The sequence below is a fragment of the Microtus pennsylvanicus genome, chromosome 1, assembly GCF_037038515.1.
Source record: "Microtus pennsylvanicus isolate mMicPen1 chromosome 1, mMicPen1.hap1, whole genome shotgun sequence".
NCBI classification, from domain to species: Eukaryota; Metazoa; Chordata; class Mammalia; order Rodentia; family Cricetidae; genus Microtus; species Microtus pennsylvanicus.
The window spans coordinates 222,130,779-222,191,726 of NC_134579.1; the positions used below are offsets into that span (position 1 = coordinate 222,130,779).

Genomic DNA, 60,948 nt, shown 5'->3' on the forward strand with positions numbered 1-60,948 from the left:
CAATACCATACCCCCACCCTCCTTTCTAAATATCTCCCTTCAAATACATTCTTACCTTCTGCCTGGATCTCCGATATATGGAATCAATGCCATTTTATACAGGAAATCTGAGTAAGTGCGTAAAGATGGATATATATTTTCATCTGTTCTTTTTTAAGAACGATTAAGTACTATGAGTGTCATTTTACACAACAATTATTGTCTTCACATTTTTGTTCAATTTCTTTTTGCATTCTCTTAGCATTGTTCTCATTATTAAAAATTATAGAATAATTTACCACATTCAATGAAAATAAAAAAAAATGTAAGAAACACTAAAACCTTCCATTTTTGTCTATATATTTTCTTTACAAAAAGATGAGGTACAACTTCACATAATTTCTTTTGAAATGATACATGTTTAATTTAATAATAGCTAAGTTAAAGTTCAAAGAATTAAATTATATATATGCTTTTTACATGGGTGCCAAATATTACTATTATTAATATTACTATTATGAGCCTGTATGTTTTTTATTGAAATGAAAGATTACTTAAATCTACAACATGACCTTTTCAAGTGAATGATGTCCTGTTAGAAAAGCAAATGCATCTTGAGAATAATAAGCAAATCATAATAATTAGCATCTAAAAATTAAAGTATTACAGATAATAGAAGGAATGATCTTTATTATACTATAAATGGCATTAATTTCTTGTTTTTATTGCAGTTACTACAGCAATTTACTGAAAACTTGGTGGTGTAAAATAAATTGAATTCTTGTAAGGTGAACATCCAAACAGCCTAGGCTCCCACATAGCTAGTAAGTGCAGTAGGATCACCTTACTGGACCTGGAAGGAGGTGGGAGGTCCTTGGACTCCCCACAGGGCAGGGAATGCTGACTGCTCTTTGGGCTAAGGAGAGAGGGGGAGTTAATTGGGGGAGGGGGAGAGAAATGGGAGTCGGTGACAGGGAGGAGACAGAAATCGTTAATAAATAAATAATAATAAAAAACAAATCAAAAAATAAATAAATAGAATTCTTTCATTTAGAGTTGGGAAATTAGAAGTGTAACACTATTTGAATTTCTGGGTGGAATCAACACAGGTGTGAGGTCACACCCCCACTCTAAGAGAAGAAGCAATTTGTCACCTAATGCCCCATGTTGGATCTATAAAGCTTCTCTCCCTAGTACCTGACCCTTTTTTTCTTAGGACATCAATAGAGTGCTTTTGTCTTTCATCACTATGGACTTCCTCCTTTCTCTGTTTAAAGAACAAGTGAATTACATATAGTTTCTATTCTCATAATCCATAATAATATTTTCCTTTTAAGGTGTTTCTCAGACTTACATTTCATCAATCTGCTTTCCCATATGAGGTAGGATGTATTGATCCTAGAGAGTTAAGTTTAAATAACACCAAGGATTGTGATTCAGTCAGCTATATGTGCAATATTCTATGTAAGACTCTCTATAAAAAAACTCTATAAAATCATCAAGTGATTCAAAGAGATAGGTGGGTATGTAAAAAAGGAGTGTTCCAAGAAAAGAACGCAGCATATTCAAAACCTAAGGTAGATTTGTGGTTGATAGGAGGGCTTCTAAGTGTTCCCAAGTGAAAAGAAAAGTAAGAATGAATTCTAAGGGAGAAAAAAATGCTGTTTCTGTGGCCACTGAAATGTGCTTGAAAACTCTCAGTAAGTTGGGCAAAATATTTGTGTAAGACATCACAGTATGTGAGTTTCATATTTCAGTCTGCCAAAGAACTGACCTTCCTCACACTTTCATTTTAGCTTTTTACGCTTGCATTGCTTGTACAAAAGAAATTCTGTAGAAAATGAATCTTGATATCTTTTATATCACTGCTCGAATCAGCTTGTCTATTGAATTTTATGGTACTGTAAATTCCCCTGTTTTTTTTTATGAAACACATTTGTCTCTCATTTTATAGTCTGTTTAGCATTCAAAGACCATGTCATTTGAAAGGATCAATTATTTTTAAAAAATATTTCTTTCTTTAATTTTTGATATTATAATGCAATTTGATTGTTTCCCCTTAACTTTTCTCCCTCCAAGCCCTCCTATAGCCTCATACTTGCATTCTTTCAAATCCATGGTCCCCTTTTGTCACTAGTTGTCATTATATTCACACAGGTGTAAGTATGCACAAATATATATTTTCCTAAAAGCATATATACAACCTACTCAATCTATATAAATGTACACTTCCTCTTTTGAAAAGATATACATTTTGATTAAAATATTACCTTAAAATAAAGATCTAAGATATCATAGTTTTTATAATATTCTCATTTAATACCAACCAAGGATATATATATGTATGTATGTATGTATATATTTATGATATATATATCATATACATATATGAAATTGGTTTGATTGTCTCTGATTTTTCAAAGTGGGCTTAAAAAAGTGATTTTACTGATCATCACATGAATGAGAAGGAAGGAGGGAAGCAAGTGTGGTAGAAGTAAGTTTCAGTAACATTTATGGCTTTATCCATCAAGTACACAGGAAAAAGAGATAATGCAGAAAAGTATCACCTTCTGTCAGTATATGATTCACATCTATGATGTTAGAGTTTTAACTGGAATATAAGTCTATCTGGGGTTTAAATTTAGGGTTTTTTTCTGTAGTTACTATTGTCCTCCAGGTGTATATAAAGAATAGAGTTACAATCCTAACTACTGTGAGTATTCTGCTCTCAAAAACTGTTCTTCCTAAAGATACCCAAATTTTATTTTGCCGCCTTCATATAATGAGGATGATGTATCATCACACTCTGTTCAAATGAATAGAATTTTTTCCAAGTCATTTCATGATTCCAGTAAATTAAATATAATGCTTGGTTGTCAAAGAACAATGAGAATAGTTATAACCTTTAAATGTCTTTTTTTCATTAGAGATAAGAAGATACCCAAAAAGCATATCAAATGCTGGCTACCTTCATACACATGGAAAGAGCTGTTCAAGAAAAGAAATATATTGCCTCAAAGATACCCATGACACAACAGAGACTCTACTCCTCACACTGTCTGAAGGGCCAGTAACCAGAGGCTGAATAGCCCACACCAGGACAAACCAACCACAACTGGGGAAAAAAAAGTCAGTGAAATAATTCCTCATGATATTCTGCTGTAATTGTAGAGAGGAACCTCACATGATCATTCTCAGAGAGGTAATATCCAGCAGCTGATGAAGCCAGATGTAGAGATCCACAGTCAAAGATTTAAATTATTAAGTTAAATCTAAATTGTTTTAAGGTACTGTTATTTTATTAAATTTATGGAAAATCATATGCATCATGTACCAATTACAATTCTAAAATATTTTAATTTTTAAATTTGCAATTTTCAAAATATATTTGAGGTATATATGAATATAGTATTTAATAATAAATCCTATTTCTACTTACCATATGGAAGAAAAATTAATCATACATTAGAGTTGTAAGTATTATATAAATAATATATTTGCCTATGAGATGTGGAAGATTTAAAAAATTTACAACCCATAAATTAGAACATAATATTCTAAATTTTTGATCATGATGTTTTACTTGAAAAATAAGTATTGAGTTTTCATTAGTGTTCAGGAAATAACAGCAAATATTAAAATTTTGAAGTGAAAACAGCCCTTCCTTACAGTCAACTTATCAAAGCTTGAATGAACAACCCATCTGCTGTAGAAGATATGGCCTTCACAATTATTTAAGGATTTATTATTTGGAACAAGATTGCTGATGGTATTTTCTATTCTACTGGGAACAGATTCTGTAGCTCTTTCTGTGTATGTAATTCTCAGTTGTCCACAGTGGAGTCATTAGTATCCTTTTTTTCTCTTGAAACTAAACAGAGAGCTTCCAGGCCTCCTAATATCTGTTCAATGAAGCATTCTTCTTACATGAATGGATATAAAAAATGACCTCCTTCATAAATAATATTCTAATATCGTCTGGGATTTGTCTCTAAATTCAAGCATCTTGCTAAAATATTCAATAAAGACAAGTAAGGCAGCATAGGTTGCAATTTTGCCGTGAAATAAATTATTTTATTTTCATAAAAATCAAGAAAAGACAAGAACACAAATAGAAATTTCAATGTCTCTCTGTCCTCAGGAAAAAACATGTCCTGTTTTATGAATATACATTTTATCTCACATAGTATGATTTAATTATAATTCCCTCCATTTTTTTCCTGACAGTTCCTCCTCTTCTCCCCTCATGTCCAGATCGATCCTGTTTCTGTCTCTCATTATAAATCATATGAGCTTCTAAGGGATAGTGATTAATATAATATAATGTAATATAATATATTGTAATAATACAATACAATTTGATAACACAAAATCTAACACATTTTAATTGGAAAAAAAGCAGAAGGAAGAGTCAAAAAGAAGGGACAAGAATTAGAGACCCTATTGTTTGAAAACTCACGACTACCATTAAAATATTAAACTTCATACCTATTTAGTGTGTGTGTCTGTGTGTGTATGTAAGCCCTGCAACAGAATAGTGTAGGTAATAAGCATGCTTCTTTAGTCTAGCTGTGTTCATAAGATCTTTGATCATGTTAATTTAAAAGGTAATTTTTTTGTTGGCCTCAATCAATTCTGACTACTGCAATCTTCTGCCTTCTCTTCCATAGGAGTCTCTGGTCCCTGAGAAGAGGGATTTGATGAGCACATCTCATATTGGTATAAGTGTTCCAAAAAGTCTCATTCTTTTCATATTTTTCATTTGGTTGTGGGTCTCTATATTTGTTCTCATCTCTTTCAGGCAGAAGCATCCCTGAGAATGGCTGAGCAAGACATTCATTTATGAGTATACAAGATGTCATCAAGAGTCCTTTTTTTATTATTATCTTCTTTTTGTAGAACAGCAGTGTTTGGTTTTACTCTCAGCCCCTGAATTATCCAGTGGCAGGATCTTTTTCGGTTAGGCAGTGACAGCCATGGATTCCCTCTTTACTTAAAATCCCCATGTGGCAGTCAGACTGCTATATCTTGTTAAACTGAAAAAAAAAAACTCTCTTCTTTACCGAACAAATTTCATTGAATATCACATTTAAATTTGCATGTCCCAGCCATTATCAAAATACAGGTATTTTTTAGAAGTTTGTTTAGTCAAAACCTGCATATATGAGCTTAAGTCTTGTGCAGATAGGTACCACACTTTAAAAATTTAAGAAACTGGTTGGGAGATAATCATTTCTGATTATATGAATACTTTGTAAGCCCAAGTGAAAGGATTCATTAAAGCCATGGCATTATGGACATTTAAAGCATTCTCTGAGACAATAAAGTATTTGATAAATAAATTTTACTAAAAATATTTTCATCTATACTTTCCTCTGACTTTTACAAAAGACTCATAATTCTCCATGAAGTCAGTTTGAAGATTCATATCAAATTTGCAGAGTCAGAGAAACGATAGAGTTAAGAGTTGCTCTTCCCCATCCAAATGGACCTCTTTGCCGCTTCCTTCACATCCTTGTTCCTCAGGCTGTAAATCAGAGGGTTCAGCATGGGAATGATCAAGGTGTAAAACACAGCAGACACTTTTTCCTGTTCCATGGAGTACTGAGAGCTTGGCTGGATATAACTAAAAGCCACAGAACCATAAAGTAATGTCACAGCTGTCAGGTGTGAGGCACAAGTAGAGAAGGCTTTGCGCCTCCCCTCTACGGAGCGAATTCTCAGAATGGCAATGAGAATGTGGCTATAGGACACAATGATAACAATAAAGGTGAAAATAGCAATCACTCCAGAGAAGATCAAAAGCAGCATCTCATTGATGTGTGCATCAGAGCAAGAAAGCTTCAGAAGAGGGGGGACGTCACAGAAGAAGTGATTCACAATGTTTGGACCACAGAAGTCCAGTCTGAGCAGACCTATTGTGTGAATCAGAGAATTAATGAGGCCACCCAAGTAACATGCCAGAACCATCTGCGTGCAGATGCGGTGGGTCATAATAACTGTATACATTAATGGCTTGGTGATTGCCACATAGCGATCATAAGCCATCATAGACAGGAGGATGACCTCTGTGGTTATATAAATTGCAAAAAAGAAACTCTGGAGTAAGCAGGCAAAGAATATACTAGTCTTGTGTTCTGCTAGGAAATTGACCAGCATCTTTGGAGCAATGACAGTAGAGTAGCAAATGTCGCAGAAAGAAAGGTTACTAAGGAAGAAGTACATTGGAGTATGAAGTCTAACATTAAAACAGATTAACATAATCATCCCCCAATTACCCAGAAGAATGATGATATAAACTAGGCTGAAAAACAAGAAGAGGGGAACCTCCCAATTATGATTTTGCATTAAGCCAATCAGTATGAATTCCTTTACACCTGTATGATTCCACACTGCCATCATTCATCATCCATGTTTTCATAATTCTACAGCTCCTTCCTAACAACATACTATTATGAGGTTTAAATGAATAATAAATAAATAAAAAGATTTCTTCCAGGATCTGGTAGTCATCATGGTGAGAGACACTTGGAGCTGACCCTGTAATAGATGAAACAAAGAAAGAAAATTCAGCAGTAGTCCACATATGTGCAAAAAGTGTATACATGGTGACTCAAATTACTGCAGCTAAAATTAGTGTGTTCCCTTTTATCAATTATCACAGAATAGGAAAGGATAAGAAGACCTCTCTTATGTCACGGTGTTCTAAGTTTGTAGAATGGAGATTTTAATTTAGAGGTTTGTATACAACCTCTGTCTTATTCTTTAATATCCATCAGCCTTCTGCTTAGGAAGAATATAAACTTGCTCTAATCTTGTGGCAAGGGAAATGTCAACATTCTTTCGATAGCTATTTGAAAATATTTGATTTCTAGCTAACCTGAACACATGGGTTTAAATACATTGTCACCTCCACTTTTCCAAATACCTCACCTAAAATATGTCCTGGATCTCTGACTCATGAGATTAATGCCACCCTAAGATGGCATTAATATTGAGACCTGAACCACGACAATATAGATCAATATTTTCATTTGTTCTTTGTCTTAAGAATAATGAACTATCTCAAGTGTCATTATATGTGACAATTCTTTCCTTCTTGCTTTTATTCAGATTTCATTTTGCATTCTGTGAGTGTTCTCTCAGTATTAAAAATAGTAAAGCAATCCATAACACACTTTGTAAAAAGGAAATGGCTTTTATATAACACCAAAATTTGCAATTATCTATATGTTTTCTTTTTAGAAATATAAGGTACGACTTCACATAATTTCTTTTGCCTATTTTTGCATTGTATTGTGCCATGTTTTGTTACTCTCATTCAGAAGGCCTGCTCTTTTATGACGTGAATTGGAGGAGCAGTGAATCTGGGGAACAGGGGAAGTGGGAAGGGGAACTAATTCATTTTCAGTCCTGTAATTCTTAAGGTAAGCATCAGAAAAATAAATTCACTGTATACTTTCTCACATCACTGATAAATATGCTTTATTTACTAATATAAACCATATGTTTTTATGCCTTTTAACTCTTTTGTTTCTTAATGATATTTATTATTGATTTTTCTTTATTCTTCTGTCTTAGAATACACCCAAACTTCAGCATCCTCTCCCTCTTACCCTTCTACCAGTTCCCTACTCCTCTTATCTGCTTCCCCAGATCCACTGTTCCTCCATAACCCTTCATAGAAGAGCAGGCCATCTGAATAATACCAACTGAACATGGCACAATACAATACAATGCATTATGAATAGGCATACACCCTAATATCAAGTCTGTTAAGGCAACCCAGTAGGATGAAATGTGGCCATTGAGCTGGTAAAAGAAAAAGAGACATCCCCATACTAGATAACCAACCACAGCATGTTGATGTGAAATTTCCCTCTGTATGCTGTGATTACCATTAATGAGTAAAGAAAACTGGCTTGGCCTGTTGATAGGACAGAACTTAGGTAGGTAGGGAAAATTAACTGAAAAAATGGGAGAAAGAAGTGTGGAGTCAGAGAGTCATGCTGAAACTTTCCTGGTAGGCCACAACCTCGTGGTGATATACAGATTAATAGAAATGGGTTAAATTAATTAAGAGTTAGCCAATAATAATGTAGAGATAATGGGCCAAGCAGTGATTTAATTAAGATAGACTCTGTGTGGTTATTTTGGTTGTGGGCAGCTGGGATGAACAAGCGGGCTTCCTGTAACATCGTGTAAGCAGAAGGGACCAGTACAGACCAATGCAGGGTCCTTGATTGCTGATTCATTCTCCCTGAACCTTATTGAGCCCCGATTATTTGATTCTGTATGTAGTAGTACTGGCCACACCTGTGGCCTCTCATCAAGTAGGGGTCGTCTCTCAGGCATGACTGCCTGCCTGTGGACCTTCCACACTCTCTGGGTTCCCTCAGGAAAGCACAACCACAGGCCATGCTAGTCAGTACACCAGACACCCACTTCCTAGTCATAGGTCATGACTGTTAAAAATTCAGGTAGAACACCTACCCATGGACCTCCCCCACTATCCTGGTTTCCTCGAGCAGACAACCCTTGCCCACCGAAGCCTGCCAGAAGATCAGCCTATCCCCAGCCTCTTCCCCTTCTAATCACCACATTCCAGCATTCAACACCGGTGAAACTTCTCTGCTGGATCATAGTCCACAGTGTCCACCAAATCCCTTCCTCCAACCCAGGAGAGACCTCATGATCAACCAAGGGCCATAGAGGTCAGAAGACCAAACAGGAATAAAAAAAGCACGAATAAAGCACCCATCTAAAAAAGACAGACCCAGGAACCGGCACTGAGACCTATAATCAACGCAAACTCGGATGCCAAAATGTCAGCAGAAGAACACAGTCAACAACAGCAAAAACAATAGAACACAACCTATGTTTCTTCTGAAAAGATGGAGTACTGAAATCAGCAACTTCATATCTTCAAGCAGATGACCCCCTGATAGAGAATAAATATGTGTTGATATAAGCAACTACAAGGACTTGTATATAAAAATTAAAATAAGACAAAATAGAAAGAAATGGTAAGTGCTATATTATAAAAACACATTAATTTCCAACAGTTTGGAAATCAGAAGCATGACACATCTGATTTTCTGTTAGAATCTGCATAGCTATGAAGCCACATTCCTGCCGTATTCTACCCTCAAAAATTTTCCTCTTAAAGATGTATTTTGAGTTGTCAGTATTCCTCATTGTCCTCTATGTTCAGCTAGTCCGGATTTATCCCATGCTTTTTCAGACCCAGGCCAGCTGGCCTTGGTGAGTTCCCGATAGAACATCCCCATTGTCTCAGTATGTGGGTGCGCCCCTCGCGGTCCTGAGTTCCTTGCTCATGCTCCGTCTCTTTCTGCTCCTGATTTGGATGCTCACCTTAGGAGACCTGGATAGAGGTGGGCTGTCCTTGGGCTTCCCACAGGTCAGGGAACCCTGATTGCTCTTCGAGCAGATGAGGGAGGGTGACTTGATCGGGGGAGGGGGAGGGAAATGGGAGGCGGTTGCGGGGAGGAGGCAGAAATCCTTAATAAATAAATAAATTAAAAAAAGATGTATTTTAATTTTATTTTGAATTCTCAAATTAATGAGGCTGATGTATAGTCACAAATTAACCTGTTCAAATTAATAGGGGATTTTCCCTGTCATTTTATAATTATAGGACAAAAATCAGAATGGATGGTCACCAATGAACAATAATACAGTGAGAATAGTTATAATTTTTAAATAATTTTTCTCCAGAGTTAAAAATGCAACCCAGCAAAAGCATATCAAATGTGCTAATGATTATTAATATTTTCTATATTTATGAACAGGGAAAGAGTTATTCACACAAATAGACACATCACCTTAAAATAGACCCATGCCACAAAAGGGAACCTACCCCTGACACTCTCTGGAGGACCAGGAACCAGAATCTAGATAACTCAGCAACTTAGGATAGAACCAAAGACAACTGTTAAAAAAAAAAAATCAGTGTAATGATTTCTAATGAAATTCTGCTGTACTTGTAGGCAAGAGCCAAACTTAATTGTCATCAGAAAGGTTTCATTTAGCAACTGCGGAAACCGATGCTAAGATCCACAGTTAAGATTGGTGTAGCATGGAAAAATCTTACAAATGAAGAAGAGGAAATATTTTAGGAGACAGAGGGGTCAAGAACACAACAAGAAAATCCACAAAATCAACTAATCTTGGTGCACAAGGGCTCACAGAGAATGGACCACTAAACGGAGATCCTGCATGGGTCTGAGTTAGCCCACTCCACATGTTATTGCTGTGTAGCTTAGTCTCCTTGTGGGACTTCTAAGAGTCGCAATGGGGACTGTCTCTGACTCTTCTGCTGGCTTTTGGGTCCCGTTTCCTTCTACTGCATTGCATCTTCTAATCTTAAAACTTGGTATGTGATATTTGGTTGATATCCCTGGGAGGTCTTCACTTTTCTGAATGGAAAGGAAGATTATGGATACTGAGTGGAAAGGGAGGTGTGAGAAAAAGGACTGTGGGGCCACAGAAGGTGGTTAACAGTGGTTGGAATGTTATACAGAGAGAAGAATAAAAATATTTTAGAAGATATTGAAATTAAATGTATACATATTTGCATTATTAACGTATCATTCACGCTTTAGACATGAATGAAAAGGAATTTTATTGTACATGAAATGTTGTTTTTATACATTCAAATTGTTGGAATTTATTCTTATAAATGTACTTATATTTTTAAACAATGCACATTTAGTTTATGACCAAAACTTTAAAGATAAATCAAGTAAAAATATCACACATTTATGGAATTATAATATTTGCCATTGAGAATAAATCTACATTAACCCTATAAGAAACATCAGTATCACAAAGTAAATGAGACAGAGCTACAAATTCTATCTCTTACCTTAAAATAAGTATGCCATGGAGGAGATTTGAGCTACTGTGGCAAAGAGTCTGAACTCTCTTATAATATATATACTTACAACAAAACCTTGTATCAGGATGAAAAACAAATAGAAGAAAAATATAAAAATTTCTTAAAATATTTTTTGAAATGCTTAAAGAAATATAGTCTAAATTGTTTAAAAGTATATTATTTTATTAAATTAATACGAAATCATAGGTATTATATACTAATTACAATTATTAGTCTATTTCTTAAATTTGCATAAGGGTACACATACTTTTAAGATACTATATACGATGATATTAAACAATAGAAACTTACTTGTCCTTAACATATGTAAGAAAGTTTAATATAATTAGTGTATATTTGTAAACATTATATCACTAATGTTCTAAATAATTCTCTTGTCTATGAAATATGGTGAATTAAGGATTCATAATCTTCAAATTATAACATAATATTCTAAATTGTTGACCATGATGTTACATTTGGATAACTGGCAATGAGCTTCCTTTAGTGTTCAATCTAAGCAGAAATAGCCCTTCATTACTTACAATTTGTCAAAGTTAGAATGAACCACACGTCTTCTGTAGAAAACCTGGCTTTCACAAGTCTTTAAGGACTTATTATATGGAACAAGGTGGTTAATGGTAGTTTCTACTCTACTGGGGAAATAATCTGTAGCTCCTTCAATGTATGTAAGTCTCAATTGTCCACGTTTGAGTCATTAGTACCCTTCTTGTCTCTTGAGTGTGAAAGTAATCAGAGAGCTGCCAAACCTTCTAAATACTGTCCAAAGGATACAACTTTCACGAACAAAGCAGAGAAATAATATTGTTCTTAAATAAAATTTTAAAATCATCTGGGATTTTCTCTAAATTCAAGCCTCTTACTAAAATGTTCATTAAAGATAGAAATGCAGTAGCAGGAATTGAGAAAAGGATATTGTAGTCATATGTGAAAAACTTGAAACTTAAGTTTATTATTGTTCCTACAAAATTGCTCTAGCTATCCAGGTTTTTCCTCCCCAATTTTCATTCTTATTTTGACATTTAATGAAGTATTTTATCAACATACTCTAAAATCTTTAATTGAAGCTTTTGAGAAATATTGCACTATATGAAATAAGAGTTACAGAAGTTTGAAAATGCATTGTAACTTATTATCATAAGCTAGTATTGTGGATTATCAAAGTCATATTTCAGATTTTACCTCCCTCATTAGCAAACAACGTATAATTTTCCACTGTGTTTTACATCTACATATATAAATAATAAATGACACTTTAAAGCAGAATAATCGTATAAATTGCAAGAAGAATTCAAAGCATCTCATAAATTACAACATACTAAAATCAGAATCACACATATGGAAAAGTTGCAGCAAAATGAAAAATAATTATTACATACTCAACAGCAAATTTTAGTTTTAACCTGTTTAAAAAATGGGGCCTTAAAATACTAATATATTTGCTTTTAAAATGTATAAAGTGTTTAGTAATTGGATCAGTTAGAAAATATTTGCTATGCAAGTTTGAGAAATTAAGTTTAATATCTAGAACCTATGGTTAAAAAATAGCCAGGCAAGGTGGCACACATTTAAATTGCAGCACTTTGAAGGCAGAGACTAGTGGTTTAGGGAGGTCACTTGTCGTTACGTATATAATACTCTCCAAGTTCCATGCCCCTGTCTCAAAGAAATAGGGGAAACTTGTGTTTTAAATAAAAGTATATGAGGTTTTCATCTGTTGTCTACATGCATGTACATACATGTGAACAAGACATCAACACAATCACTCTTATGCCTAGAGAAATATCAAGAACTCAAAAATATCAGATACTCTTATGGGAAATTTTCCTGGTTTGTCCAAACCTGCCTGGACTTGGTTAAATCTCAGTTTACTGTACTTCTCTAGAATGCTTGTCTTTTATATAATCACATTGATGACTAGACAGTATGCCTTTTAAGGAAATGATCATTTAACGTGTTTCTGTAAGCTTGACTAGTAAATAGATCATAAATAGTTCAGTTTTTCAATGTTATGAAGAAGTTAAACACAACTGTCAAATATTAAATATTAGTATTTTGCAGGGGCTCCTGAAATGGACATTTTGAAAACGCAGAACATTAATGTCTTGCTTTTTCTTGAGTCCAGAGAGATTTGGAATAATTCCATTGAAGAAGAAATCTCAAAACCCCATAGTATAGACTTTGTTGTGTGGCTTTTAGTGGTAAATCTAATGGAGATTTATCATAAAAAGGAAATAACTGAGAAGAATAAATTGCAAACTGTAAATTTTGAGGAGAAAAAAGCACCAGAAAGTGGAATAGAGATAAATTCAATATTAGAGGTTATAAACATATTAATAAAGGAAAAAATAAAGTGGTGACCTTGGGGCAAGATCCCACTTAAATTTCGAACCACTTAACAGGAACTAAAGAACATCTTAGAGCCAGGTGTATTGGTGCACTACCTTTAACCCCAACACACAGAAGGTATAGGTTGGTAGAGCTCTTATTTGAGGCCAGCCTGGTTTACAGAGCAAGGTCAAAGTCAGCCAAGGTTGGGCAGTGAGGAAAACTATAGAAAACAGAAAGTTGGTGAAGATATAAATGTAAATTTAAGTCTAGCCTGGTCTATAGAGCAAGTTTCAGGGCAGCCAAGCTTAGACCATGAAAGACAGCTGATAAAGATGTAACTGAGTGAGGAGGGTCATGTTCCAGCTCCAGCAAGCAGCAGACTTAGCAGCTTCTGCCATTTGGTGTTTCTGGGTTTAGAGTTAAGAATAGAAGAAAGACGCTATTGGAATAAAGCCACGGAGGCCAGGCATGTATCAGGGGGTCAATGATGAAGCTGTGAAGTTAAAGCCTGGATTGCCTTGGAAAACCCACGATATTAGAGATGCCAGAGTCATGAGATACCTAGCAAATTGAGCTGTTAACAGGGAGTGAAATCACCTCAAGGGAAAGAACAAAACTGAATGGTATAGAGACATTTGACATTAGACATAAAGATACAGAGTTTGGAATTTTCCCAGGTGTTTTTCGGTCTTGCTTTGTTACAGTATTTTCTCACTATGCTCTTTCCATATATTTTAGAACAGTAAAGCATAACCTGTGTCATTATATGTTGAGAGTATGTGAGTTGCTTTATGATTTTGATTTTTATAAGGGAGTTAAAATTAAGAGCTCCCCATTCATCTCAGAAGAGCCTTTGCAACAGGTTTGACAATATTATAGACTATGTAACTTATTAAAATGTATTGAATGAATTTGGGTATAGGTCTTGAGGACCAGGGAGTAGAATGTAATGGTTTGAAATTAAATGACCCACAAAGGGAGTGGCACTATTAGGAGTTATGGCTATCCTGGAGAAAGTATGTAACTTTGTAGGCATCCTTTGCTCTTTTGTTCAAGCTTCCCTAAGTTCAGTCTACTTCTTGTTGCCTGCAAGATGTCACATTTTCAAATATTTCTCAAGCATCACCTCAGCCTGCATGCCAACATATTCTTCTCCACATTGATAATGGACTAAACCTCAGAAACTGCAATTGGGCCACCACAATTAAATGTTTCCTCATAAGAATTGCCGTAGTCATGGTGTCTCTTCACAGCATTAAAATCTCTAAAACACATAGTCATACATTTTTTTGTAATGAGAAATAGCCATATATGTGATTATTCATTGATTTGTGGTCTATAGCTAATGGACTGACTAGATGGACAGGGACTTAAACAGAACATGTTTGGAAAATTAGTGAGAAAGATATGGGAAAAATATGTGGATCTATGTCAACAAATAAGCTATGGATATAAAAATGCTTGTATTTCATGTAATTTCCATCAAAAGGTAAATAAATGGAGAAGTATCACTTTAAACGAAGAATAAATATTTTTCAACGTCTGTGTACCTGGTCACATAGAGTAGTAAATTTATAATATTGTAAAAGTAAAGTATTCACTGAAATTTTTTAATAATGACAAACTATATCATTATAATCAATCAAGAATGGATATTTCTAAGTAACTTGAATTCTCATTCATTTAATGATCCCATTTCTTTCAAATAATTTTTTGATTGCATTTTTTACATCCTTGTTTCTGAAGCTGTAGATAATTGGATTCAACATAGGAAAGACAACAGTGTAAAACAGAGCAACGACCTTATCAATGTCTGGGGAATAGCTGGTGGTGGGACGCAGGTACATAAAGAGGAGTGTTCCATAGAACAAGGTGACAGCCATGAGATGGGAAGCACAGGTGGAGAAGGTTTTTCCCCTGCCTCCTGAGGACTTGATGCTCAAAACCGTGATAAGGATGCAGAAGTAAGAGACAACGATGACCATGAAAGTGCTCATCTGGATTGTGCCACACAAGGCAAAGAGCAGAAGCTCGTTAATATGGGTATCTGCACATGACAAAGCAAGCAGTGGTGGGATGTCACAGAAAAAGTGGTTGACAATGTTGGAGCTACAGTACGGAAGCATAAATGTGAGGGATACATGCACCAGTGAGGTCATACTTCCACTAAAATACGCCAGCATTACGAGGCTGATACAGACCCGTCGGGACACCAGCGTAGAATAAAGCAGCGGCTTACAAATGGCTGCGTAGCGGTCATATGCCATTGCTGCCAGGATAAGACACTCTGCATCTGCAAAGCATGCGAAGAAAAACATCTGTACAGCACATCCATAGAAAGAGATGATCTTCCTGGAAGCTAAGAAATTTACCAGCATTTTAGGAGTAATGGCTGTAGAATAGCTGATATCTAAGAAAGACAAATTGCTAAGAAAGTGATACATGGGGGTTTGAAGTCTTAAGTCAATTTTAACTAGAATTATTAGGCCCACGTTGCCAACGACAGTCAATGTATACACTATGAAAAACACCAAGAACAGCGTGAACCTGAGTGGCAGATAATCTGTGAATCCAATAAATATGAACTCTGTTGGCCTGGTATAGTTTGTATGCTGCATTTCCGTGGGCTTCTTGCTTTTCTCATCGGCAGTCGATGATATGCAGCAATGTGAAGTTAGCTTGGTGATGAATGAACCAAGGTCCTTGTTTTCTCTTCTAAGGAAGCAAGGAGAATTAAAAAGACAAAACTAGAAAAGAACATGTCTTTGTCTCTTTACACTCTCATGCCTTCTCATTACCATTCATCACTTACTTATGCATTTTGGGACTAATGAGAAGAGAATTGAACATATGTTGTTTGAAAGCAAAGGGAAGACTACATAAGCAGAAGAAAGAGATCAATGGAGGAGAATGATGGATAAGAGCAATGCATAGTGATATTATCTGTCATAATCAGACCTATGAGATTGCCTGTTAACTTAAAATTAATTAAATTAAATCATTTTTTATGTCATTACATTATTTTTTATCATTACGTGTTTTAAATTGGAACTGAGAAGTTATTCTTGATTCCTGAAAGATATTACTTAGAAGATGGTGTTTCTTGAGGCAGTAACCCTGCTATAGGTTTGCACTTTCTTCATTTTTTTTCTGTTAATTTTATGGTTTATTGGATAATAGTCAGATAGTGTACAAGAGGTTATTTCAACTTTCTGCATTTGTTAAGGTTTTCTTTATGTTCTCGCATGTGGTTTATTTTGGAGAATTTTTCATGTGCTGATGAATAATGTACATGCTCAGATATTTAAGGTTTACCTACAGAATATTTTATCTAAATACCTAAGCATTTTCTTCATTTTAATGTGAAAATATTTGGGGTCATTTTTGAGATGGAGAAAATAATCAATGTTTTAAAATTTTTAGAATTAGCCAAAATTTGGGGGTCAAAAATCTGTATTTTGGTATATAGTAGAGTGAAGAAAATTATGGGGATGATATTGGTATGTAATAATTTAAATTTTCATAATCATAGAACATCTTTTATCAGTAAGTAGACAACTTAATACAAAATATAGAATAAAAAAGTATGATGCATAAACTGCCAGATTTGAATCTTTGCTACCTAATGTTTGTATGGCATAAATAGCATCACTTAATCACCTGATATTAGAGGAAAACATAATTTGTTGGCCATGAAAAACATTATATTAACATCTTACAAATAATATCTATCAGAATTTAAGAATAAAATAACATATTTTATTTAAAGTTTACTTGTCTCAATATCTTGAAATATGAAAGACAATTTTTAACTTATTTTTGGTCTGGTTTTATGGACCTCTTTTGCTTTCTGATGATTTATCACTAGGGATTAGATGATAGAAAGATTAGATGGTTCTATACAATAGCAGTACCCAACAGCACACAAAATATCTACATAGAATATTTTTTTAGAAAACTAAATATAGCACACTGGAAGAACACATTTGCCTTTCCTTTGATATAAAATTCACAAATATTCTTTCACAGATTCTTTCTTGAGAAACACAAGTTTACAACAGAGCAATATCTAAGTAAAAAATTCTTAGGTTTACCAATAGTTTAATTGAAGGTAAAAGCAGACTACATAAAATAAAAGCTCTAGCTCCATGAAAAGCAGCTAAGAGGATTCTCTATCATTGTTATAATACCATAGATTGTATCTATGGGTATAAATTATAGTTATACCATCTGAGAAGTCAGCAGCTGTACCAATATTTGACTTGAATCCTTGTCTATTAGTGGAGTTCTGTAAACCCAGATACTGGAGATGTTGAGTCAAGAAGAGAAAGTTATACAGAAATTTGTATTGTGAAAACAGACTCATCAAATGTATCTGCTTATTTGGCCTGTAGTTGGTACAGCTCTTGTAAAATGATGATCATTTGGAAGAATAATAAAATAATTAAGAGTCTAGATACATTGACTTTTCCCAGATAGGCTAGCATACATTATTTCTCTGTTTCCTCATTAATAACAATGATACTTATTCTAGTTGTTGGAACTACAATTTGAGGCTAATTAGATAAAGTATATTTTAGAATTTTAAAATTTTTAGAAACTTTTATGTTTGTCTAGAGTATGCCATTAGAATTTTATAAAATAAGCCACATTTGTCAGAAAATATTTATTTATTTTTATTAGAAACAGCAGAACAAATTAACATGCAATGAAAAATGAATAATTGAAAGTAATGTCACTGAATGAAAAAAAATATAGCCATTATAACATCAGCACACAATAAAGTAGCACTTTACCAAAAAAGCAATACTGCAGAGTAATTTTCAGTCTATCAGTTATGAATATTCCTAATTCTAGGAACTATAATTTGAGTAAAATTTCATATAACTCTTATTTACACATGTTAGTAGATTGTGATGATGCTGATGATGGTCCTGATGGAAGCAATAAATAACTAATAAAAATTATTAGCTATGGAGAGTATCATATATGTTTAAATATCTCATATTATTTAGATTCCTTAATTGTCCTGAAACATGCTATTAAAGATTTTTTTTAGAATTGAACCTGAAATAAATAAAGAGGTAATTTATCCATGTTCATATATTGAATGTTCACTTGTCTATTTACTCAAAATACTCAATGTTTCTGATCACGAACTGTTTGACACAGCCATGGGATTTTTAGTGTAGGTTATAAAGTTAAAGAATATTATCTACAATCAGAGAAATTTAGGAATAATCAAATACTTATTTTAAAATTACCATATAGAGTGTTTGGTTTCTTTGAAAACAATCTTAAGTAAGGAACATATTCACTAATGATTTTTTTATTGATTTTATTGCATTATACATTTTTCTCTGAACCCCTTCTTTCCCCTCTCTCCCCTAACCATTACTATTGTATCCCTTTGTCAAAAACATATTATGAAAGAATACGTTAATTTATTCCTCATTGTATGATTATTATTGCTCCCAGTTCCATCATGACCACTATATCAGAAAATACCTCCTAGTGAAATCCCAAACCCTCCTACCTGATATTGATAACAGATACAAAATAATTGACCACACAAGAATGGGACATAGCAGAAGGGTCAAAGAGAAAAGACTAAATAAAAAGCTTCTTGTAATGTCAATAATTTAATAAAAGTTTCAATAAAGAATAAAGTATTAAGAAATTTCTGTCGCATGGTAATTAGTTATGGAGACTCTCTGCCATTGTTTCACAAGGTTCTAGAATGTGGAAAGTCAGCTCACTTCTGTCAGTAAAGTAAAAAAAGATGGAGCAGTGTGTGTGTTGTTGTCATAGGTGATGCTATCTTAGGTGTATCACGCTGTCTGCTGCCACCTGTTTTCCTAACCACCGTGCAGCCTGACTCGCATATGGAATCAACAAAGATGCATATTATCTAAAGCCCAAGCATTAGCTCTGTAATATCGGTCTTAGATATTTTGCTGCTATGTCAGAGATTAAAATACTTACCTCACCACCATCTAAGACTTTTGACAGTGGAACCTACTTTGATTTAGAGACAATATTTATCTCCAGGTTTTGAAGATAAGTATTGTAAGAGATCACTATTTATCCTGCAGTCCATGACAAGTGGGACTTTATCCCAGGGTAATTGCCAGCCCCTGTGGATAACTGTGTAGGAAATTACTTTTTGCAGAGATGTGGCTTGGCTGACTTTTAGGACTGACAACATGATTGACTGTTGGGTAAGAAATAATGTCACATTTGATTACAAACCCCAACAGCAGAAAACATTACTTGTTTGTATGGCTTTGCTACCCCATGACAATCATCTATACTTTCTGTGAGTATTCACTGTGAGTTCAGCTACTGCACGAACCTTTGATGTACGCAGTGATATGAGGAAAATACAAGGAACAGATTCAGTAATATTTGAAAGGTTGCTGTTTAGGAGGCTTGATTGCTTTATCTGCTAGTTAAAAAACTAAATATAAAAAGTCTTGATTGTAGCCAGTAGCCTCAAAGAAAATATCTCAGACACAATAGACAGAGTCAACAGTTTGAAATTAGTTTGAGATCAGTTCCATTTCTGGAGTCATTGGGCTCTGAATTTTATATGCAAGGTGTTTTCATATACGGTTCCTTCCTTTTCACCTCAGGGTAATTAAGGGCAAAAGCCAGAGGTTGTATGTTGTGGGAGTCTCTTTAATAGCTCTGTCTATCAATTCAATAGAGATCATCTTATGTCTGTCTTTGGGACTTTGATTTGGTAGCCTTTGGTTCTTGGAAAGAACACTGACAGGACAGATGAAAATGTTCAGCTGGATGGCCCCTTTCAAAGAAGATGCTATAAAATTTCCCAAATGAATGAGACAACCAACGGTTCTATCCATCTGTGACACCTAAAAAACACATCAATTACCAACATGGCAGGAGAACTTTAAGTGTACAGTAATGACATGCGCACCTTGGTAGTAACCAACACCTCTCTATTTGAATTTAAGAGCGCTCAGCCAGGGGATACAATTTCTTGTATTAACTATATAGTGTTAGTGAAGTAATGACTGTCGGGGTAGAATCTACAATCTCAAATTTACTAAATCAGCATAATACCTAATGACATTTTATAAGCATTTGTCCTTATACCACAGGCAAGCATAGTGTTCCTTCCTCATAAAAAAAACTCTTTCTGAAACACATGCAGACAACTACAGAAAACCACAACTAATAAAAATGCATACTGTGTGATCCAGTCCTAGAAGACATACACAAAACACTCTCCCACCGGTGGCTCAGGGAATACCCAGAGGAGATGACAGAAATATGAGGGCAGAAGTTTGGAGGTTTGCTTTGAGATGTGAGATATTAGAAGCTACACACATAAGGTTTTACTAATGTTACCTCTCAAACCTGAACTGAACAAGGATGACCCATCAAACATCCCAATCTGTTGAGGGAAAGGTCGCTTGTTTGTCCCTGCTGCCCAGAACTGAAAGATTCACACAGAAACTGTATTAATTAAAACACTACTTTACCCATTAGCTCTAGCATTTTATTGGTTAACTCTTAGAACTCAATTAAAGCCATTTCTATTCATCTGTATATTGCCATGTGACAGTGGCTTATTGTCTAAAGTTCCCAGCATGTTTCTCCTTGGGCTCCCTCGCTTCTATCTGAGTATGCCTTTCTTCCTCCCAGCATATAGACTACATTTCCCTGCCTAGTTCTGTTCTTCCCTGCCATAGTCTCAAAGCTGTTCTTTATTCATTAATCAATAAAAGCAACATATAGATGGAAGGACCTCCCCCACCACCAAACTGGTCAGGAAAAGCTTCAAGATGACACAAAAGACTATGTAAAAGCCCCTGAGTAGAAAGCTAGGAGCAGAAAAGGAATATGGGGAGGTTGTTAGGAGAAAAAGAAAGGGGGGGAGATGTAATTATAATTTCAAAAACTGAAATAAAGTTTCGGTGAGCTGGAGTATGTATCTCCCTTCTTTTCAATGATCAGTTTAGAAAAAGAAAAAAAGAAAAAAAACTCACAGGCCTACAACTGGGGATAAGCATGTAGCAGTCTGGTTTGCAGTTTGCATCACCATGCTTGACTGGTCAGTCAGCAGGCAAACCTTACTAGCGATAAAATCCTTACTAAGGAAAAAAGATTGTCTAACCTATCTCTCAGGACAGGAGTGGTATAGGAGGTCCTTCTGTCAATGAGTTCCTTTCATTGGTTAATTAATAAAGAAATTGCCTTAGAATAGTTGATAGGGCAGAACTTAAGTAGGCGGGGAAGACAAATTGAATGCTGGGAGAAAGAAAAGCAGAGTAGGAGAGAGATGCCATGGAGCAGCCAGAGATGCTGGGAATTTTACCCAGAAAGGCACTGCCACGTGGCCATACACAGATTGCCAGAAATGGGTTAAATTAAGATAAAAGAATTAGCCAATAAGAAACTAGAACTAGTGGGCAAAGCAGTGATTTAATCAACACAGTTTCTGTGTGGTTATTTTGGGGCTAAGCTAGCCAGGTGGCCAGGATGAACAAGAAGCCCCTCCCTGCAACACAAGAGGTTGGGCGGGAAGCTGAGGTAGATATATTTGTTATCTATCTGCACCTTTTTCCTTATTTGTATCCCTGTCAAGTATCTGTCTAACTCCTAGGCTTTCTGTACTATTTCCTGGAATTTTACATTTGATTTGTCTGTGAAGCCCCCAACAGACCTGTGCTATTGAGTAACTGGCCTGCAGGTATTTGAGAAGCCTAGAAGCATTAGTGGATGGGGCTGAGCTTGAGCCATTCCCAAAAGACCTGATTTTATTCCTTATATATCGTCTAGAGAATCTTCATTTAATTTTTCTTGTCTTTCAAGAGGTAGACTTCCTGTAATTCCTCTACTACTATGATGTTCTACCTCCCTATGGAAACAGAAATACAGAGAAAAAGTCTGTCATATTTACCCTTATAAATCATGGGCCTAAAAAATAACCCATGTCTTTAACTGATTTTTATCAGGTATTTAGTCAAAGCAATTATAAAAATAATTACTGTAAATATTTTGAACCTTTTTTTGACTACAACTTAAAAGAAAAAGAAACACATTCAATATATGCTTTCAGTTCTTGACATTAAATTCATTTTGTATACAACTTAAGACATTTTTGACATCAGTAACTCCTCTTTTTTGTTTGGTTTTGTATTTTCAAGACAGAGTTTCTCTGTGTAGTTTTGGTGCATGTCCTAGAACTAGCTCTTGTAGACCAGGCTGGCAATGAATTAAAAAAAAAAAACCTCCTGCCTCTGTCTCCCAAGACCTGGCATTAATGGTGTGTGCCACCACTGCCCAGCTGTAAATCCTCTTTTACATTAACAAATTTTTGTTCTTTCAAGGAAGAATGGACCCTCAAAGTTACACAGCTAAATATCTTATACCTCAGACATTTTTAAAAATGGAATGATAAATATTAATACACAGTTCTCTCTCTCTCTCTCTCTCTCTCTCTCTCTCTCTCTCTCTCTCTCTCTGTCATTGGAGCATTATGGAAGATCAGAAGTTGCAGGTCATCCTCAAGCTACATAGTGAGTTCAATACCAGCTGGCTCAAAAAATATTAAAATACAGTAAATTCATTTTAATTTTTCATTGTAATTGCACATAAAATTCTGAATTTAATTTTTCTAGCTTTCTCTGAACCACTATTCACATAATGTATGACCTAACTAATAAATCAAATTCCTTTATCATTATAAATATTTAAGGAAGAAGCAATGAATGAAAGCAACCGAATGATGGCCTCTAAGCATTCAAACAAACAAGCCACAGTAAATTTGACTCTCCTCTATTTGTGAAAGCATTGTCATTTCAGTTTTTCTGCCTCCAAGCTTTTGATGTTAACACAATACTCTTTGATTATTTAAATAATTAACTTAATAAATATCCAAAGTTTCTCATCAATGGAAATCTTCTGGTAGTGTTTTTAAATTGAATTCAAAACTTATAGAAGCAATCATTACATGTAGGGTAAATATTATAAAGGATGAGTGTCTGGGGGAATAGCGAACATAGAGTAAAGCTATTTGGATGATTCAGAAACTTTTTACTGTAAGTTAATGAAGTCTACTGACAATTGTATAATTACTTTACTGTGCAGGGAAGACAGGCAGCATTAGAATACGTCTTAACAGTGTTATTTTCTATTGAATCTCAAGAGAATGCATAAGCCTTTACAGATATGTAATGAATCAGTGTATACTCATTCTTTTTCTGATAAAAATTTCAAATAGATGTTTTAGCCACAGAAATGACTGCAAATAGTACATGTTTTCGTTACATTATTAATCCCATGCATTTGCTTTATTGACACAAAGGAGTTTACTAGAGGGAAATATAAAGATAATTTAATTTTTAAGGAGTTTTTAAAAAGTCAAATCTGCTCATTCATTTTGAAATTGTAAATATTTTTTCAATACTTATTATTTAATAGATCATGCAATTAACTTGGTCAACAATCATAAAAGTATGTGAACAGAAATACTTTATAGAAAATGGAAATTAATAAAAGACTAACTAGAAAGCATTACATTGCTATGTACTATAACTATAATTAAGTATTTTAAGTAAGTGCCTTAAATATGATAAAAATTATGTTCAGTCTTTAAAAAAATAACCATAGAGAATGGGGCAATTACATGCAGTAAAATCAAGGTCTTTGAAAATCTATGTCAAGAAAACTGTTCATGTCATCTTTATACGTAATTCAATCAGTAATAAAGATACTAAAATTATTACATAGTGCTCCAAGTCATCTTCTTAAACATTGTTTTAACATATTTATTGTTTTTATTTCTTTCTTTCTCATTCTTTCCTTTCTATAATTGTTGAAATGCAGTCTTTCTCTTTATTTCTTTCTTCCCTCCATCTCTCCCTCCCTCCCTCTCTCCCTCCCTCCCTCCCTCCCTCCGTCCTTCCCTCCCTCCCTCCCTCCCTCCCTCCCTCCCTCCCTCTCTCCCTCCCTCTCTCCCTCCCTCTCTCCCTCCCTCCATCTCTCCCTCCATCTCTCCCTCCCTCCCTCCCTCCCTCTCTCCCTCCCTCCATCTCTCCCTCCATCTCTCCCTCCATCTCTCCCTCCCTCCCTCCCTCCCTCTCTCACTTCCTCTCTCTTTCTTCTTTTCGAAGTGGGGAACTAACATGGTGGCTTATATAAACGCTTTATGAATTTGTATTCATAACATCAGTGTCCCAGAGTTCCTGCTTTTTACTCATTCTCTTATTTTACATTTTATAACATTTGAAGTCATTTGATATTAGTACATGAGAGATTGTGTCTCACTGCACTTTAATTTTCATTTGTTTATGATCAGTAATAGTGAGCAATTTATCATATAATTACAACATATTTATCATATTTGTCTTAATCAAATTAATGTCTACTCAGGGTTTTAATCTTTTCGATCAGCATCATTATTTTGAATCTTGCTGCTAAATAGTTGTGTGGATTCTCCAAATATATTGGTTCTGTTTTGTGTTCAGTTGACACAATCTAGAGCACCTTGGGAAAAAGAAGACACGGTTGAGAAAAACCATCCACCATATTAGTCTGGCAAATTTGTACATTTTTTACATTAGTAAATTATGGGAGAGTGCCCAGCTTTCTGTGGGTGATGCTACTTGTGGGCACACATTTCTAGGGTGTGTAAAAATGCAAGGTGAGTATGAGGACTGAGCCCAAAGGCAGCATGCTTTCATAGCTTTTGATTCAATTCTTGCCTCAATATTCCTACCCTGATGTCCTTAAATTATGGAGTGTTATGCGGTCTATCAGCTGAAATAAACCCTCTCTTTCATAGCTGGTTTCTGAGAATAGTCTCTATCACAGCAAAAGAAGCTCTTTAGACAGTTGTGATTTCTTCTCATATTTAAAGTTTGAAATTGTTTTCTTCTGACATTTTCTTTGGTTGATGCTTAAATTATTGGGCAGGAGCTATTAAATTTGAGATTCATACCAACTCATTTCTGCTTGTATTAACAAAATTTTGATATTGTATCTACATAGTAACCTCCATCGTTTTTACTCTATATCTATTTTTAATGATTTCATGTCTTAAATGTATTCTTAAAAAATAAAAGATTTTTCTGAGCAGTGGTGGTGTACACCATTAATCCCAGCACTCAGGAGGCAGAGGCAGGCAGATCTCTGTGAGTTCAAGGCCAGCCTGGTCTACAAGAGTTAGTTCAGGATATGCTCCAAAGCTATAAAGAAACCCTGTCTCAAAAACCAAAAAAAATAAAAAAATAAAAAAATTTTTATTTAAAATACATATTATATATTACATCCACATACCCACAGCCACACATATATGATGTTAAAGACTCAGTGAGGAAAAACAGACTTTTGAAACCGGGTCTCATTATATAGCTCTGACTATTCTGGAATGCTCTGTGTACACGAGACTGGCATTGAACTCACAGAGATGCCCCAGCTTCTGCCATCAAAATTGGTGTTAGGTAATATTTCAAAGTAGTTTCAATGATATTCTAGTATTGCTCATTTGTTGGTAGTCAAATTTTCTCATTGTTATTTATTTTTCCCCTTTTATTAAATGTAAAATATTTTCTCATATAATATAATTTGAAGACAAGTTTCCCTCTGTCTTTTCTTCCTAGTTTCTTCACACCTCCTTTTCCATCCAGATCTTGGACAAGCCAAGGCAACAGTAAATAAAAGGGCCTGAAGAGAAGGCAGTAGATCAGAGAACCACTGGTTTACATATTCAGTAGTCCCATAAAAGTACTAAACTCAAAGTTATTGTGTATATACATAGGATCTGATGCAGACCTGGATAGGACCTGTCCCTGCTGCTGTTTAGTCTGTGTGAGTTCATGTGCACTTTGCTCAGTTGTTTTAGAGGATTGTGTTCTCCTGGTCTTTTTCCTCCATTATGTCTTCCCCACCCCCTCTTCCTTCCCTTCTTTGAGGTTCATTTATCTTTGAGGTATTTGATGGTGACATCTGTGTGCTCCAAGGTCTCTCTTTTTCTGCATAAAGACTTACTGTGGGTCTCTGTATTTTATTTGCCTATTTTGTAGGAGAAAATCTCTCTGATGGTGGTTAAATAAGGCACTGAAACATGAGTATAGCAAAATATCATTAGACGTTATTTTATTTTATATTTTAAATCAATACTATTTAGTTTGCCTTAGATCTACTAGTTATCTCGACTGGTTCTTGGTCACCGAAGCAGTGTCAGGTGTGGGTTTTATCTCTTGGACTGGGCTGCAAATCAGATACTGGTTGGTTACTCACACAAGGATAGTTCTATTATCCTAGCATATTTTGCTGTTAGAACAGATTGTAGATCAAAGGTTTTATGGTTGGTTTTGTGTTTACTTTTCTCTTTTAATAGCCCCCAGAGTATGTTTCCATGCCATAGGAACTAGAATGTAGTCATGAAGTTTCTATGTAAGCCCCATCTCATGGCCTCTGTAGTGAAGGAGTTGTCTGAGTGCTATTTTCAGCAATGAATGAATCCTTATCAGTTTGTAGAGAGCAACCTACTGTTTTGGCAATAGCCTTGGTTGTTTGCATATTTACATGGGACTACTTTAGACATCAGTTCAGTTGTATTATGATGCATGAGTAATAGAAACTCAGAAACAGATATTAGCGTTCAACCTGAAGACCAGAAAAGCAAAGCAGCCAGCCACTGACTCTTACCTCAACCTCAGTCTGAAAATGGTAGCCCTGCCTCCAGTAATCTCAGAATGAGACTGTGGCTGAGAGCTATCTTCTCCCATTTTAGAATTTTCTCAGGTTCTGGGATTAAGGGCATACATCACTACCACCTGGGTTCTACAGAAGCCTAGTGTGGCTACTGGGATTAAAGGTGCCTGTTACTGTTGCCTAGTCTTTAAGGCAAGCCAGTATGGCTGTTTTACTTTTCTGATCTTCAAGCAAGCATTATTTATTAAAATAGAAATGAAATGTCACTGCAGTATTAAATTATTCCAAGTACTGGAAGCTTAGTTTGATGAAAATTGATCACCAATAATAGCTCATTCTTGGCCATTATTTTCAGACTTAATTAGGATTGCCTTTGTAATTACAGGAAGTTTCCACTGTGTCAGGTTTTCATTCTACCATGCAAATTCTCTTCAGTTCTAGCTATCCTGTTCCTCTCCCCAACTCTAATCCCATCTTCTTGTTCACTTCTATCCCAATCCTCATGTTGTAGACTTTGCCTTCTCCCCACAGCTTTAATCCACTCATAACACCTATTTTGTTTACCCCTCCCAGGGAGATCCACCTTCCCCACTCCCTATTCCTTCTCCTATGCCTAGCCTCTCTGAGTTTCTATTGTAGCTCAATTATCATCTATTTAATGACTGATACATATCTGCAGGCTTTTTCAAAAATTCCTCTCAAAGGCCACTGAAGGCGTAAGTCATAAACAATCACATGCCAGTTTGGAATTATGATAAATAGGGTGGTATTTATTTAAAGGGGAAAAAACTTACAGATCACTGTCCCAGACAACAGCCGTCTGCGCAATCAGGAAGAAGTCTAATCGCTGGAACCAGAGCAGGAAGCAAAGAGAGTGAGAAGGGACGTAGCTGCTTTTTTAAAGGGAGAGAGACCACGCCCCAATGGGCTGGTATCTCAGCGGCTATTGGCTGGAGGAGCAGAAGGACCTCCTGCAACAGGCTACCTTCAGGATGTGTAAAAAAAATTCATGAATGTGGCAAGGGTTAGACTTTTTTGTTTGAGAGTGAATAAGGGAATATATGCTTTCTGATGGTAAATTTCTTTTTAAATTCATTTTGAATAATCTTTTTTGAACAAATTCTTTGCACGGTTACATCTCTTTACATATATTGCATATCTCTCTTTACATGCGGATAGCTCTCTTCTACACAGTCATACATAGTTACATCTATGTTCACACTGTTATATTCTCCACACATTCTCCACATATTCTTCACACAGCAGCATACGTTACACAGCCACAACTCTCCACACAGTCACATTCTCCACACAGCCATATACTTTTTCTGCATTGCTGTGCATCTCATCTGCACAGGTCTCTCAACCATTTAACCACATATTTTTCTACAGTACATTCCTTCTACGTATATAATTCTCTTTTTTAGTTGCTCCAATTTTTTATTGTGCACATATTTTTTCAGACAAAAAAAAGTGGTTTACAATCTCTGAGAACATTTAAAATAAATTGCTCTAAGAATTTCAGATCTATCCATTTTAAGTTTACAATATGCTTTAAAGTCAATGTATAAATTATTGCCAAATTAATACATGCATTTTTTAGCCTAATATTCCACACAAATCCCCTGGGTGCATTGGGGTCTGGATCTGCGTTTCCCACAAGGCTGTGGCAATGCCTGTGTCTTATGATATAGTGGTAACACTAGACCTAAGAAAGAACAGCCTGGGGTTAGAACCTAAGGCCCCGCCCTGTATAATCCTTTTGAGCAGCTGCACTCACTTATTGCACCCCTCTTCTGCGTAGAGAGAAAGGGAAATCAGAAGTAGATAGGAGAAAAGCCACCATAGGATTGAAAATAATAACCACAAACTATTTAGGGGGTATTGTTGACTAAATTGGTTCAGATTAAATCAGACTGCGAGATGAAAGAAGACACAATCATTTCTCTGCCGAGAGGTCACTGAAACACAAACTCCACTTACACTTGATACCTGAAACAGTCCCTTCCCAGACCAATTTCTTCATGCTTTAACCCAAATCCTTTACAAATAAGATTTCACCTTGACAATGTTGATTTTTGAGACAGTTAGGTCTTCAAGGGAATCTGGAAGGAATGGGACAATCTTTGTAAGAATGCCCTTAAAAAACTAGTGGGCTAGAGCTATTTCATCTACTTTCAGATAGACACAGAGTGACATAACATTTCCTCAAACACACCTCAGAGGTCCCATTTGAGGGCTTTGAAACAGCTAATGAATTCTCAATATCCTCCAAAATGACAATCTTTTACATTTACAATGATATTTAATATTTGTATTACTTTATAAATAATACCAATCAAAATTCCCACTTCCTCCCCTCCTCCCTCTTCTCTCCTGCTCCCCTACTCCTTTTCTCCCCTCCCCCTACAGTCCTAAGAGAGAGCAAGGCACCCTGCTCTGTGGGAAGTTCATGGCCCTCCCCCTTCCATCCAGGCTTAGGAAAGTATGCATCCAAAGAGAATAGGATCCCAAAAAGCTAGTACATGCAGTAGATACAAATCCCATTATCATTGGCCCCTCAGTCTGCCCCAATTGTCAGCCACATTCATAGGGTCCAGTTTGATCCCATCCTAGTTCATTCCCAGGCCAGCTGGAGTCAGTGAACTCCCATTAGCTCAGGCACACTGTCTCAGCACCGGGTATAAAAATAAAACTTAGGTATTAAGTGTTCACATAAACACAAACCATTTGATGTGTAGGCTATTTTCTACTCTTCTCATTATTTGAGAGTATAATCTGCATTGATTTGAGCACCTTTCAACACAGCAGAAAATAATGTACAGGAAGTCTGTCTAGATGTAGCTCTGAAGGTTACTGGTGGGTTTAACTGAAATGTGCATATATTACTGCTCATTAATTAATGTGAACAGTATTCATCACAGAAATTATTAAATTTCCAGGGATTCCAAAGATTTTATCTGTTATAAAGTATAACTTCATGTTATCTACACTATTTAGCTAAGTCTGTTTCATGTAAACATATCGTTTTGTGTTAGTAGTGCAGATGGAAACAGGCTGTATTAAAGAAGTCCTTCTTCATTCCATTGTAGCAAGAATTGAACTATGATGCACAATTGTATTTTTTTACTGCATGTGAAACCCTCAGAGACAAGAGTCCTTAGAAGATCCAAAAGAGATTTGTGAATTTTGACCCAAGCATTAATTCTTCTTCTGTAAGAAAATATGAATATTAATACTTTCTTGATATTTTTGGGTGCTTGGATGCTTTCTAGCTATAAACTGGTAGAGCACAGAGCATGAGCTAGCATGCAATAAGCTATTGGAGCAGAAGTTAAGGAAGACTTGATTCTTGGTCATCATTACTCAAAACAACCAGAAGTTTCATAAGTAACAGTTTTGGTTTGTGATCATTTTTACACTATTAAACTGGGAATTGATTTCTCTCTAATTCATGAGCTTACACATTTAATTATGTTCTATTCAAAAAAGCTTACCATACCCATTCTGTATATTGGTTTTTATTTCTTTCTTAGAAAGATGCATTTATTTTATTTTTTGTGTATGAATGATTTATCTACATGTACATATGTCCAATATGTGCCTGTGTGGTATAAATGGAGTCCGTTCAAGGTCATCAAAGTCTAAGAACTAGAAATAAGGAGGGTTGTAAGCATACATACGTGTGTGTGTGTGTGTGTGTGTGTGTGTGTGTGTGTGTATAGCATATATATAATTTCTTTTTCAGCTTAGGTCACATGAAAACTTAACTCACAAGGAAGGGAAACTTTTGTGTACTTGTATGTGTATAACATTCTCACAAACAAGAACAGATGTTATCAGATGTCATTATTCTTATACAATGTAGTTTTTAAATTCCAGACTTCCTAGCCTTTTCAAGTGTTAGGACTAAGTATAGAGACTCTCAGTGCATGTATTTATGTACGTATGTATGTGTTCATGTATTTATGCATGAATGTGTCTATCTATCATCTATTTATATATATTTCATCTATCTATCATTTATCTATCCTCAATATCCCTGTCTATCTATCATCTGCCTATTTTTCTATTTTCTATTTTAATCATTTATACACTAAGATTTCTATAATTAATCTTACCATCATCTAATTCTTTACCATTTTTCTATCATTCCATATTTTATCTATATCTATCAACTATCAACCAATTTTTTTGTCTTTCAAATATTTATCTATTATTCATTCTTCTAGCTTTCACTGATAAAACACCTACAGTCATCAATTGTTTGTCTAGACATGATTTCTTTAAAAATTTATAACATATCTTTCTGTCAACCATCCATCCATCATCATCTATTTATCATATATTTATCTGTAATCTACATATATATGCTAACTATCCAATTAATTATTAGTCTTTTATTATATATCTATCTTCTATCTACTGATCTCTATGATAATTATATCATGTATCTACTGATCTATCATCTGCCTCCTATGTATGTATTAACCCATTTATCACCTATTTTATATAACATCTACCTATCTGTCTATCATCTATCAGCTATCACATTTCAATAATATGTTTGCTTATCTACACACTTGTTTGTTGTAGAACTGTAGTATTCTTTTGTTTTTTGGGAAATTATAATTAATAGTGAAGAAAAGAATATGATATAATTATACAGAAACATTGTTTAGCAGTGAGTTACATTCATGTTTTCATTTTCAGGAATTGATATTGAAAAGATGTAAAATTAGGAATATACTGACAGGACATGATGTGACCTGCTTCTATTAATGTATAAAATATCCTTGAGATGAATTTTAAAACAAACACTTTTAAGAGGTATATGCTTAAAGACTCTTCAGATAGCATCTTCGTTCTTGGTAAACTAAGAGGGATGATGGCATTAGATCATTGATTCTAACATCATTATATGAAGTAGTAAAAGAAGATGATAAACAGAATCTTCTCTAAGGAGTTACAAGGCTTCTCTAATATGCCCTGGCATAAAACGTTCAAATTTATTATTTTTTGATTAGCTAATATACAGCATTGTTGAATTCTCAATTTAGCAAGATAAGTACTGTTAATAATAAGAAATTGATGGCACAAAACATTTACATGCTAAAAAATCACTGAGATACACTTAGAGAACAGTTCAACATCCTTAGTGAAACGCAAATCAAAATTACTTTGAGATACTACTATACACCTATTAGAATGGCTAAGATTAAAAACACATATAACAGCCTAAGTTGGAGAGGATGTGAGATAAGGGGAAGACGCTTTCAGTGATGGTAGGAATGCAAGCTTAGCTTTCCAGCCTCATGGCTGAGGTACTGGCTGTAGCCATGTTTATAGCCACAACTCTATGGCATTTCAAGGTCCCTGCCAGCCAACGAACTACAACAGACAACACTCAAGTCCTCTCTCAGTAGCCGGCCCTCCTGTCTCAAACAGTCAGAGTTTGCCCTGGCAGGATGGCCCAGAAAGCCAGCATTTTAAAACAAGAAAGGTTTTTTCCTGCTGCTGAGTCAGGAAAATTTCAAAATGGAGGACGTACCATTTTGTGCTAGCTCTGGGGCCGCCAGGTAGGAGCGGCACTCAACACTTTAATTCTGAGACTAAGCGTGCAGCACAGAAATTCTTTTCATCCAACTTACATCCAAATCTGACACACAGAGCACTGCGCAGTCTGAAAACACGTCTCTATATGGCAGCAAGAATCCGCCATGCTCTCCCGCCTGCCTAAGCCTGATTCGGCCATCTGCCCAGGTGCAGGCAGGGAGCACTGAGCCATCAGCACATCTCAGAGCACTCTCCTTCCGATCCCAAGTGGGAACACAAACATCCAGTCCCATAAAATCCATTGAAATGCTTTAAAGCCAGAGTTCACGCTGGCAGCACAGCCCCAAGAAGCTGCGCTTTAAAATGACACAGCGTTTTTTCTGCTGCTGTTGCCGAATCAGGAAATCTCTCTACAGCACGCCACCAACAAACAGCAAAAATCTGTGTTAAACTCTCTCTCCCTTATTTTTAAGCCTTCTCAGGTTTTTTAAGTGGGTTTAGACCATCATGTCGGGCGCCATTTGTAGTAATAGGAGCGGCAGGGCTGCATCCCCAGCACCCCAGCCACCTGGCTAGCTTATGCCAGAAATAACAACACACAAACTGTATTCATTTAATCACTGCTTGGCCCATTATCTCTAGCCCTTACTGGCTAATTCTGATATCCTGATCAACCCATTTCTAATAAACGGTAGCACCGGTCTTACCGGGAAAATTCTAGCCTAAGTCCATCCTGGGTCGGAGCTTCATGCGTGCATCTTCCCTGGAGCGGGGAGCATGGCGTCTCTCTGAGGCGTCTGCTCCCGAGAGGAGAGCTGTGGAGTCTGAGCTCACTTCCTCTTCCTCCCAGTGTTCTATTCTCTTTACTCCTCCCACCTATCTTCTAACCAATGAGGACCAAGCAGTTTCTTTTTATTTAACCAATGACCTTCCTCCATCATGTGACTTCTACAAAATTGACATGATCTTGAGTTTTATAAACTTCTCATTCCATATTACTGATCAGAAACTCATTTCTTTCTTAAAGGTAATAGCATTCCTCACTGCGCTACACATTGAAGGCAACTGTTTATAGCCAAGGATAGGCAACCTGAACCATTGAGATCTTGTGTTGTTGCTCTGTGTCTCGTTCTTTTGGTTTGTGACAAACCATGATTCTTTATTGTGAGTGTGAAAAAAAGGTTTTAAATATCCTTTTCTTGTATCCTAAGAAAATTTAGGAAACGGGACTATATACGCTTGCAAATAACTCAAGGAAATAAATACAAGTGGACATCACTACTGGGTCTGTGGATTTGACACACAATTTGTCGCAAATTTTTTGAATACCATGGAGTAAATGACTTATAGCCTTGATACCTGTCATCCATGTATGGATCCATATTAAAAACTCCACAACAAAAGAACCGTTCCATGTTGTTAGAATTCATCTTAATTGGATTTTCTGATGTTCCCAATTTGCAAGAATTTCTTTTTGTGGTGTTTTTGATAATGTATTTAATTATTGTGATGAGCAATAGTTTTATCATCATAATTACTAGGACTGACCCTTCTCTGCAGACTCCCATGTATTTTTTCCTTGGAAATTTTTCTTTCTTAGAAATATGTTATGTGTCAGTCATTCTCCCCAGGTTATTAACCAGTCTCTACAGACAAGACAGAAGCATTTCCATTATAGCGTGTGCTACTCAAATGTATTTATTCCTTTGTTTAGGGGCCACTGAATGCCTTATTCTGACTGTTATGGCTTATGACAGGTATGTTGCCATTTGCAACCCATTGCTCTACTCTGTCATCATGAACAATAGTTTCTGTATACAACTGGCAACTGGCTGTTGGGTATTTGGAGTTCCTGTGCATATAGGGTTCACATATTGGATCTTCTCTCTACCATTTTGTGGATCAAATCAGTTGAATCATTTTTTCTGTGATGTACCTCCAGTAGTGAGCCTAGCTTGTGGGGACACTTTAATGCTAGAGGTAGTGATTTATGTGATTGCCCTTTTAGTGGTCACAGTTCCTTTTATGTTGATACTGGTATCTTATGTAAAAATAATCTCAACCATTCTGAAGCTTCCATCTGCTACTGGGAGAGCCAAGGCCTTCTCTACATGTTCTTCCCACCTTATAATTGTAGCTTTATTCTTCGGATCAGGTATCATCACATATTTGAGACCAAAGTCCAGCTATTCAGCAGTAACAGACAAATTCCTTTCTCTTTTCTATACAGTTCTGACCCCAATGTTTAATCCCATAATATACTGTTTGAGAAACAAAGATGTTATGATTGCATTGAAAAAGTTCCTTTTGAGACGTTTTATATTATGATTTGCAAAACATGCTTGATTTTTTTTTACAAATTACTTATTTTCTATAATTGTAGTGTAAACATGTCATTGAATTACCTTACTATTTTTTTCTTACCCACTCCATGTAACATTACTCTTGCTCCATTACATTTTCATGGTCCCTTTAAAAAATTATTTTTACATAGAAATTCATGTGCATAAAAAACATAAACATTCCTCTTTTTCATACAGTATTTGTGATTATTTTTCAACAACCTTGATTTTGAGTCATTCTGAAGGGTGCTCTTGTTTTTATTTTATTCAAAACCAACTTAGTGTTTATTATCGAGCAATAGGTTAATTCCAAATTTTAGTTCTTATTTATGTGCAAATAAAATTTCAAGAAAATTCTTGATTTCAAAAGTAACAATGCAGTTATTAAAGAATTTTTAGTTCTTTTTATGATAGGAATCCAAAATAACTGCTCTATTTTCTATTTCAGGAAAGTGTCATGCAGATGTATGCTGTACTAGGTAGTTCAGTTTGAACTTGACACAAACTAGAGGCAGTAAAGAGGAGGGAACCTCAGTTGAGGAAATGCCTCCATTGCTATGAGCAAAAGGATTATTTGGTAATTAGTCAGTCTTATTTCACATGGTCAAACCATCAGAGTGAGGAACTGTGAATGGAGGTTTAAATGCAATGTATGGAATGTTGGTATTACTGCCTTGTGGTTAAAGCAACTGTTGCTGTAGTTTCTTCACCATAGCCTATTTCTTTCTGCTACAAATTTGCGATTCAACTCCCACAGTTTATTACTATTTGATCATTTACTGGACACAATTTTACCTATAAATTTTCTGTTTACTGATTGCATCCTCTAGGTATATGTGAAAACAGTCCCACTACCGAGTGTTTGCTCCCGTCTCCTATGTAAATGCAGAGATCAGCCTTCCTGCAATAATCTTTATTGACAGGCATTTGGTCAGTGTTTAGGGTCCATATAAAATATCCCATCTAAGACATTCCCAGATATCTGAAGAAATAGAATTACTGTGTGCCCAAATTTGCAGATTCATTTCTACTCAAATAGATAGAAAATATAAGCATTTACTGGTTTTACCTCACTTGTAGGTAAAGAAGCAATGATCTAAAAGTAGCCTTGTTTTAAATGTTTCCTAACACCTCATGCTCATCTTCACCTCAGTTTACTGATGACTTTTGTTCAGGAGATTTACTACTGTGTCTTAACCTCAAGAAAAACAATTGACCATCTACCCACAGCCCAGAGGAAGACAAACCTCCACTGGCACCTCTGGTAATTTTGAGGCTTGGGTCTTTTCTTTGTTCCAATTGCTTAGAGTAAGTAAGTAAATGCTATAAACTTCAGAACCAAAATGCCCTTAGATTTTGCAACATTTGGCAAACGTGCTAATGGACAGTTTTCCATAAACTTTCTTGTCTCTGAGTTGGTCTGCCTGTAGGATTTTTTTGGTCTTTGTAGCTGGGTAAGAACAAAGAGAGTTAACAGAAGTTGGAGCAGAAGCATTCTAAAAATTAGCAGAGATAGGAAAACGAAGAAAAAAGAAGAAGAAAAAGAATGTAGCTGAAAATTGTAATTAGAATTGAGACAGAGAATGAGAGCTAAGAAATTATAGGCAGGACAAGAATTAGAATAAAGAAAAAGAAAGAACAATAAAAAGACAAGGTTAGAAAGAACAGATTGTGTGTAGATTTTATTGGCTTATAGTAGCATCTTTTTTGAACCTTGAGGGTAAACTTTAGTGGCACAAATTTTAAAGTTTTCAATACTCTATGAGATCTGGATCTAAAGCCTTTTCTCAATCGGCGAGGAACCACATTATTGTGGGTGGTGCCATCCATGGGATTCTCGTTGTCAGTTCTGTAAGAAAACAGACTAAGCCACAGGAAACCACAGTACCAGCTGCCCTCCATGGCTCTGCATTAGTTCCACCCTCCAGCTTCCTGCCTTATTTGAATTACTGCCATGACTACCATTGGCGATGAACAGCATTGTGGAATTTAGGCTGAATAAATCTTTTCCTCCACAATATACTTTATGGACAGGGTTTTTAGTCACTGCAATAGAAATCCTAATTTTGACAAATGTTTACTCCATTATAATGTGGAAATGAATTAGCAATTAATAGGTAAAACTCAACTAGTAGTACTGTAATGCATTTTGGTTAATAATTGCTTTGTAATTATATAATTATATTAAAGAAAATTCAACATCCAGTTGATGTTATATTCTCCTCTGTATGCTGTGAATATTGTTAATTACCAGTGATTAACAAAGAAGCTTTTTTGGTCAATGGCTCAGCAAATTAAAGTCAGGTGAGAAATCCAAACCAGATAAAGTGAGAGAATAGGCAGAGTCAAGGAGATGCCATGTAGATGCCGAAGGATAAAGATGCCCGGATCCTTTCCTGTAAGCCACAGCCTCGTAGTGATACACAGATAAATAGAAATGGAGTAGTTTAAGATGATAATAACTTGACCAAAGAATGTTGCAATTAATATACTTTCTGTATGATTATTCGGGTCTGGGCACCTCGGAATTGCATGAGCAGTCTTGGTCTACATCCAGTTGACATTACATATATTTCATGTTAAAGACATCTTACTCTCTGATGAGTAGCCTGCTGCCACATATGGGTTTAAACAATCTTTTATCAGATGGACTTGGTAATACAGACATTCCGTTTCATCATTCTAGAGGCAGAGACAGGTGGATCTCTGAGTTAATGGTCATCCTAGCATTCAGAACAAATGCCAGGATACCCTGGGTTACACAGAGAAACCCAGACTTGAAACCCTCCCTCCAAAAACATTTTTTTCCTTAAAATATTCTTATCTTTTTTATTTAATGCCCATAATCAATGTATGTAGAAATATTTTTAATTGATTGCTTATATTCTGAAATGTGAGAAACTTTGGCATTCCATGGAATTTTAGTATTAACATATTTGTAAGATTTATCAAGAAATATCACTGGAAAACAAGGTTTTCAAATGTATCTCAGTGGCTTACAAGTTTTCTTCTGGGATGAAGATAACCCTCCCTCTAGGCTAGTGATTTTCTAAATATTACAAACCTCCTTTAGGAGAGCACACTTTATTCAGGCACGTTTTTGCATAGAATATCAGATCACACTAAAATAAATAATTGAATGAATAAATAAATAGGTATAACCCTAATATGCTAATTATAGCAATGACCAATTCATTCTTTTTATTTTTTGAATGTTTAGCATCTCAATTTTAAATTTTCATTTCCTTTTTTATTTCTACAATGTTTTTAATCTATAGATATACAATTTATTCTTATAGAACACAGACATGGTAACCAGAAGCTAGATAAAATCAGGAGACAAGAACTACAGGAGTGCTTGATATGTGGTAGTAAGTTATAGCTTTGCAGAGCAGAGTGACTAGAGATAATGGTAGCATACTGTAAATTTTAAAGACTATATCCTAAATAAGTAAATGATTATATTTATCTTTTAACTTATATATATATATATTACATGTATTGTATTAAAATATTATTAAATTTCCAAGAAATAGGTACAAATTTTAGCTTATATGACTTTTTATTTAATTATTTATGGAGTAGTGAGAATGGAGAAAAGCTCCCAAGTTTAAAGAGAGTAAAGGACAGCTGGGTATATTCTTATTATAATCCATGTTCCCTTTAGCTTAAATTGTATCTCTGAGGTCATCCTGGAAAATATAACAAGTTTCCGGCTGGCCAGAGCTATATACTAACATCCTGTATATAATAAAATATTTGTTTTAATAGACTCATGGAAACAGATCTCAATAGTGTTGAGAGCATTAAAATATAAATAAAACTTATTTGCAGGACATTTCATATTCTAATTATTTTGAAAAAAAAAGGACATTCGTGATCCTAGAGAAGCTAAATAAGAAAGTGAGCCCAAATAAAAACATATAGTTATCCTCCTGGATAATAGGAGTAGACAAGATTGCCTGGCAAATATTGGGAGCTTGGGGGTGGGGGTGGGATGGGGGTAAGGGGAGATGGGGAGAGAAAATTAAGAAGGGAAGAAAGGGGAAAGCTTGGAGAAATGGAATGGTTGGGATGGAGGAAAGGTGGATAAGGGAGCCATTTTAGGGTTGGCAAGAGACTTGACTCTAGAGAAGTTCCCAGGTATCCAAAGAGATGTCCCCAGCTAGTTCCTTGGACAGCTGAGGAGAGAAAGCCTGAAATGGCCCTATCCTATAGCCACACTGATGAATATCTTGCATATCACCATAGAACCTTCATCTCGAGATGGATGGAGATAGAGACAGAGACCCACATTGGAGCACTGAAATGAGCTCCCAACGTCAAAATGAGGAGCAAAAGGAGGGAGAACATGAGCAGGGATGTCAGGACTGCGAGGGGTGCGTCCACCCATTGAGACAGTGGGGCTGATCTAATGGGAGCTCACCAAGGCCAGCTGGACTGGGACTGATGGAGCATGTGATCAAACCGGACTCTCTGAATGTGGTGGTCAATGAGTGCTGACTAAGAAGCCAAGGACAATGGCACTGGGTTTTGATCCTACTGCATGTACTGGCTTTGTGGGAGCCTAGACTGTTTGGATGCTCACCTTCCTAGACCTGGATGAAGAGGGAGCGGATCTTGGACTTCCCACGGGGCAGGGAACCCTGACTGCTCTTTGGACTGGAGAAGGAGGAGGAGGGAGGTTGGGGGAATGGGAGGGAAATGGGAGGAGGGGAGGAGATGGAAATTTTTAATAAATTAAAAAAAAAAGTAAGTGTTCGTATTACCAACTCAATCCTAAATAAGACATGGAAGAAATGAAAATCTGTGCTAAATGAAGAATTTGTCATTGATTATACAAAATACCTCTGCTTTTAATTGCAGTACTAAGAAGACAGAAGCAGGTGAATCCCTGAGTTCAAGGCCAGTGCCTGTTCTACAGAGCAAATTCCAGGATTGCTGAGAATGTCTTAAAAATAAAACAAAATAAATACAAAATACATGTGATGCTTTTGCAAATGATAACAACAAAGAGTTATCCAATGAAAAAATAATAAAACAGAAAATGAAGTTTTGTTACTAAAAAAATCTTATAACTATATTATAACTGGTCAAATGAGTTAGGAATATAATATCCTTAAAAAAGTGTGAGAATACCACTTTTATAGATTCAGTATAAATATATAGATGATATTAATATCAATATTATGTTTATGAAGAAAGGATAAAAAATGAAGCTACTTTTATGCACTCATTACTATTGTTGGTAGGGTCAATACAGACATATGAGTTGGGTTGCTGTCCTTAAAGTAATAATCAATAACTATACAAAATTGTCTCCAGCAGCTTTTCATATTTTATTAAAAGGTACATGAGAAAACATATCATTTACCAATATTTATATAAATAAACTATTTCTGTCACCAGATAAAAAAATAATGTAAAAAATAATGTCACAATTCCTGTGGCAAGCACAAGGAAACTTTGTATACAGTAAGATAATGCCAAAGAGAAGTTCTCCCTGTGTAGTGATATCTCATTATATGTCAATAAATAAAGCTTGCCTAAAGATTACAGAGTAAAACAGTTCCACTGTTAATGGTAACAGGAAATGGTAACACATAACTATAATCCCAGTAACCACATCAGTTTGCCAAATAACCAAAAGGTTCATAACTTTAATACCAAAGGTGCATGCCCTAAATCCCAGTCCTAGAATTTTATTGGTTTTTTTTTTTTTTTTTTTTTTTTTTTTAATTTTCGAGACAGGGTTTCTCTGTAGCTTTTGGTTCCTGTCCTGGAACTAGCTCTTTTAGACCAGGCTGGCCTCGAACTCACAGAGATCTGCCTGCCTCTGCTTCCCGAGTGCTGGCATTAAAGGCGTGCTCCACCACCGCCCGGCTAGAGAAGATTTTAAAATAGGATACATTACTCAGACAGTCTCAGTATGAGATTCCTAAAGGCAGGATCACCATTTCCAGACTGAGTTTGAGGTAAGAATCAGTGTTTGACTGTTTCGCTTTTCTGACTTTCAGTTTGATCCCCAAATTCTCTCTCTCTCTGAGTTTTATTAACCAAGCTTCATTTTGGTGCCCACATTTTGGGGCCTGAATTTACAAAAAAAGCCATTTGCCTGAGATAACCAGCCAAAGCCAGAGCTGGGATTAGAATTCTAGCTCTAGGAACTCGATCCCAAACCTAACCATCTGGGTTCAGGAAAACTAGTGATCCCAGTTCCCATCTGCTCTGGCTTAACTTTCATGAAAAGATGGAAAATACTCAGAGAATCTGAATACTTTATGTTTTTGAGCTGTCTTTAAATTGTTTGACTGCTGAGGAAGGAGCAACAACTGTGATTTCTAGATCCAAAAAGTGATACTGTAAAAACCTATAGTCAGTAGTATAAAAGTATTCTGATATTTTGATGATAGAAGAACATAAATTTGATTAATATCAGTTTCCCAGATATTAATTATGAATAGTATCCTAAAATTAATTTGATGCACAGGAGAAATGTTCCCCAGGGGTTTGATGGTCCTTATTAAATATCAATCCCTATCTGGAACCAAAATGATTATAGTGGAATCAGTGCAACTGCCTGAGGAAAGCAAGAACATATAAAATACAAAAGATATTTCCATTTACTTTCCATTTACTTTCACTGCTGATTTCAAGTGGATGTGTAGAGGTAAGATCAAGTGCTTTCCTTACACTATTTACCAAAGGTAACTCTGACCTTCTAGGTCAAGATGATCTTAAAATACCACAGATTAAGTCTTACTCTGAAAATCTACCCATTAGGCAGGTCTCACATAACTCTACTCTTCTGTATAATTGGAATAAATTAACGAATCTAATGACACTTTCTAATGTTCTTTAACAGCACATTATAAGTATTTAGATATTTCTTATCCTAGCATTGGGAGTCAATTTGTGGTAATTTAAGTTAGATATTTGTCAAATTGTGCTAATTATGCTGTTGGTAAGAGAACTGATTGCATACATATTGAAAGTGAGCACAGAGAAATTTAATAATACAAGAGCATGAGATCATATGTATCTATCAATTTATTTTTTTAAATTTTAATTTACTATATTTTTAATGACTCTTTGCTTGTAGGCCTATGGGCCACATGAATGTCTTGTGTCTGTGGAGGTCAATAGATTATATCAGATTTATTGAAGTTAACATTACAGATGCTAGTGAGTCACCTTGTGAGTTCTCAGAATGGAACCTAGGTCATCTGGAAGAGCAGTCTGTGGTAATAACACTGATCCATAAATTCAGCTTCTTCAATCTTGTAATTTAAATGAATCATTGAATGAATCTAAAAGGCAAATGGAATACTAGGATAGGAAATATCTAAATACTTACCATGTGCTATTAAAGAACAACTATTTAGAAAGTCATTAGATTTGTTGATTTCTTCCAATTATACAAAAAAAGCTAATCAATAAGAGAGATTAATTTTATTTTGTCAGTTATTTTTGCTCATATTAATGTACGTTGAACAATCACCAAGACAGTTGGTGAAAGATCTAGTTTTTACATAAATACTAAAGAAGAAAATTTATACAAAACATACATATTTTATCAGTGAATAACATAACAGGAAAATCTGCCATGAAAATGGAAATAAGATAGTTTTAAAGTAAAAGGTTAGATAAGAACCTTCTAGTGGCCATGTTTATAATAAGCATCACAGTGAATGATTATACAAAGCAATATTATAAGAATTTTATATAATAAAAATTTGCTTCAAGAAAATTGACATTGGTAGATTTTTTTCATTTCTTATTTTAATGTGATTTCTTTTTGCTTTCTTTTTTCTTTGTTTTTCCTAATATCTATGGGTATGCATGCTTGCAGAGTTCAGATTTGATGCAAGGAATAATTAACAATTGCTTTTCTACTTAACTTGCTGACTTATGATGTCACAGAGAATCCCAGAACTCAATGAGATGGCTAGTCCAGACATTAGCTTAGTGTAGTCCCTGTCTGTCTTTAAATCGTGGAATCTTACTAGGGCTTCCCCAACCACTAGGCATTATCTTGCGTTTATGGAGTTGTGAACTCTGCTCTTCAAGGTAGCAAGCTCAAAACTGAAATTTGTAACCATATAACCATGGATTTAACTTCCTTTGTACTCAGTATAATAACCTGTGGAATTCACAAAGAAAGATATAAGACCTTCTTTTGAATAAGAGTTAAAGAAAATCTTCAAATAAAATCTGTGAATTTAAAAACTTCGTATTGATAAAAATGAACGAAAGGTAATTTACAAACACAAAAACAAAAAAGGTTGTACTAAATTCTCACTAATTAACTATTAACAATGGGCTACTTTACTGTACAACCCATAGCTCTGTTTGCAAGGTTTAAGTGGCCCTCTGCAAACTGAGAGTCACTCTGCATGCTGAGGGTCAGCTTTTAGATATCTCCCAGTCACTCATGACCAGCAACTGACGTGATCTAAGTTATCGTTTAAATGAAAGAATGTATGTGACTTTTTGGTTGTGCATTGTCTCATACTCTTCCCTGCTATGCAAAACTGGCCATATTAGGGGACTAGAGAGCTTTGGTAAACAACATCAGGAATGCCAGAGAGTAACAATGGGCTAAATACAAACATTAGTTTAACCGAAAAACCCTGTTAATACATATTGTTTTTTTTAAGTAATTTATATCTGAGTTTCATCTCAAGATTGTAAAAATTCTTTTGTTCATGTCTGATGTTTGCTTCATCAGACAAAGGAGAGTTTGGAAACTGTCCATGGCTACAGCTACAAAAGCCCGTCTCTACCTGTGGTCACAGCTGTAGCTCATAAGCTTTGTGTACCCCAAGGAGATTTTTTCTTTTTCTGGAGTAAAGTTTGCTTCTAGCTTAATAGAAAAACAAAGGAGAAGTGCAAAGATATGATTTCCCTACAGTGTTCCTGTATTTATAACATATGTATCTCAAAATCTTGTTGAAATATAGCTGAGTCTAGTAAAATAAATCTTATGTCATAGGCTTATTTTAACTACATACTTAGTGCTTTTTGAATGTTAAGAATTTTATGCTGTAGTTAAAAAGCAAAATTATCATAAATTATGCTTAAAAACACATAAATATATTCATTCATCTTATCCAGCCAATATAAGACATTTGTAGACTTGAAAAATAAATGCATCAAACATATGGAAATTGTTTTATCTACAGATGAAGAGCAAAGTAAACTAGAATATTCAAATATTACAATTAGAGAATTCATTCTCTTAGGATTTTCTGATGTTCCCTATCTCCATTGGATGCTTTTTGGTATATTTTTGCTCATGTATTTGACTACTCTTCTCTGCAATAGCATTATAATACTAATAACAAGAATTGACCCTGCTCTACAGACCCCTATGTATTTTTTTCTTAGCAACTTCTCTTTTGTGGAAATCTGCTACGTAACAGTCACGATCCCGAGGATGCTCATGGATCTTTGTACACAGAAAGGCACTATTACATTGTTTTCCTGTGCTTTACAACTCTGTCTTGTCATCATGTTTGGAGGAATGGAGTGCCTCCTACTTACAGTCATGGCCTATGACCGTTATGTGGCCATTTGTAATCCTCTGAACTATCCACTAATCATGAACAGTAAGATCGCTGTGCAGCTTGTGGCTGCTTGCTGGGTCAGTATCATTCCAGTTGTGACTGGGCAAACTTATCAAATTTTCTCTTTGCCTTATTGTAGATCTAACAAAATTAATCACTTTTTTTGTGACATTCCCCCTATACTTAAGCTTGCTTGTGGAGACACATTTGTGAATAATTTAGCAATCTATGTTGCTGCAGTGGCTTTTATCATGGTTCCATTTCTATTGATCATTGCCTCCTATAGCAAGATTATCTGCAACATTCTAAATCTGTCATCTGCTGGAGGAAGGTCTAAAGCCTTCTCTACCTGCTCATCACATCTTATAGTTGTGGTATTGTTTTATGGAACAGCTATTATAACATATGTAATACCAAAATCAAATCAATCAGAAAGCATGGGGAAGCTGCTGTCTCTTTTCTACACCGTTTTCATTCCACTGTTGAATCCAATCATATATACACTGAGAAATAAGGACATCATGGTAGCACTGAAAAAGTTACAAACTAAGTTATTGATATATGGGACCACATAAAATTACAAAAATTGATTTCTTATATGTTTCGCATGTATATGCAGCACAGCAGAATTGTTAAATTCATTTCTGAATATTCAACTATCATAATTAATATTGTGTTAGTACTCATGTCAAGTGATATTTGTTTGATGAAATTTGAAGTTCTGTAAACGGAAACTGTACTTTTATTTGCTGACCAACACGACCCGAATAATCAAACAGAAATTACATTAATTTCAACATTACTTGGCAAATGGCTCATCATGTCCCTGCATAGCTCTTATATCTTAAGGTACCCCTGAAACATGAAACTGTGCATTATTTCCTGTCTGCTCAAACAGATTCTCAAACAGATACACAAAAACTGTGTTAATTACAACTTTTCTTGGTTAATGGCTCAGGTGCATTTCTAGATAGCTCTCACATCTTAAATTAGTCAATTTCTATTAATTTGTGTATTGCTATGAAGTTGAGGCTTTGTTTTAAGACTCTGGTGTCTTCCTTTCCTAGCTACGTGGCATCTCCCTGACTCCTCCTGCTTGCCTCCTTTTTCATTGCTTGGATTTCCTGCCTTACTATATTCTGACACGCTGTAGGCCAAAACAGATTATTTCTTAACCAATGGTAATAAAACATATTCAGAGCATACAGAATGAGTCCCCACATCATAACCCATTTCTATTAATAAATGTATCATCACAAGGCTGTGGCTCACTGGTAAGGTTCTGGCGTCCTTGGCCTTCGTCAGCTACAGGGCATCTCCTTGATTCTGCCTACTTTCTGTATATATCTGTGTTCAGGTTTTCTGCCTGGCATTATTCTGCTAAGCTATTGGCCAAAACAGCTTTATTCATCCACCAATAAAAACAAAATATAAAAATAAGGATATCTCACTTCATATCACATTTTCTGTTTAATTAGAAATGAAAGCTTTAACTTCGACATAGTAAAATTACATATGCAAAACAGTGATTAAACAAGAATCAAAGTTACAATATTTAGGCCATTTACATTTGGCAAATTAAGTAAAACTCTATCATCTATCCTATTTTTGTGACTCTAAAGTTTTGTGTTTAATTTATCAAAACTAAGGAAAACAAAAATTATAACTATCTGGTATTCAACTCCATCAACGATCCCAGAAGTGTATAATATCACCTAAACAAGAAGTATATTGTAAGCAACTTTCAATGTTCTAGAACTGACACAGACATCTCACTGCCTGGACAGTCACCCAAAGTTCTTTTCTAATTTTGGGGCATCCGTCTTTAGTCTATAGGCCCATAATATCTAACAAACTTTTCAGTGAAACAGGAAACTTGAAGATTTGTTCTGCCTTGTACTGGAAAAGTTCATCACTTGCTTTCTTCTGTGTTTAGCAGAGTGTCTGACATTTTCTTCTGTGAAGCAGGAACTCTGAAGGACCATCACATTTTTTGGAAAGTTCAGCAGTCACTTTTCTATGGGTTCTATACGCCTAGTCTATGCAGCATACTGTCATACAGTCTAGGCAAGAACAGCTTCTTGCCCAAAGGGCTAGACTTGTTACCTTGAAGACAAATTCCATAATAAGTTTCTTCGATGTCCATCCACTTCTCTGAAATAATTGGTGCAGACAGAAGAAGAAATGTCTCACTGTTGAAAAAAAAAGTCTAAGTTCTTAAAATATTTTAAATGCTGTATTCTTTAGGTCTTTGATATGTTTGAAGAATTTCTATCCATTTTAAATATATCTCTATACATCTAGAAACCCTAACTAACATGACTGAGCATTTGATTGTTATAGGTGACTATTAATTTATAATTTTAATTATATATTACATTTTTAATGCGTTATAATAAACATAATACTTTAAACAAGCGTAGGTATTTGTATCAATAGACCAACATCCATACTAATGTAAACTGTTTATCTCTAAATAATATCCCCCTTCTTTGGCCACAATCTCAGATACTCCATTTCATATTCAAATATTTTTTCAACTGCAAGAAGTCAATTTCCTGCTGCCCTGTCCCCTCTGACAGGTCCCTCCCCTCTTCCTAATGTTGGCGGTGACCCTCAAGGTACAGAGACAGGGCATGCAATGGGGTGAAGGATTGCCTGAATCCCACTTCCCCCAACTTGAGCACCCTTCCACCCTTGTGTGTGTACACCGCTCTCCCAACTTTTATCACTCACACTGGCCAGTCATGCTCTCCCTGAACTCCATGGGTGGGTTCTAGGCCGGGCTCCCCTAATGGTTCTGCTGCCACCATCCTGTGTCCACTCACACTGAGGCCATGGCTCCACGAGTGAACACAAGGCTCTCAGCACCAAGGCAGTGCGCCATCGCCACCCTGGGATTGTGAGGGCTCAGGCAGCTGGGTGCTTTGTGCAAATCTGCAAGCAGCCTTTAGCTGCAGCACCCCACCGCATGCCCAGGCCCCTGCCACCTCCCAAGGAGTGTTCCTCAGTCCTGGGCGCTGTGCAGCCCCCTCTACCAACTTGGGGCTCCCAGTCAAATGGTCAGGAGGTCAGGCGGTGGGCACTCAGCGTCCACCGTTCCCCAAAGGCTTTGCCTGCTTCCAGGTTCTGGTACCACCGAGGCGGTCCGCCCTGCAGGGTCAGCCCGTTTCAGCTGTTCTGCTCTTGCTGCCTTTCTGCTAAAAAGGCATGCTGCTATCTTTCCCTTTGCCCCATGTTTAAGCTCTGTCCAGGTAGTGAATAAGAGAAAGTGAAAGAAATCATCTGTACCATAGCCTTAGTTCACTAGAAACATGAGTAAAGACAAACACAAACATCACAAAAGACCGAGGGAACAGGTAGAGAGTTTGCTCCAGTAAGACAAGAGAAAAAATTAAAAAACAGCGACAGATTGGCATTCTCAAGTGGGGAGAAACTCTGCTGGCTCAACTCAATTATGCCCAGATTTGAGGCGCTCTCTCATCCTCGATCAAATATAAACCTTGAGGGATTCCTCCATAGGGTGCTGGGACTCGAACCCACATTCTCCCTCCACAGGGAGGTGAGGTTCAAACCCATGGTCTCCCTCCAAAAGGAGATGAAACTTGAAACCATTATCTCCCTCCACGGGGTCCATAATGTCTTTTGGATCATCTGTGGTCTCAGCAACCCCCAACACCTTCGCTGGCTGGCTCAGCAGCCCAATTGGGACTGTAACCAACTTTGCATCTGACTGTAACCACTTTACATATTTTGTGTGCTTCAGGAAATGAAAGGACCAACATGAGCCCAAAAACCAGGCAAAGACAAACAAAGAAAGTTACCTTCCGGCTGTGGTCAGGCAGCCTTGGGATATCCAGGATGAGCTCTCAAAGGCTATACCATGACACAGGACACCCAAACAAGACCACCACAGAACCAGTGTCCTATGCACTGGTTTTTTGATTACAAGTTAACTAACTTAGAATATAATCCAACACTGACACAGCGGGTGTGGGAGAACGTCTCTCAGGGCTTCAGGGTAAGGGCTTTTAAAGGGGAAAAGAGCAAATAGGGTGGCAAAAGCCTTGGCATTTTGGAGTTTTGTAAAAGTATGCAATTTCTTAATTATTTGGTTGGGGTATAGGGAAATTTCAAACAGTGACTGTCAGCAGACAAGAATTTTAAAACAGCAGTTAATCAGATACCCACAAGGACATTTGAATCAAGCAGTTGTTGTTTAGATACCCTGTTGGGTCACTGACCAGGAATGGCACAGTTTCTTGGAAATGTTTATGACTTTACTGGACTACATTCACCCCCCTAGTTATGTTCTGTCTAAAATGGAATTTCTCAAAATGGAATTTGTTCTGCCAACTAGAAAATTAGGTTTGAGTTTTCACACATATATATGTACTTGGGAGTGGCTAGTACAAATCTGGTGAGCTCCTTATTGGAGAAAGTTAGTTAAGAAAGGAATTAAATCATCAGGAATTTCTAGAGAGGATGGTTAGTGTGCTATACTACACTTTTAGGTGATAGATAAAAGCTAAAATGCTTATTTTCAGTAAAATTATGAGTAGGACATGAATTGTATTTTAAATCATTGTGTACTTTTTTTCTTCTTTGAGCATGAACAGAATCAGGTAACCAAGTAACCTGTATAAACAGTCAGGTGGAAGCCATGACTCTTAATAAAATTAGCACAGACACCAGATGCTGCAGTTTCTATGTGCCTAGTCTGGAGTGAGACTTACTGCTCTAAGTGAAGAAGAAACCAATGCTCTAAATTATCGGTTCCAGACTCTGCTGTTCTCAGCCGCTCTGACTGTGGGTGCTGTGGGTCTTTCTCTGGGTTGCAGTTAATTCTTTCCTCTGTCGTCCTTGAGGGTAAAATACAAGCCCTAAATTTCCCGAATTAAAGCACCCATAGGCTGAGGTGAAAGTAAGTGCAAAGAGTACAACCTGGGATTAAACCAGAGCAGCAGCTTGGGCAGGTATGATTGTATGTCCTTGAGTATCTGTGAAAGTTTAAGTGGGATGCACCATGCCTGGACCCAAATGCCTGCTGATGAAGATAACTGCAGGAAGGCAGAACTCTGCGATTATCCAGGAGAGAAGAAGAAGGCCTGGCAGTAGAAACTGTTTCCACAAATAGTTCTGAACTGTGAACATTCGTTTTCAAATATGTAACAAAAAGAGAGTTCAGCTACACTGAAAAAATTTACAGCAAAGGACAGCCACCTATTTACAAAGCAGTAATTCCAAAAAGCTTTGTTTTTTGGTTTAGCCTTTACCCGAACCCTGGGTTCAGATAAATCACTCATAAAAGCAATTACTGAGCAATTACTTTATAAAATTGTGGCTTGTAGCAGGATACCGGAGGACTAGAAATAAATCACAAATTTTCTGAAGGTGTTAGTAAAGATGCAATAGAATCCAAGGATAATAACTCCATGGTCTACCTAAGATTAGTTGATCAGTCATAAAATATTCAAGAAGTGGAAGAGACTGAAAATCAGAAAAGAAAGGAAAAAAACTGGGGACCTCAGCTTGGGAACCTGGGAGCCCCTCTAGGGTCAAGTCTCTTGCCCACCCTAAAGTGGGTCCCTTAACTAAGAATTGTGCTTCCTTGCTCCCCTATCCAACCTTCCTTTATCCCAATCATCCTTTTCCCCAAGTTCCCCCCTTTCTCCCCTTCTCCCTTTTCTCTCCCCATCTCCCCTTACCCCCATCCCACCCCACCCACAAGATCCCAATTTTCTCCCCGGCAATTTTGTCTACTTCCCATAGCCAAGAGGATAACTATATGTTTTTCCTTGGGTTCACCTTCTTACTTAGCTTCTTTAGGTTCACCTATTGTAGACTCCGTGACCCCTATTTATGGCTAGAAACCAATTATGAGTGAGTGCATCCCATGTTCATCTTTTTGGGTCTGGGATACCTCACTCAGGATAGTGTTTTCTATTTCCATCCATTTGCATCCAAAATCGAGAAGTCATTGTTTTACCGCAGCGTACTACTCTAGTGTGTATATATTCCATACTTTCTTCATCCATTCTTCCATTGAAGGGCATCTAGGTTGTTTCCAGGTTCTGGCTATTACAAATAATACTGCTATGAACATAGTTGAACAAATGCTTTTGTCATATGATAGAGCATCTCTTGGGTAGTTCCTTGGGCAGCTGAGGATAGGGAACCTGAAATGACCCTATCCAAGAGTAATACTGACAAATATCTTGCATATCATCATAGAACCTTCATCTGGTGATGGATGGAGATAGAGACAGAGACCCACACTGGAGCACTGGACTGAGCTCCCAAGGTCCCAATGAGGGGCAGAAGGAGGGAGAACATGAGCAAGGAAGTCGGGACCACGAGGGGTGCACCCACCCACTGAGACAGTGGAGCTGATCTACTGGGAGCTCACCAAGGCCAGCTGGACTGTTACCGAAAAAGCATGGGATAAAACTGGACTCTCTGAACATGGCGAACAATGAGGGCTGATGAGACGCCAAGGACAATGGCACGGGGTTTTGATCCTACTTAATGTGCTGGCTTGGTGGGAGCCTAGCCAGTTTGGATGTTCACCTTCCTAGATATGGACGGTGGGGGGAGGACCTAGGACTTACCACAGGGCAGGGAACCCTGACTGCTCTTTGGACTGGAGAGGGAGGGGGAGAGGAGTGGGGGGAGGAGGAGAAGAGTGGGAGGAGGGGAAGAAGAGTGGGAGGAGGGGGAGGGAAATGGGAGGCTGGGAGGAGGTGGAAATTTGTTTTTTTTTCTCCTTTTATCAATAAAAAAAAGAAAGAAAGAAAAGAAAGGAAAAAAACACTAATAAAAGAATCCAGGCTTTGGCAGCATAGATTTTTGCATAAAACTTCTTTTTTTTTAACTTAAAACAATCTTTTCCCATTTTATGTAACTATTCCATTTCCCATTTTCTTTCTTCCCCCTTTCCCACACCTTCTCCTTTCCAGGCCCCTATATACTATTCAGAGAGGGTAAGCTTTCTCATGGGGAGTCTATAGAGTATGGTGTATCAATTGGAGGCAGGACCAAGGCCCTCCCCCCATATCTACATTGATGAATACATTCCTCCAAAGAGAATGAGTTTCAAAATGCCAGTTCAAGCACTAGGGTTGCATCCTGGTCCCACTGCCAATGATCCCACAGACTTCCTCTGCTACACAATTTTCATTCTCATTCATTGGGCCTAGTTTGGTCCTATGTAGCTTCCCCTACTGTTGTGAACTCCCACTACCTCAGGTCAGGTGGTTCTGAGGGTATTCCCATCATGGTCTTGACCCCTTGGCTCTTATTAATACTCCTCTATTTCTTCAACTGTTTTCTGGGAGCTTGACCCAGTGCTTAGTTGTGAATCTCTGCATCTGCTTACAATCATTTGATTGAATTTTTTTTATTATAGTGAAGGTAGATTTCAATTTGATTACTTTGGAAGGCTAGTTCAGAACTCCTAAGAGAGACATACGTGCGTTACCCTGAGAAGGGGAAATAGACAAGACCTTCTGAGAATATCAAGAGTGTAAATGGGGAGAAGAGAGGGCAGAAGGGGAAGGAGAATGAGGGAAGAGATTGGGGAGGAGAACATGAGGGAACTACATGTCCAAGATGAAGGAAGGACAGGGAAAAGAGCAAGCAAAGAGTTATCTTAATTGAGGGAGTGATTATGGGGCTAGCAAGAAAATTGGAACTAGGGAAATCTGCAGGAATCAACAAGGATGACTCCAGTTAAGACCCTAAACAACAGTAGAGAGGGTACCTGAAATGCAAAAGACTTCTTGATGAGCAAAAGAATTAACTTAAAAGCAAGAGACTGCTTAAAAATTATATGTTGCATAATTCACATGGAGTTTCCAGGGGCCACACAAATCATGCCCCTAGGAATTATACTGTCAGGTAACGCATGGCCACAAAACTCTCCTAGAATTCAGAGAGGAAATTGTTCCTTGAGCAGCTGAGGAGAGGGCACCTGAACTGGCCCTACACTATAACCACACTGATGAATATCTTGCATATCACCATAGAACCTTCATTTGGCGATGGATGGAGATAGAGACAGAGACCCACATTGGAGCACTGGACTGAGCTCCCAAGGTCCCAATGAGGAGCAGAAAAACAGAGAACATGAGCAAGGAAGTCAGGACCGCGAGGGGTGCACGCACTCACTGTGACAGTGGAGCTGATCTAATGGGAAATCACCAAGGGCAGCTAAACTGGGATTGATGGAGCATGTGATCAAACCGGACTCTCTGAACGTGGTTGTCAGTGAGTGCTGACTGAGAAGCCAAGGACAATGGCACTGGATTTTGATTCTACTGCATGTACTGGCTTTGTGGGAACCTAGTCTGTTTGGATCCTCACCTTCCTAGAACTGGATGGAGGGGGGACGTCCTTGGACTTACCACAGGGCAGCGAACCCTGACTGCTCTTTGGACTGGAGAGGGAGGGGGAGGGGAAATGGGGTTAAGGGGAGGGAAATGGAAGGAGAGGAGGAGGTGAAAATTTGTAATAATAATAATAATAAAATAAAATAAATAAAAATAAAAAACCAAACAATAATCCAACTGTTTTAATTGTCAAATTGTTGATAAGCTGAGTACTTTAGGGAGCACAGAAAAAGATTTCAACCGGTAGATCAGTTCCACGATCATGTGTGGGAGGAGGGGGAGGGAAGTGGGAAACGGGGAGGAGGTGGAAATTTTTTTTTTCAACAACAACAACAACAACAACAAAAAAGATTTCAACCGGGAAGAACACATCAACCAGATGTCCAGCAACAAGTTGACAGTCATGAAAGCATATGTTCATGGAACATCTTATAGAATCAACAGACCATGCTGAGAATATATGTTATATATAAATACATATATGAATGTGATGCCAATTATTATAAAAAGAGGTCATAAATTTGAAGGGAACAAATGTGACATATATGGTGGTATTTGGAGGAAGAGGTGGGAAGAAAAAAATTAGAATTTCAAAATAAATGTTTATAAAATGATCATATTTGTAAATTATGTATAAATTTTAAGTCTGTTAAAGTGATATTTGCATTTTACTGAAGAAAATAATTACTATGATCATGAAATTGATATTCATGATCTAATGTCTGATTAAGTGCTTCTTACCCTAAAAGAAACTATATCATCTGCTCCACAATAAATTACCTACCAAAACTTCCAGAAGAAAATAGAATGGACATAAAGGAATTTGTTTTGGAATTTTCTGATATTTCTCAGGTCCAGTGATTTCTTTGCAGACTGTTTATTTTCAAATATTACACCATACTATTGGGCAACAGTACCACTGTGCTAATCACAGCAATACTCCTTACCATAGCTACTTTTTTTAAGAGATATGTTATATATTAATTACTCTTCCTAGTATGGTCTTCAACCTTGAGACTTAGAGAAGAATCATCTCTTTCATTGGCTGCGCTGCACAAATGTACTTCACTCTTATTCTGTGGCCCACAGAGTGCTTTCCCCTGACTGTGAAAATATATGACCATTATGTAGGCATTTGCAGTCTTCTCTACTATTCTGTAGTCAGAAGTCACACTCTGTGTATGTACTCTTAGCTTGTGGTTGGATCTTGGATCAGGGAAATTCCAATAAAGGTAGGGCCAGCATCACAAACTTTATATTATTTTGTTGGTGTGGGAAGTCCTTCATATATGTATTGCTTTTGTTGCTTAATGAATAAAGATTCTGCCTTAGCCTGTGATAGGGCAGAGTAGAACGAGGTGGGAAAACTAAACTGAATGATGGAAGAAAGAAAGCAGAGTAAAAGAGAAGCCATGTGGCCACCAGAGGTGAAATACGCAAGCTGCCAGTTTGAAACTTGCCAGTAGACCTTGAGCTTCATAGTAAAATATAAAATATAAAATAATGGAAAGGAAACAGGTTAATTCTAGATGTAAGAACTACCTAGTAATGAGCTTAAGCTATTAGCCAAAAAGTATTGCAAATAATATAGTTTCTGTGTGAATATTTCAGAGTCTGGCTGGTTGAAAAAATGAACAAGTAGCCTCATTACAACATTGTATGGTTCCTAATGCATCAACCATTTCTGTGATTCTCTTGCTAATTTACCCTGCTAGTGATGACATATTCATGAACGAGGTTGTAGTTTTCCTAGATGCAGTATTATTTTGCTTGGTTTAGTTTATGTTACTACTTATATCCTATTACAAAATTCTGACAGAGTTATTATCTAAATGATTCACTAGAACATTATTATACTTTTAACTATACTTTTACGTGCCTATAATAAAATTACAAGAATTATTTATTTTACAAAGATAGCTATTCAAAATTAAACTGTACCTGTAATGTTGAAACTGATTTGCCTGTAGATATATGTATGAAAAATTTGTCACAAATTTCAATTCATTCTATGTCACATTTTATCTAATTCTGTATAATATTTGTTATCAAAACATAACTTCTGATATGATAAATTGTCTAAGATAGAAAGTCATACTTTGTTATATAATTTATTGGAAATAGTATCATTTACTTTCATGAATTAGTGACAGGAGTATTTGAAATGACACTTTGCAGACTGACAATGAACCTGAAATAAAATAATAAATGCTCATATTCTTTTACATATTAGAGATTTGTCTAAATATGACTTACTAAATGAATCACTTACCATAAAAAGTCCTAGGCTTTGTCCATTAATTTATATCATGGGTTTAAAACCTTAACCATGACTTTGCACATCCAGGAAATTTGCTCATCATGTAGTGATTTCAAACCCCTAACTGTACTCACTTTGGTGCATATAGTTATTTTTCTGCTTTTTATTAAGTATAGTAGACAGAGTCATATTTTATGTATGTATACAAGTAACCCATATTGTGGGAAATCATGGTTATGTAAATAAATAATACTGAAATATAGCCATCCATTTTAACAATCAATAGAATAATTCTATAAACAGAGATAAATACTTTTCCAGTGAATGATGACAAAGCATGAAACACCTCAGATATATTTCTTGAGTCTAAGCAAAATATGGTAAATTAGTAAATGTGAACACAGGATTTACTTTTCTTATTTAAATATGTCTTTTGTACATATATGTGTGTGTATGTGTTTGTGTGTGTCTGTGTATGTGTATGCAACTAAGTGACTACATAGTTTTAAGAAGGAGCTAAAAGATTGAGAAACTAGATAAGTGGCAAAATTCTTCCGTTATATGCATCTGTCATTGAGATCTATTCAAAATACTTCAAAAAGAGGAAAATAATTCTAATTAGTATGGTTACCACTTTATTATGTTTCTGCTGTCAGAACTTGCATTTCTTAATAACCGCACACAAAACATAAAAGTTAAGTGTATATAGGATCGATAGCCCAAGGCTATCATTCCCCTCATTTATTCATTTCATTATTACTTTAAACTCCCTGAGTAGCAAGAATTTTGTTTCATTCAGTTAAAAAGTAACATGGGAAAGGAATTTTTCCCTAGAGTAGTGAGGATCTCCCACTGAAATTTTAGTGTGTCTTCCTCCAATAGAATATATACTAGAAGATGCCCAGTCTAACACTAAACAAATTCTTAAACACAGTTCAACTAATTTCTTCATCAGTTCTGAAATTTATCAATCAATAAACGTAAGAATGCTATATGTTTAATTCCAAAATGATACTCTTGAACTACTTTTGACAAATGTCAAATTTACTTGTGCTTTTATTTTTTTTAATATCATCATTCTAGTAGAATCACACAAAATAATGAAAAGAATTCAAGGACTTATCATTACTTCAGATGGACTTTTTGCTATTTAATATTTGACACTAATTACATAAATGAAAATACATTTTGTAAAAGGAGGATGAGGAAAATTGTTATGATTGATATTGTTATCTTATGTGCTAATATGTATCACATCATTTTATTTTTGGACAAATATGTTTAAATATATCTGTATTAAATCTGGATTTCCAACTGCATAGCAGATGATCAAAATGTTGATGAATATGATTGAAGTTTCTTGGTAACCTACTCTTACCCAAAATGTTCCTAACTGTTCATGATGAATTAATCTAGAAAAATTAACATATTTCCTTTGGGTTTTAAAGAGGTGAACTTTTTTATTTCCCATCTTCAATTTTATTCATACACTTTTTCATAAAATTAAGAGTTAGGTGTACTCTAATTGATTTTAAGTGTTCCTGTTAATATCACAGCAATAGGAACATTAGCAGAAATCAGTGTTTCAAAAAGATGCAAGTTAAATTAAGGTAAGGTTACGGTACATGAATCCAATATGCCCAAACCTACCTGAGATGCCTACTGATTTTCTCCTTCCTACTGTAATTTCTCACTTCTAATGGTATCCAAAAATATTTTCAAATTGTTAGAAACATAATAGCAGACATGTTACAGTACATTTGAAGACATTTATGCAAGGTTTATACTAAGGAAATAGGTCAGGTTAGAGTGTTGTTTGACATGCATGAATCCCTGTGTTAGAACAGAACAACAAACAAATAAAAAATATGAGAATTTAAGAACATCTTGAATCATACAATTGCATTAACTTTTTCTTTTTTGTAGTTTTAAATGTTAAAACTCATAAAGGTGAGTAAAATTACTTGTTCTTTTAAGGTGTAAAAGTGAGACTTCCTCACCTAAAACCAAGCGAAATATCAGAGAAATTTAATAAAGCAAGAAATAAAATTCTAGAGATGTCGAGGAAGTGGGTTTGTTCATCCGGCTATTTTTTCTTTTGAATATCTTCACAACTTTGTTGAGTCCAACGTAGAGATGTGTTCTATTACTTAAAAGAGCAATGAGAGGCGAAAACTGTAAGAAGGGGCACACTGTGGGAAGAACAAGGTGATATTTTATATGTGGCATTGTCTGATGGAAGCAGTTTTTGAGGAAAATGTTTGTCTGAACAAACTCAGAAATCACAATACTTTCTAGTCCTTAACGAAATGGATGAAATTTTTTTAACATTGTATTCTACAATCAGGTATATGTTCAATTAGGTGGTTGAATAAATCTTCACGTGAATTTTATTATTTAGTGTAGAAAAATGGAAACTTCTGTGTTGTACGTTTGTGAATGTAAGTCACACCTTCAAGGTGTGAGTACTTTCTACTTGTTTCTGTTCTTTAAATTTTCAGTAAATTCATTCTTATCTTTTAATAATTGCTTTTAGTTAATATTCAATATGAAATTGTAGAATATTAAATAAATTATAATTTTACATTCCTATACTCAGAAAATTATTAGGTTAGTTTTTCATATTTAACACAAGCTTTCTAGCTTATACATATGCTTTAGAACTGACATCTTGGAAAACCACACATATGTAAGTCTTTGAATATAACTGGTGGTCTGCCTTCTATTTGCTGTGAATTTCACCTTTCTTTTTGAGTTAATAATGATTCATTTAGAAATTACTCAACGAATCTTTAAAATGTATGTTGTGAGCTATTTCTGTAAGAGTAGATGAAATAAGAGCTATTCCAATGAAATAATCTACTGAATATATGACTGAATATAAATTATGGAATATATATAAATATGGAATATCATGTATATATGATACCAGATGAAATTATAATATTTGCCTGGTGACAAAAATGAGATGATTATGATAAATAAGAACTTAATAATAAGTGCGTGAGTGAACCCTTGGACTAATACAATGCAGAAGACAGAATGAAACGAAGGAGAGCAAAATATTAAGGTCAATAGTGAAGATTTCAAAGATTTGGGAACAGCTCAAAGAAAAGTGAAGTAGATAACCTTTCTGCAACATCTCTACTTTCAGAGTGTAGAAGTGCACACCCTTCTTAGCTCTCTCTTTGGCCATCAATGTCAGTGACAATTTTTCTACCTCCTGAATTAATCTATACAAGAAGATATACAAGAAGATCCTGAAAATTAGATTATCCACCTTAAATTTTCTTAAAATCTGAATTAAAGTGTTGAATGTCAATCTTAATGGACTTTAAAATTAAAGATAAGCATAGCATTACATATTAGTAGCACCTCACTATGCATGGTAGTTTGTTAATAATTATTTAACAATGAAAGGTTTTGTGCCAGAATAAAGAAGTTAAGAATGTTTGAGAAAATCAGTTTTAGATAATAAATATATTCTTGCCTAAGTTCTTTTAAAAATCTTTAAAGAATATTTAGAGCAGCTGAGGTTCACACAAGATAAAATCCCAGCACTTAGAGGCAGAAGAGAACATGAATTCCCACTCCTAACCTAAAAACTATTTGCAATTGATACCTGCTGGGAAATGGAAAACATGTGTTCTCTAATAAAGTGTCTCTGGGTGTACAAACAACACATCTTGCTCAGGAGGACTTGGAAGAGACAGCATAAACTTTGTGTTGTTTTTTTTTTTAGTTTTAGTTTTGATGGTCTTTTGTTTTTCTTGAAAATTATTGTCTTTTTTTGTTTGGTTGGTTTGATTTTCATTGTTTGGAGAGAAAGAGTAACAGAGAGAAAGAACAAAGAGTTGGAGAGTAGGGATGTGGAAAGGATCTGGAGGGTGTGGACAAAATGAAAAACATAATAAAACATATGTAAAACAATAATTTAAAATGTCAAAATGAATCTTTATTAAACTGTAAAACATTAAGTGTGAAAATTACACATATAGAATAAAATATTAGGCAAGAAGAAAAATACAAATGGAAGGAATAGAATTGTTGCATAAAGGAGGATCAATTTGGAGTTCTGCTACTGAGTAATAATGACATATCTTATTATTATTAACTAGAACATACATTGACATCCTGCCAGGATATTAAAAAGGAAAAGAAATATTCTAATGAGCACATTTAAGAGTTTGAGTATTACACTATTTTCATTGTACAGAACTCTGTGAATTTGAGGCCAGACTGGTCTCGAAGAGCTATTTTAAGATAGGCTCCAAAGAAACACAGAGAAACCCTGTCTCAAAAATAAAAAAACAAAGTAGACAATCACGAGGAAATCATTTCACTTTTACTTGAATTATCCCCGCAGATGGAAGACACAGACAACAAGCCAGAGGATAATTCCACTACAGTGACACAGTTTCTCTTTCTGGGATTTTCTGAGCTTCCCAACCTACAAGGATTTCTGTTTTGGATGTTCTCCATAATGTACATGATTATCATAATAGGAAATAGCTTAATAATTGTCATAGCCAGAATTGATCCTGCACTACAAAAGCCCATGTACTTTTTTCTGGCCAATTTTTCATTTCTGGAAATCTGTTATGTATCTGTCACTCTTCCTAGGATTCTGTACAATCTTTGGACTCAAGATAGAAGAATTTGTCTTCTGGCCTGTGCCGTCCAAATGTTTTTCTTCACAATTCTGGCAGCTACTGAGTGTTTCCTACTGGCTGTGATGTCCTATGACCGCTATGTGGCCATCTGCAACCCTCTGCACTATCCGCTGGTCATGAACCCAACAAAGTGTACTCAGATGGCCATTGGCTCTTGGCTTGGTGGCATCCCAATTCAGATAGGACAAACTTGTGGAATATTCTCTCAACGTTTCTGTTATTCTAATAGAATAGACCACTTCTTTTGTGATATTCCACCAGTTCTCAAGCTGGCCTGTGGGGATACTTCAATGTGTAAGACGGCTGTCTATGTAGTGTTTATGATGTTTGTTGCCTTCCCTTTTATGATGATACTTGGATCTTATAGCAAAATCATTGCCACCATTGTGAAGTTGCCAACAGCCACAGGACAAGCAAAAGCCTTCTCCACGTGTTCTTCCCATTTGGTGGTAGTTGTTTTGTTTTTTGGATCAGGAACCATTAACTACTTTAGGCCAAAATCCACTAATTCTGCAGGAACTGATGAATTACTCTCTCTCGTCTACACAACTGTGACTCCCATGTTCAACCCCCTGATATACAGCCTTAGGAACAAGGATGTGATTGCAGCTCTGAGAAGAGTTTTACTTAAAATGAAGAGCCACAGAGTTATATACAAGTGAATGAACAGCTTCCTCAACACTTATCAAAAATATTCCAAGTGTTTAGATTCCTTTTACATGTCCACTGTTATACTATATAAACACTGTTTATGTTATAATGTGATCTACTTTTTAAATTTTATGTATTTTATTAAAATATAATTACATCATTTTCCATTTCCTGCCCCTCTTTCTAAACTCTCCCATGCGCCTTCCTCCTGTCCATTCCATGTTACCTATACCATCTCCTTTCCAAAATGATGAACTCTTTTTCTTTGATTATTATTGGTATGTGATTAGATAGCTGATTATAGATATATAGATATTTAAATGATAGATGATTATAAGTCGATAAATATAAAGATAGATAAATATATAAATGACAGATAGATGATAGATAGTTATATAGATATAAACAAATACATTAAGACAACTTTTTCAGTTTTTCTGTATTGTTTGTGTATATATGATTTCAGGGCAGATAGAGTCATCAAGTATCATTTCTTTATTGCAAATGAAGGCTATTGTTGGAGGAGGATGCTTGTTGGTTCTCCACCACTTAGCCCTAAAATATTCACACAGAAACACATAGAC

The 60,948-nt window shown here is 35.9% G+C and overlaps 5 protein-coding genes across 5 annotated transcripts; 3 read left to right on the forward strand and 2 right to left on the reverse strand.

Moving 5' to 3' along the window:
* Positions 1-5,439: 5,439 nt before the first annotated feature.
* Positions 5,440-6,378, reverse strand: LOC142842684 (olfactory receptor 5J3-like). Its single transcript, XM_075959378.1, has one exon. It carries the CDS (start codon positions 6,376-6,378, stop codon positions 5,440-5,442), a length of 939 nt encoding a protein of 312 aa, XP_075815493.1.
* Positions 6,379-14,910: 8,532 nt separating this feature from the next.
* Positions 14,911-15,849, reverse strand: LOC142842685 (olfactory receptor 5AS1-like). Its single transcript, XM_075959379.1, has one exon. The coding sequence runs from the start codon at positions 15,847-15,849 to the stop codon at positions 14,911-14,913; it is 939 nt and encodes a 312-aa protein (XP_075815494.1).
* Positions 15,850-33,847: 17,998 nt separating this feature from the next.
* LOC142842687 (olfactory receptor 10AG1-like) lies at positions 33,848-34,807 on the forward strand. Its single transcript, XM_075959380.1, has one exon. The coding sequence runs from the start codon at positions 33,848-33,850 to the stop codon at positions 34,805-34,807; it is 960 nt and encodes a 319-aa protein (XP_075815495.1).
* Positions 34,808-43,984: 9,177 nt separating this feature from the next.
* Positions 43,985-44,965, forward strand: LOC142842688 (olfactory receptor 10AG1-like). Its single transcript, XM_075959381.1, has one exon. It carries the CDS (start codon positions 43,985-43,987, stop codon positions 44,963-44,965), a length of 981 nt encoding a protein of 326 aa, XP_075815496.1.
* Positions 44,966-59,391: 14,426 nt separating this feature from the next.
* On the forward strand, positions 59,392-60,375 carry LOC142834161 (olfactory receptor 10AG1-like). The gene has a single exon (XM_075946383.1). It carries the CDS (start codon positions 59,407-59,409, stop codon positions 60,373-60,375), a length of 969 nt encoding a protein of 322 aa, XP_075802498.1. The 5' UTR covers positions 59,392-59,406.
* Positions 60,376-60,948: the final 573 nt, after the last annotated feature.

Excerpts from the sequence above, each read along its gene's own strand:
- LOC142842684 (XM_075959378.1), bottom strand. The coding sequence starts at position 6,378 with ATGGCAGTGTGGAATCATACAGGTGTAAAGGAATTCATACTGATTGGC.
- LOC142842685 (XM_075959379.1), bottom strand. The coding sequence starts at position 15,849 with ATGCAGCATACAAACTATACCAGGCCAACAGAGTTCATATTTATTGGA.
- LOC142842687 (XM_075959380.1), top strand. The coding sequence starts at position 33,848 with ATGTATGGATCCATATTAAAAACTCCACAACAAAAGAACCGTTCCATG.
- LOC142842688 (XM_075959381.1), top strand. The coding sequence starts at position 43,985 with ATGGAAATTGTTTTATCTACAGATGAAGAGCAAAGTAAACTAGAATAT.
- LOC142834161 (XM_075946383.1), top strand. The coding sequence starts at position 59,407 with ATGGAAGACACAGACAACAAGCCAGAGGATAATTCCACTACAGTGACA.